The 72,089-nt window shown below is 32.5% G+C and overlaps 2 protein-coding genes across 3 annotated transcripts in view; both read right to left on the reverse strand.

Annotated features, from left to right (window-relative positions):
* LOC127701024 (trehalase-like) overlaps positions 1-1,244 on the reverse strand; it is a 16,928-nt gene extending 15,684 nt beyond the window's left edge. Inside the window, exon 1 of one of the 2 annotated variants that reach the window (XM_052204788.1) lies at positions 1,013-1,244. In XM_052204788.1, the coding sequence (XP_052060748.1) occupies positions 1,013-1,074 (62 nt within the window). In that variant the 5' untranslated portion in view covers positions 1,075-1,244. The remainder of the gene's footprint in view (positions 1-1,012) is intronic. The other variant, XM_052204789.1, reaches the window with a different exon arrangement.
* A 28,087-nt stretch (positions 1,245-29,331) lies between these two features.
* Positions 29,332-43,858, reverse strand: LOC127700408 (toll-like receptor 4). Its single transcript, XM_052203854.1, has 2 exons — positions 43,740-43,858; positions 29,332-36,972 (listed from the first exon to the last, which is right to left on the reverse strand). Exon 2 carries the CDS (start codon positions 35,899-35,901, stop codon positions 33,916-33,918), a length of 1,986 nt encoding a protein of 661 aa, XP_052059814.1. The 5' UTR covers positions 35,902-36,972; positions 43,740-43,858; the 3' UTR covers positions 29,332-33,915.
* Between the last annotated feature and the right edge of the window lie 28,231 nt (positions 43,859-72,089).

Here is a 72,089-nt window from a genome sequence, read left to right on the forward strand (position 1 = left end):
CATAAGAAGCTTACTACTTAAAGGCGCATAAAACCTTAGTTCCTAAACAATTTCTAAGTTTTTCTCAACGAATTTAAAAATTTCAGCTCTGTTTAAACAATTAAAATTAAAATCATGTTATCACCGATAAAAGAAATATTTACACATCTTACAACAATGAAAAATTGGCAACCTTTATGAATGAGTTTAGAACTGTCTTATTTTTTCCCAGAAAAAAAAAAACTGGTACACAAAAATGTTTGTCTTTTATTTTCTGTTAGATGTATTTATGCCTCTATTTCTAAATGGGAAATTTAATATAATAGCTTAACGAGCTAAAGTTGTATGCAAAAAATTTAGCAAAATCTGAGACATAGCCTATTTACTGTTCCTTGACCTTAAGTTGAATATATCACTTAAATTATTTTTTTGTATTGCATTCATGTCTTGATTTGCCATTACAATACAGGTATGCTGTATTTGTATCAACCCTGTCCTATTCTAGTCGTTAAGTGCCAAACTTGATTTACTTCCGGGTTTAGATATCACCTACATAATGAGTACAGCCAGTGAACCACAGGCACTTGTTTCTATCCATGGGAAGCCCCACTATCAACGTATATTAATATACGTTGATAGTGGGGCTTCCCATGGATAGACACAAGTGCCTGTGCAGTGAACTGCAAACCACTCATAAGCACCTGTGTTCTAAATTTACGACAAGATTCTACTAGCCTATCTGTAGTTCAATCTTTAATTTTTAGAGTAATACTTTAAGTACTCAGTTTATTTGTCCTTATCTTCTTTTACGTACTGGTTTTCATTTGGTATTTGCCAGCTTTTCTTTCAACAGATTGCCCTTTTCGAACAAATATTCATGATACTTTCATCTATGATAGAACACATTTTAACAAAAAGTTTCAAACCGTGTAATCCTTTCATATCAATACAAAGTTTAATACTATATGGTTGTGTTTCTTATCTAGACGTATCAAATTTAAATGAATCATCAATGTTTTATTCATAACCCTACCTATCACAAGCGGCTAGCTCCTGACTAAACGTATATCCAAAGCACAGCAAAATAATTAACATCCTAGAGATACAGTTATCTAACACGAATCATAATTGTATAAAATAGTGTATATTGTGTATGTTTTATGTACGGATGCGCGTATCGTTAACTATCTCAGTTCCTCATTCTTTGTTTACAAAACGTGTCTGATAATAACATGCTTTAATATAAATGTTGTTGGAATGAACTACTCGTCCAATAGAATTCTAACTTTATATTATCATACAAAAACGATACGCCTTTAACATAAGTGCTGTATTTTCATTCAGTATATACACGCTACGATACTATGGCGTTGTTTGTTTCCTGAGACATATACGCAGGGTTTACGAATGGCGTTGTTTGTTTCCTGAGACATATACGCAGGGTATACGAATGGCGTTGTTTGTTTCCTGAGACATATACGCAGGGTTTACGAATGGCGTTGTTTGTTTCCTGAGACATATACGCAGGGTTTACGAATGGCGTTGTTTGTTTCCTGAGACATATACGCAGGGTTTACGAATGGCGTTGTTTGTTTTTCATCGACTTATGAGTCTGAATATCCCTATTGATATCTTCCGCCTCTCGTTCACTATTTAAATATTATTATGCAGCTGTTGTTTGAATTTGGATGGTTGTTCCTATTTTATTTTTATAGTTGTAGTTAAATTTTTCATTTTACAAATATATTATTTTGAACGAATTGTTTTGTTTTAACCATAACATACCGCACAACGGGATTTTTTGGCGATAGTCTAATTGCCACGGTATTTCGTGGTCAAAGTCAAATCGCAAAAAAGTAGAATCAACAAAATTATATAAAGGAGCATGATGAAACACTTTTTTATATTCATGTTATCACTTTACCCATACACTTAAAGTAGGTGGTAGCGGTTAACACATAATAACCATAGTATTTGAAAGTTAACTGTTATTTGCTGATTAACCCTTTCACTCATAGAATATTGCTGATATATATAAAAAAAAATGTTGATATTATTTCCATAGGCAAAACAAGTGCCTCTTGGATAGTCTTCATGCACCAAGTATGCTCGCGACTACAATAGTGACGGAAGACACCAAAGGGATAATCAAAATTCGTAAGTCATAGAAAAACTGACAAAACCACGAAAAAAAAAATGAAAAACGACCAAAAGACAAACAGCAGAATGTTGAAAAGCTAAATTATAAAAATTGAAGATTGCAAAGACAAATGGGTCTTTACAAAATAGCCTTTATAGTCTACTGTCAACTTTGCCTGTGGGAATTACAACCTTCGCCTTGCAAATTTACATCATTTATATAAACAATATTTCATGCCTTACTGTACACATGTTTTCATTTTTAAACGAGATTCACTGGGTATAAAACAAACACCAAGTTTGTCAACAATATTAATAATTGTTACGTACATGATAAAATTCATGATAAAAAATTAAGAGATGAAATCAAAATCCAAAGTCGCCGTCGTTTCTATTAAAAATCAACTGTTTTCTAGTTTAGGCTTTATCAAAGATACAAGGCTTATAATTTTGTACGCCAGACTCGTACGAAGTTGAATAGCATTGAGAACCAAAGTTCCGAAAAGTTTTACCAATTAGGGATAAGGTAATCTATTCCTAGGGTAGAAAATCCTTAGTATTTGGAACAATTCAAAGTTTTGTAAACTGTTAATTTATTAATATTACCATATCAATGATAATTCATGTAGACACAGAGGGGCTAGTGGCGACTCTTGTTGGGTACTTTTTAGAGTTCTATTTCCTATATGCAATTCTTTGACGCTTGTAACAAATATTATAAGAAACAACAGAAGATTATCAATTTTAAAGTTTTGTAAATCTATTTGGGATTTTAATATCATGAAAAACGGAACGAGACCGGGTGTGCAAACAGATTTAGCGTCCCTTGTTATTTATATGTACCACTCGCCATGAATCCAGGAACAATATCTCGATAGGTAATAACACATAACCGGTTGATTTAAATATCAGACACTATTCTGTTATCTAAACAGTAAAATAACAAAAATACCGAACTCCAAGGAAAATTCAAAACGGAAAGTCCTTTATCAAATGGCAAAATCAAAAGTTTAAACACATCAAACGAATGGAAAACAACTGTCCTATTCCTGACTTGGTACATACATTTCCTTATGTAGAAAATGTTGGATAAAACCTGGTTTTATTGAACAGCCTTTATTTATAGCTTTAAGGAAATGAGACAAAAAGCTTGTCTTTCATGAGTCAAGACACAAATGCATATCGGTCAGATAATTCGTGATGTTGGCTGTAAAAATTTCGTAATTTCGATTTAAATAGAGTTTCCTCACGATCCTGCTGAAAACTTTTTGTGTTAGTTCACCCTATAAAGCTCACCCCTATAAGTGCTGCCCTTGTAATGTTAACATGCTCGCTAGTAACGTATCAATTGCGTTATGTAAATGTATGAGCTGTCACGTTGGTCAATGATCAAAGTTTGATGTCGTCCATATATGTAAATTTTAAGAACAAAATTCAGATATGAAGCAGACCAGCTAGTTTCTGTAGTATCTTTTATTTCAAGATCACTATGATGTATTAGATACAAACATCGGATGAAATGTGGATTATAATAACTGGATATATATTTGAAAATGTGATTATAAGAAAAAATACAAAATCACCACTGGCAAACGCTTAGAAACTAACGCTTGGAACATTTAAAAATTATCTACTCTAGGGGTGGTGTGATTCAGATGTGGTAACCAAATCCATACATATCTTTGAATACATAACAAGGAATGGCCAACAAATACAAATGCTCTCATTTAAACAAAATTATCTAAAAATGTAATCGTCAAGATGCTTGATTTTGGTATTGACAAGATATTTGTTACATTTGGAGGAAGTGTTTTTTAACAGACAATCTGTATTCATATGGCAATTAACTGAGCTCTTCTTCTTGATGACTTGTTCCTTAATTCATGTTAGGCAGAGTTCATACAAGAGCTTATTATGAAGAATGAAAAGTTCCTAGCTTTGTATTTTAACTTCACGTACCGTTATAGTACTTGATTCGGCCTTTAAACTGTTTTACTCAATCGTCATTGGTGAGTCTTTTGTAGACGGAACACGCGCCTTGCGTAAAAAATCAAAAGCCTGGTGTCTTTGATGAGTTTATTTTCACTTTTATGTAGTAGCATTGAAGCTATGCATGCATATGGAGTATATTTCTCCAGGTTCATGCGATATTCCAGAGCTTGCTTTTTCTTTCATGATTTATTTGATATAGGGTTGCTGCTTGCAAGAAAGTCATTGAACCAAAGTTTCATAGTGGTCAAGTGAAGACATTCTTCGACGTTTTACGGGCGCCACCATGGGTTTGGGTTGACCGTTATGGGATATCTGAGTCACAGAGGATTACGAATATGTTCCAATTGTCGTAGCCATTCTTCCCTCCTCTTTTAATCGAAAGTGGCTTAATATTGAATTTGTACTTAACTTGAGCAACCTGACGGCTTCCAAATATGATGTAGGCTCTGCTTACACTTGCAGATTACTTTAGAACTCCTCTAGCTTTGTTTAAAAGTAGTTTATGTTGCTTTTATTTAGATTTAAGCGTTGTACTTTGTTCTTTTTCCTTTTTCAATGTATGTGCTATTTCTACCAATAAAAGTCTTCTATTCTTTGTCCTATTTCAATTATAAATTTCCCAATCGGTCAAGTTTTAGGGTTAGAAAATTTGAAAAACAGATTATTTATGATTCTGGTGTAATCTAGGGTTAGATAAGAGTCAATTACCAATCCGTTATTGTGTGATGGGTGATTACTTGAAATAACACGACGATTGTCAAATTTGATCTACTAATCCTCCTGATCACATGAGAACGTTCCGGCTTTGGTGGGATTATTGTTGCTCAGTCTTTATTTTTATGTAGTGTTTTGTTGATTGTGGTTTGTATTTTTGTCGATAAAAAGAAATCATAAAAAAGGGGCAACATATAATAGCGAATAAGGAACTAATAAGAAGCGAATAAGTAACAGAGTATCAGTCGATCGCGGAGACGGGGACATACGCATCAACAGGCTAATTTCACCTCACCGAACCCATAACTAACAACAGAGATAAGAACATAAAAGAAAAGAATGTATTGAAAGGATGCAACGTTTAGATGGCGAATAAGGAAAGAATAAGTAGCGAATAAGAAGTAGGTTATCAGTTGAGCGCGAGAACGGGTACATACTCGCTGGCAGCGTAACTTTACCTCCTCGAACCAACAACAAACACCGTAGTCAAGAAAAGAAAAGAAATCATTAAAAGGGGCATAGAAACCAAAATCAGCAATTGAGTGTAAGTTCAAACCATGTAACAGGTTAGATTTGATTAAAAAGATTTATGGCCAAATTTATTCTGTATATACTATCGTTGGGTCGATATTACTCCTGGTGAATTTTAAGTCCTTAATGGTACGATCCTCTCAGCAGCCTATGCCTAAATACCTTGAAGGATGCATTTATACTAAATTGCAATTCTGTTCGGCAAAATTGATCCTTGACGGGTTTAAGCTGCATTGAATTTGACTTTTTGTTTTGATTATGTTATAATTTTTATTGTGTTGGTTTCCAAAACTGTTGGTCTCGACAGTAACTGAAGGTTTTTTTCCTAAAAAAAACGTTCGTTGGATACTTTATTGGGGGTATAATACATTTGTATTGAGTTTTTTTATAGTGGGTGCTTAATCTTCTGTCTATATTCCCTTTATTATCTTTTGCAAACGAATAGGGCATGGAAAACATTAAGAAATAGAAACATAAAGAAACGCTTGTTTCAAGTAAATGTTACATTAGTGGCTATAATTAAATCAACAGTAGTATACCGCTGTTCAAAAGTAATAAATCGATTGAGAGAAAATAGATCCGGGTTACAAACTAAAACCGAGGGAAACACATCAACTATAAGAGGAAAAAAACAGAACAACAGAAACACTGAAGTGCAACAAAAACAAACGCCAACATACATAGAAACGAACTATTTGATAATTGGTGTTTTATATGCATATTTTCTAAATGTTTGACATAAAATTTGATCCTTTTTTTATTTCCAGCCGTATAATCCAAAAGGGTGTTACAAAAGACATCCTTTTAAGTCAGTGTACATCGTATAAATAGTTGTATATTAGTTAAAGTCCTCATTTTGTAAATGTTATCTTCAGTAAAAATATGTAGATTGAAATCTTTCCGTAACCGAATTATACCTGACGAATATGTGCAACATAAATATTTATTGTTCGTGGTTAGAATTAACCTGTCTAAGTTTTACTTCTACCTTTACTAACCTGGATTTTATAACACTTGGGTAGAATTCAGATCACGTAGTTAGGTATAGAATTTATGAAAATGGATTTAATTATTATATTTAGGGACAACTTACAAACTATTTTTTGATTGGTTGTCAGGGGGAATTTTCGAAAGTTCAAAAAACATTAAAAAAAAATCTGATTAAATATTTTTTGGAAGAGCAGACTAAAAATTGTCAGAGGTTGAATAACATAATACACTAAAAAAATGAGAATTTTTTGAAGATATGCTTTTTTAAGATCCACTTGTAAAGTCTGTCGTCAAGTGCTTTGTGTTATTATGTATTATAAATTTGTTATTCAAACACACCTAATGTGTTGTTATGACTCAATAGAAAAGTATTTCGCTCGACCCATATATTTAATTTTTTGGTGCTGTGAATTTTAAATGTTACTATATCAAAATGTAGCCTAAATATATATAAAATAATATTAGAATCTGAAGCGAGACGGTGTACCAAATATTGTTGCTTTATACGTTTTCAAGACAAAACACTGTTGCGGGGCGAGAGATGCGATTTAATGTTTTAAAATCTTTTATCTTTCTGTGAAATTTTTGTCAGCGGAATTTATTCTTATGCACGAAAAAAAATCTACAAGTATTTGCACCTACCATAATCGACTGTTTAGTAAAAATTTGTCTTCAAGTTATAAGTTTATAAATATCTCGAAGCTCCATACTATAAATCAAGTATAAACACGTACATGTGTACATAAGAAACAAAAATTCTGAAAATAAGCACCTACATTAGACTTTTACAGCCCATATAGAAACAGATGTAAACAATTCAAATATACCAACTTGGCCATTTTTACCTTCTAATAAGGAGTTCCATTTCTTTTGATTAATTTCAACTAGATATCAGCCCGACCTTTACTAACAGATCTATCTTTTTTAATGGTATGAACCTTTTTTCATGGAAAACTCATGGAAGGGAATTTGAAACTTGAGACAAATTAATAGACTTTTTAACAGTAACTGTGAAGGTGAATTCAGAAAGGCGCTTCGGACGCATGAAAATTATAAAGCGTTATTCATCTTTTGTTTTTGTATAGGGTTGCAGATAGCATATAACTTTGAATATGTTCAAATATTTTACAACTGTAATTAGGATCTTATCTGTGAATATATTGTTTTCCTATAAAGTTAAAAGACTGGATGTTAATCTCTGAAGGTAACAGTCTTGTCCTTTCTCCGACCTGAAAATTTTGTTTTCATTTCAAACTTTTACAAGTTCGATCAGGTTTTACAGTTATAGAATTATTTAATTTATTCTTAATTATTTTTTTTTTGTCTTTTCGTCATTTTACTTTTGATAAAGGTGTTGTCTTGTTTGAACATCGTTAAACTACTGTTGCTTTTATTTCTTCTACTTTGGATTTTTATATTTCTGAAGTACTTTCCTCGAGTACTTCTTTGTCCATAAAAATGCTCCTTGTCCTTTTCTGTCACAGAAGAATAACCCTCAAAAATATTGAAAACTTTTGCATTGCTAAACCAGAACATTATATTAGTTTGTTTCTATAGCAGTAGCCGTGTAAAGCTAAATAAGGATTTTCTTACTAATCAAATGAAATTTACGATTAAAGAAGTTCCGAAAGTAAAAGTGAAATATTTTCTGGAAACATTCGTCGATATTAACTTAAAGGCAAATGTTTAAATTGCATATTCATAATGAAATATATATATACAGTGATTAGGTGTATAAACATGTAATTATATTAAACGTGAATATAAATCCAACTTTAATATATTACAGATTAAGTTTGTTAAATAATTTCAATTTGACTTGAATATTTTTATCTTCAGATTAAGATTTTTCAAGAAATTTAAAAAATTTGAATTCTAATAAAACGGTAAATAATTCCATTATTAACCAACTTGACCCACACAATTTGACAATAACCTCAATCGAACATCAATCAAGCAAGTTACGTTACAGACAGCAAACTAATACAGACATCTGACAGACATGTGTTAGTGTGAAAGCCAGTTACTGCAAAACTGACTCTACCATACAGAATACTTATACAACAAATCACTACCAGGATGGATAGATAGGAAACACAGTTTAGAGGTAGATAGTCAGCCAGGGGTCAGGGTTGAAGAATCAACAGAGGACAGTTCAAACAACATCATAGAGAATAACAGAGATACAACAAGGCATCTGTACCTGAAAACTGCTAAAGATGTGGCTTACCAGGAAATAGTTGGATTTAAGATGAGAAAAAGAATTCAAACCCTTAAAAGCCTATGGATCAGGGTTGTCACTAGGCATGTGTTCGTGGTCTCCGACAGGGCATTTGAATCCTGCACCACCAGTGTTGTTTTGAAGCTTTACAGAGACTGAGATTGTATTACATTGCGTGTACAGATTTAAAGCAATTTCTATAAGAGGGGTAAATTCATAACATCATCAACATAGTAACAGATACTACTAGATATCCAATTCGGAGCATTGATTAGGTATTTAACTCTTTAGAACGCTCACATTCAGTGAGAAAGAAATACAGCGTCATATTAACACGTTACCAGTTATTCAGAATGCTGTTGGTAGACCAGTTAACATCAAACAAAAACCAATTCAGAATCAGATTGGAATTAACTATTAAAACTTAGATACTAGAATGAGTGTGTATAAGCATTTCAAATACTTTTATGAGCAAATCACCGATGATTTATTTTTTGAATTATATAGGTATACGGCAAAGAATGCAGTTTTTCTTAAATAATGAAAATTTAATAAAAATGAATTATTTACAATTAAAAGTTACAAAACTTAGTGCAACTCTAAACTATTTTGAAACTGCATTTATTTTGTACAATAGTTCTTATATAATAATTGTGTCAAAGACATTATTATATGTGCGTCCGTATTTTTAAGTAATCATTAAAAGCCTATATGTTTTTTAAAATTTAAATCCAGTTTCCAGTTTTAGTATCTCACAGATATCTATTTATCACTGAGATTACTCTTAGTTTTATATCAACATAACACTTCGGAGACAATATATATTCTCATCTCATGATTGTACATAATTAATACCTATTTATTAACATATGATATACACAATACACAGAGTGCAATTCACAGCTTGCTTATAATATCGTTTTATAAAAGGAATGTTTGATAACATAAGTAAAATAATTTCAAGTAAACTTTAAGAAAACAGAAGTAAAGCACTATCCCTTTCATATTTTGTTTTTGTCAAATGCTTGTAAGGATCAACAGGGGCGGATCCAGAAATTTTTCAGGGGTGTCACCAAAACGAAGGTTTGGTACCATTAAAACGTTTAAACCCGCTGCATTTGTTTGCACCTGTCCTAAGTCAGGAATCTGATGTTCAGTAGTTGTCGTTTGTTGATGTGGTTCATAAGTGTTTCTCGTTTCTCGTTTTTTATATAGATTAGACCGTTGGTTTTCCCGTTTGAATGGTTTTACACTAGTAATTTTTTTTGGGGCCTTTTATAGCTTACTGTTCGGTGTGAGCCAAGGCTCCGTGTTGAAGACCGTACTGTGACCTATAATGGTTTACTTTTATGGATTTTTGACTTGGATGGAGAGTTGTCTCATTGGCACTCATACCACATCTTCTTATATCTATTTCAAAATATTCTAATTTATTCAGTTGATATTAAGGTCATTATAGGTAGTAACAAAACAAATGGTAACACATGGTTTACAAAATTGATTACAAAAGTGAAAAGCAAAACAAAAGTTCTTTTAGTCAAATAGTCTAGACCCTTGCTCCAACGCTCTTGAAGTTTAGCAGACACTTAATTCCAATTTCTGAATTAAGGAAAACCAAGCGATATTTCCGTTAGACTTTTAATTTTCAATATCGCAAATATTCAATAGATGTCTATGCATGTTAATATTTTATGGTTAGGTTGCTGACCCGCTGTCTTTAAACTATTTATTCATATCTTAAATATTAGTATTAAGTATAATAGAAGGTTTTGCTCCTTCCTCCTCTAATTTAAACGTAACCACTCCCCTTTTTAATAGTTCCTTGATCCACTACTGATTAAACTAAGCAAAAGGTCAAAAATATAACCCTGAACACTACCGCCCTTTATCTCTCACATGTATTTGTTGCAAACTTTTAGAACACCTGGTGGTTAAACACATCATGAAACATGCAGATAATTACAACATCTTATATCCCCTACAGCATCGATTTCGCAGAGGTCGATCCTGTGAAACACTATTACTTGAATTTATAGATGATGTCTCACTTAACATGGAAAACGGTAAGCAAACAGATATTTTGGTCATGGATTTTTCAGAAGCATTTGATAAAGTTTCACATTCTCTTCTCATTAACAAACTTCACAATAACGGGATACAGGGGGAATAACATTTTTGGATACAAACTTTCTTAAGCAATCCCAAGCAGGCATGCAGTAGTTTTAGAGGGGGGAAATCTGAGAATGTAACAGTCGAGTCTGGAATTCCACAGGGGTCAGTTCTCGGACCAAGTCTTTTCCTGTATTACATAAACAATATTCCAACTTGTCTTAATCTACAGTGCGTTTATTTGCAGATGACACCATAGTTTATTTGGCAATCAAATCAAATACTGATGCATCTACATTACAAAAAGATCTGGACAAATTGGCATCGTAGGAAACTACGTGGAAAATGGCATTCCACCCAGATAAGTGTAATGTTATTTCAGTCACCAGAAATAATAAAAACAATCATATTTAACTACACATTACACAATCACTCTTTAGAACATGTAACAACAGCAAAATATCTGGGGGTAACCATCAGCTCAAACTTTAAATGGGATGTACTCATCAACAATATATGGGAGTAACCATCAGTTCAAACCTTAAATGGGATGTACACATCAACAATATATGCGAGAATGCTAATAGCATCCTGGGCTTTGCTCTGGAACGCCAAAACTGTTTTATTATGCCCATTTTCATTATATGATGTGCATTTACCTTTATATGATATGCACTTATCATTATATGCTGTGAAAATATTCTTATAGAATGTGCAAATATCCTTAAAGAATGTGCACCATATCCTAATTTGATGTGCAAACATCATTATATGATGTGCAAATATACTTATATGATGTGAAAATGTACTTATATGATGAGCAAATATGCTTATATGATGTGCAAATATCCTTATATGATGTGCATTTTCCCTCCCTTATATGATGTGCATTTTCCCTCCCTTATATTATGTGCAAACATCTTTATATGATGTTGGTGTTTCATAATATTATGTGCTTGTAACATTTTATGATGTGGTTCGGTTTACTTCATTATATGATGTCAAAACGTCCTTTTATGATGTGCTTTCATTGTTGTTATGGCCAATAAACATGATTACGATTAGAATGGTTACTGTCTACGTCATAAATGATTCCGATCTGCTTCTCTGGAATTACTATGAACCCGGCTCAAATCTGTAGCTTTCGTTTGGAAAATGGTTGAAATTTTAAAAGAGATAAACATTGGCACGTTGGTACCTCGTTTTAAAGATGAAAAAACCACATCTTATATAATTGTTGGAAAATTGTCAAAATAAGAATTGCAAAGTTTAGGTTTAAATAAAGGCAACAGTAGTATACCGCTGTTCGAAACTCATAAATCGATAGAGATAAAAACAAATCCGGGTTACAAACTAAAACTGAGGGAAACGCATCAAAAATAAGAGGAGAACAACGACACAACAAAAACACAACATTAAAATGTAACACACACAGAAACGAACTATAATATAACAATGGCCATTTTCCTGACTTGGTACAGGACATTTTAAGAAAAAAATGGTGGGTTGAACCTGGATTTGTGGCATGCCAAACCTCCCGCTTTTATGGCAACTTCAAACACAACACCAAAACGACAACATCACATGACAGGACCACAATACAAATAAATGGGAGAACATATAGGACAAAGAAACACACGAATAATATCTAACAAAAGGTACTAGGCTTAAAATTCAATACGCCCGACGTATTTAACCGATGGGTCTATAATAATGAACATACATTTAAAGTTATTATATTATGGGTCCTCCACTTTGTATTGAGTACCTGGAGTTCAGATAGTTGATTTTGATTTTTTTTAAATGCTGATTAAATTCTGATCTAGCAGCTCCAGCCTCGTTTCAGCTTCAGAAAGTGCAATTTATAGAAAAAATGTCAGTGCAATTTAACAAATATCAACGTATTTAATTGGTGTCTTTTGTAATAAAAGTTGTTTTATCATTTTTTTCGCCGCAGCCGGGAAATTCTTCAACTAGCTCCTGTATTAATTGATCTAAATCTTCCTTCGAAATGTTTGATTTTTGACATTTGTTAATTTGCACTGCATGTCTCATTTTTTCTATACAATGCATTTTCGGAAGCTGATACGAGGCTGGAGCTGCTAGATCAGAAACAGTAAACTGGCATTCAAAAACAAAATGCAGAATATTCTCTGGTAGATCAAATATTTGAACTCCAGGTGCTCAATACACAGTCGAGGACCTATAATTTAATAACTTTAACCGTATGTTCATTATTATAGACCCATCGATTAAACCTAAACTTTGCAATTCATATTTTGACAATTTTCCAACAATAATTATATACGATGTGATTTTTTCATCTTTAAAACGAGGTACCAACGTGCCAATGTTTATCACTTTTAAAATCTCAACCATTTTCCAAACGAAAGCTACGGATTTGAGCCGGGTTTATAGTAAATCCGGAAAATGAGCATCATATAAGGATATATGCACATCATATAATATAAAAATAAGGAGATGTGGTATGATTGCCAATGAGACAACTATCCACCAAAGTTCAAATAAAGTTGATGTAAGCAATTATAGGCAACCATACGGCCTTCAACAATGAGAAAAAACCCATACCTTATGGTCGGCTACAAAAGGCCCCGACATGAAAAATATGAAACAATTCAATTGAGAAAACTAACGGCCTAATTTATAACAAACCAATTAACGAAAAATAAATATAACAGACATGAACCAACAACCACTGAAATACGGGCTCCTGACTTGGTACAGGCACATATATAATGTGGCGGGGTTAAAAAAGTTTGTGAGCGCTCAACCCTCCCCCTAACCTGGGACAGTGGTGTAACAGTACAACATAAGAACAAACTATAAAAACAGTTGAAAAAACTCATCAGATGAATACAAATAGAAATAAATCTAACAAAAACACAGAGTGGACGTGGACGGGTACTTGTACATCCCAAAAACGAAAAGACACTAAGTACAGATCTGAGAGTACTCGCAGTTACTAACAGCTAGTTCAAAGCCAATAACAACTAATGAAAAAAAATCATGTATCTTAGACTAAAATATCAATCAGTACACATCCAACATCAAATGGATATAGTGTAAAGACGTCATTAACAGTCAGAGAAAAACCTGACCTTGTGCAATTCCAAACTATAAGTATCGACAGATTGTAGAACCGTGAAAGTACATATGTGTAATATTTAGTATGGTTTTAATCTATAGATAACAAAGTCAATATTTCTGCCAATAAAAACAATATTCAAAGATTTAATTACAGTGTTGAATCGGTAACCTTTTAGAATAAGTTTATTTAAAGGATTGATAAGTTTACCCGGATCAAATCTATATTTCGGGGCTCGGTTTACAACATCAGCGTAAAATTGAGGATGTGCTATTCTTTTTGATATAAGTTTTCCACCGGTACAGCCCAACTTTCAGACCAAATCTTTGTATCTATGAAAGAATTTAGTAAAGGTTTTAAGTAATTTGTGGTAACAAAACCCCTGACTTAGTAATTTACCAGTAATACATAGATTACGCTCAATAAAATCCAAAACGTCACTACTGACACGAGCATAGCGAACGAGTTGGGTTATATAAACACCGTAAGACGGTGCCAAAGGAAAATCACCGTCCAAAAATGGAAAATTAACAATAGGAAAAGAAAAATCATCCCTTTTGCACATCATATAAGGATCTTTGCACATCATATAAGTAAATTTGCACTTCATATAAGGATATTTGCACATCATATAAGGATATTTGCACATCATATAAGGATATTTGCACATCATATAATATAAAAAGAAGATGTGGTATGATTGCCAATGAGACAACTCTCCAAAATAGACCAAATGACACAGAAATTAACAACTATAGGTCACCGTACGGCCTTCAACGATGAACAAAGCCCATACAAGTATAAGTATATTTGCACATCATATAAGGATTTATGTACAACAGATAAGTATATTTGCACATCAAATAAAGGTGTTTGCACATCATAAAACGACAAGTGCACATCCTATAATGAAAATGGGCATACCAAGACAGTTTTGGCGTTCCATACTTTCTAAGGAGGAACCTGAATATAAGCTTAAATATAAGTCCATTAAAGAGCAAGCATACAAGTCCTTAGTAAGACCATCAAAAGAGTATAAAATAGAACACTAAAAAGGTTGTTGGCATGTAAGGACAATTATTATCAATCAAGCGTTTTAAAAGTGAAAGTTATCATTAGTTTTTCGTAAATATTGTATGTAATTCATCTGCGCGGTAATATTTTGATCAATGAAAATGAAATTAGTTATGGACATAAGATAACGATTTTCTATTAATTAAGATTGATTGATATCCAATACTTGGTTAGTTTTCCGAATGGTATATATTCTTTATTCCAAAAGCAATACAGCTTAATATATATATTTATTGAGAAATTACCCCTTTACATCGGGGGGTAAACACCAGTGGGGTATTAGTGTTTGCGTCATACAAACTATACAATATATACAGTGTACGTTAAAGATCACATCACTATAAATTAAAAATGTCAATATGATTGTAAAAGTATTTCTTTTAAAATTCAACCTTTGACAATAAACATTTATAAAAATGAATAAAAGAAACCGTAAACGTTCATTGCGAAATCTTGAATATTATTAAAAGATTACACATATATTCAGACTTTTTCTTAAAATACATAATTATTCACATAAATTTGGCACACTTTCAAACTTTCATACATATAAATTAATTTAGACATTAACATGCAACAACTCATTGCGAGCTTTAATGACTGAGGTCAGATATTTTTTGCCCATTTCATCAATCTTTTTTCCGATAACATCATCGAACAAAAAAACTATGTCGCCGATGATTAATTGAAGTTTATTAAGGGCATACGATACAGTTACACGGTAGGTTAATGACGTCGCTAACATAAAATGTTATTTTTCGGGACGTCAAACTGTGACATATCGAGAAAAGATGCTTTTCGACTATTTTTTTTAATCATTCAAACTGCTTCAGCTTGAAAACGAGTTCATGGACCCCTCTTTTTAAAAATGACATTAGGCTTGATTATGACTTTTGTATGAAGATTATTTGTGCCAATTTTTAAGAACAAATCGCCGATGACATTTTTTGAAATTAAATCAAGATACAGCAAAAAATGTCGTGTTTTGACTAAAATCACAAAAATATGATAAAAATGAATTATTTCCAAGGAATTGTTACACAAACTCATAACACACTTATGTAGAGAAGATATTCCAGATGGTTTTACAAAACTCCGCTTGCGTTTATCTTTTGAAACAAAAAAGTAAAGTATGTTTTTCAATTGGATAGAAATGTCAAAGAAACCGAAATGTCCGGTAAATGTCTAAAATTTCGACCTAATTTATCTCTAAAAGTAGCACATGAATGTATAATTTTTATTACATATTTGAATTGACCAGGTGAAAAATTGCTTGTATGCAAACTTTCGTCAAAAATTCACCGTGGGATCAAAACTGTATCGTATGCCTTTAAAGCGAGGCAACTCTGAGAAAAACACGCCGGTTTCTGCATTGAGAAGGAAATCGTGCAAATCAGAAAAGAAACATTCTCGAATATCATTATATGCCTGGTATTCCAACAATACATGCAAAACAGATTCTTCAATACAACATGTTTGACATGCATCACTATCTTTCAATTTCATGCGGAATAACACAGCATTCATTGGAAGACAGTTTATTCTAGCCAAAAAGTTCAGACGAGAGGCCAAACAATTTTTCTACTCTTGATAAATAAGATTGTCGTGCTTGAGTAACTTAAAATGAACGGTAATCATCGAGGCTTCGCTTTTCAAGAATTTCGGACTTAAGCTTCTAAAAAAACTTATTAAACGTTTTTATAATAACGTTTCCATGTTTATAAAGGTCTATACACTTGATGATCTTCTATCTGTATTTAAAACAACGGTAGGCATCAATTATTATGTAAACTGGGTCAAATACCAATTAGTAAATTACAATATATTTTCAAGGAGTGTGACACAATTTCGTTTTTCAGTCCACTCTATGAATATTCACGTATACTTACAGCTTTTTGTCACCATAGGCTGTTCCCGCGTATCGATAAACCTGAAGATCATAAACGGCACTTTCTGAAAATTAAATATATTAACAGAGGTATTGATTTCATCAATTTATTGAGTATATTTAATGACTCTACCATTCAAAACTTTATACCTCCCTATTTTGATAACAAAGAACCACCTATTATTTCGTATACATAAAAAAAAACAAAAACAAAAAAACAGCAGAAGTTTAGTTTAATTTACACATCAGTAACATCAGACGTCAATGTAGAAAATAATACTCCTCTAACTTGAAACTGTGAATCGTTGAATTTTAGATATGATCCCTATGGCCATGTTATTACGGGGGACCTCAATATCGTTCAAGACCGTGAGGTAAACAACTTTTTGAAAAAAGGACCACATTATCGTCCTACATCTAAAATAGATTGGAAACAGTGTCGTCAGGTCACAAATGACGCTCCATCGTATTGTAAAAATTGGTGCAAAAGGGAAAAATCTGATAAAAAATCTCTTGATTTTTATTTAAATAAATGTAAATTATTAAGTCAGGGATTTCGTTACCATAAATTACTTAAAACTTTTACTAAATTCTTTCATAGATACAAAGATTTGAAAAGTAAATTTGGCTGTACCTGTAGAAAACTTATTAAAAATGGTATTTCACATCCTAAATTTTATGGTAATATTGTACTTAAAGCGCGGAAATCATTATGTTATCCGTGTAAACTCATCGAACCTTTAAACAATCTTATTAGTAAAGGTTATCGTACCAATGTTGTAATTAGATCTCTGAATATAGTTTACATTGGCACTAATATCGATTTTGTCATTAGCAAATTAAAACATAACTAAATTTGTATTTTCTTTTCAAACGGGATGTATAAAGACACACACACGTTTATTTTTATCTATAAAGAAGTCACTCCTAACTATCCTACTACCTGTCGATACATTTATTTTTGGCATTGCACAAGTCATGTCTTCTTTGACTGTTCATGACGTTAATATACTAAATCCCTGGGATGTATTTTAGTTGATTTTAGTCTCTGATGCATGATTTTTTATTATTAATTGTTTTGGCTGTTAACTATCTGTCAGTAACTGCGAGTACTCTCAAATCGTTTTTTTTTAAATTGACCTGTTGATACTGTTTGTAATGCTTTTTTGTTATTTAATGTTAACATGGATCTTGTCCATATACCAGCTTTGATTATTTGGTATCACTACAAAATTTCTTCTTCGTACTATGAACATCAAAATTATTTCATTTTTCCTTAGATGCTGTACAGGAAGTTTTATCTAGCACTAATTGTATAGTTTTATTGTTGATATTCACCCCATTTGTACCAAGTGTTAGATTAGTTTTAATGATATTAATGAAATTTCTTGGTATTCCTAAATGAAAGATTTTATACACACAGAAAAGAAGTATACTTAACAACAAAATTATTTTCATTTACCTGTGTATAATATGACGCAGGTTTCTTCAAAAGTGATGATTTTCTAAAATTTATTTGACATTTCACAGTGATATCAAACGTTAACTTTGTTTAAACCTGTTTATTTACTTTTGACTTTAATTATTTATCCCTTGTAATGTTTTATTAACTGTGTACTAGTATTTGCATTCAGGTGTCACAGGTCAAATTTATTCGTTCATTGTGTGTTTAGTTACGTTTTTTGATTGAGTTAAGCCTTCCAATTGATATTTTATAGTGTGTTTTTCTATGTTGTGATGTTATACTATTGTTTCAGAAAAGGGAGAAGGTTTGGTACCATTAAAACGTTTAATCCCGCTGTAAATGTTTGTACCTGTCCTAAGTCAGGAATCTGAATACATTAGTTGTCGTCTGTTTATGTGGTTCATACGTGTTTCTCGTTTCTCGTTTTTATATAGATTAGACCGTTGGTTTTTCCGTTTGAATGGTTTTACACTAGTAATTTTTTGGGCCCTTTATAGCTTGCTGTTCGGTGTGAGCCAATGCTCCGTGTTGAAGGCCGTTCCTTAATCTATAATGGTTTACTTTTATAAATTGTAACTTGGATGGAGATTTGTCTCATTGGCACTCATACCACATCTTCTTTTATCTATGAAGGTTGTGGGTATTCGAATATCACATTTTGAAAATAATTCAGAAATAAATTAAAGAGTACATAATAAGTCTATTTCTAGAATAAGAAACAAACTTCAAGTACTTTCAAAGCGGCTTGTGTTTGTACCAGCCGACAAAGCAGCCAACAATGTGGTAGTGGTATGTCATAAATACTACACGGACGTTCTTAAGAATGAAATTTTCAATTCATCTATATTCAAGTCCGTGCGCTCTACAATGAGTCATATAATAAACAAACATATCATAACCACATCACAGCTTAAGGCCTCTTCTGAACATTTGAAGGTCCCTACTATGTATTGGTTACCTAAACTACACAAAAAACCAGTAAAATATTTTTTCATCTCGGCCTCTAGTAAGTGTTCTACAACTAATCTTTCAGTGCTTTTAACTAGTTCCTTAACTACTATCAAAGAACATATCATTAACTTTTGTAATAAAATATATGAAAATAGTGGAATTAACTATTTTTTGGAGTGTAAAAAATTCTTTAGATGTTTTAGATAAATTACGTGCTTTTGATGGTCCTTTTAATTCTGTTGACAGTTTTGACTTTTCAGCTCTTTACCCTACACTTCCACACAATCTTATCAAACAAAAGTTTTCCTATTTAATCAAATGGTCGTTTGGTAAATCTGAATGCAAATATATTTGCTGTAACTCATTTAAAGCCTTCTTCCCTATTGAGGAAGGTAAATATGCTAGGTATATTTACTTGATGTGTGATGAGATGAATGAAGCTGTTAATTTTCTCCTTGATAATATTTATGCACGTTTCGGCAATGAAGTTTATTGACAGGTTGTAGGTATTCCTATGAGCACCAATTGCGCCCCTTTAATAGCAGACTTATTCTTGTACTGTTATGAATCACAGTTAATGACCAAACTCAGTAAAGACCCGTCTAAATTGCATTTAATTGATAAATTAAACAACACTTACCGTTATCTTGATGATATTTTTTCGTTGAATAATCAAGAATTTTCTAAATGTACTGCCGAAATTTACCCATAGGAACTTACTTTAAATAAATCAAATATAAACGGTAATAACTGTCCTTTCCTAGATTTAGATATTTCAGTTTGTTTTAAACGGGAAACTCTACACTAAAATTAACGACAAAAGGGACGATTTTTCGTTCCCTATTGTTAATTTTCCTTTTTCGGATAGTGATGTTCCTTTGGCACCGTCTTACGGTGTTTATATATCCAATCTCGTTCACTATTCCCGTGTCTGTTGTGACTTTTTGGACTTTAATGAACGTAATCTATGTATAACTGGTAAATTATTAAGTCAGGGATTTCGTTACCACATATTACTTAAAACCTTTACTAAATTCTTCCATAGATATACAGATTTGGTTTTGAAGTTTGGTTGTACCTGTAAAAAACTTATTTCAAACGGGATAGCACATCCTCATTTTTACGGAGATGTTGTTTTCCGAGCCCGGAAATTTAGACACGATCCCGATAAATTTATCGATCCCTATAAATAAACTTATTCTAAAAGGTTACCAATTCAACACTGTTATTAGATCTTTGAATATTGTTTTTATTGGTATTAATATTGATTTTGTTATCAGTAAATCAAAATCAAACTAAATAAACAACCTCCGGGTGTGGGATTTTCTCGCTGTGTTGAAGACCCGTTGGTGGCCTTTGGCTGTTTTCTGTCCTTTGGTCGGGTTGTTGTCTCTTTGACACATTCTCCATTTTCATTCTCAATTTTATTATTGTTATATACATATGCACATTCATGGCTCTACAATCTGTCAATATCTGTATTTGGCATTGCACAAGGTCATGATTTTCTCTGACTGTTTATAACGTCTTTACACTAAATCCATTGGATGTTGGATGTGTACTGATTGATAATTAGGCTTAGATACATGATTGTTTTTATTAGTTGTTATTGGCTTTTAACTAGCTGTCAGTAACTGCGAATACTCTCAGATATGTGCTAAGTGTCTTTTTGGTGTTTGGGATGTACAAGTACCCGTCCTCGTCCACTTTGTATTTTTGTTGGATGTATTTCTATTTATATCCATCTGATGAGTTAAGCCTTTTTCAACTGATTTTTATAGTTTGCTCTTATGTTGTACTGTTACACCACTGTCCCAGGTTAGGGGGAGGGTTTGCGCCTTCAAACTAGTTTAACCCCGCCACATTCTATATGTGCCTGTCCAAAGTCAGGAGCCTGTAATTGAGTGGTTGTCGTTTTTTGCTGTTTCTCATATATGTTTTTCGTTTATTGTTTTGCATAGCTTGTTCTTATGTTGTGCCGTTTCACCATTGTCCCAGGTTAGGGGGAGGATGTGGCGCCAACAAATCAGTTTAACCCCGCCACATTCTGTATGTGCCTGTCCCAATTCAGCAACCTGTAATTCAGTGGTTGTCGTTTGTTACTGTGTTTCATATTTGTTTTTCGTTCATTATTTTGTACATAAATTAGGCCGTTAGTTTTCTCGTTTGAATTGTTTTACATTTGTCATTTCGGGGCCTTTTATAGCTGACTATGCGGTATGGGCTTTTGCCGTACGGTGACCTATAGTTGTTAATTTCTGTGTCATTTGGTCTATTGTGGAGAGTTGTCTCATTGGCAATCATAACACATCTTCTTTTTAGATATATAGTCCAGTGGACTGGAATATGCCGTTAATATGATTGAAATATTCATTTTTTGATAATTTAAGATCGTTAAAAATCATTTTGCAATATCTTGGACCAGTTAAAGAAGCAAACCTAGCAAATATGTGATCCTTTGACGGTCCATATCATTTGTTAAAGATTCCCATCCTGACTCCCGATAAAACAGAGCATTTTGGAAAGTTCATTTTAGAGTTAATTATAACTTTTGCGACTTTGTTCTGCCAGCTGTCTAGCATTTCGTTTCCGGATTTTGACGTGGGGTACTATACGCCACAAGCATGAGCAATGGAAGGACGTATTACCGAAATCCAAAGAGCACAGCCAAAATTAAACCGATTAAAAGCACCGTGTTCTCCTAAGACGCGAATAATATAGTTAAGTTTCTTTTCGAAGTTTTCCTTTAGGTATTTATCGATATGATGATTGAATTTTAACGTTCTTGAGAAATATACTTCCAAGTATTTATATTTGTTTACTTCATCAATTAAAATATCCCTTAGAAACCAGTTTTTATTTGCATTAAGTCTTTTTCCTACCACTAGAACTTTCGATTTTTGGCATTAAACTTTAGTTTCCATTTTGAAACAAATTCACTGGCAACATTCAATAGGGTTTGTAATTCTTCTTCGGTTTTTCATGGTAAAACAATATCGTCTGCGAAGAGTAGACTACTCATAATTTCTGTCGCTATATTAATACCGAGATTATTTTCTTTTACCATTGAGACAAGATCAGACATTAGAATAGAAAATAATGTAGAAGATAAAATACATCCTTGTTTTATGCCTAATTCTTGATTCACGAGTCTGATTCGTAATTTCCAAAAATGACCTTGTTATTTACATTTTTATAAAGATAACGTAGTAGTTTCCAGCATTTTCCTTGAATACCATTTTTCCTACACTTTCCAACCCATATGTAAGACTTATCTAATTTTGAGTGGCGTTTATCATCTTTACAAAAGGTTTCAACCAAACTAAAAATTGAAACAGTATCAATTAGTAAATGTTTGTTAAACAGATGCATCTTTGATGTCATACCGCGAATAATAAGATAATCTATAACGATTTCGGGTTTCTTTCCGATCGACTTTTTCTTACTGCGTTTATGTTTTTTACCACGTTTATGTTTTTTTCCGATTACACGATGCCGTATTAGGAAAACCTGTTCTCTCAGAGTTGCTTATCTTTTTGGCACTCTCTTCCTGGCCTACATCCAAATGTTGACAATGTTTGGCCTTGTGGCCATATTCATAACAATTATTACATTGTGCATATTTGCCATGTCTATATACAGAGGCGGTATGATTAAACTCACCTCAGTACCAACATGAATTTTGATAGTAATTTTCTGTTTGCATTGTGGGACGAAGTGTCATTACTCCTGTAAAAGTGTTTTCTGTTATACGCTTTGTTGTATGTACGACTTCTGTCCTCTCTTCTGTTTGAAAAATTATCTTGTCTGTCGTTCGTTTTGTATTGTTCTCTAGGTTTTCGATAATCTCTTTGGTTCCTGATAGGTACTTGTTTTCTGATACTAGACGAATTATGCACATATTTTCCGTTACAGGACTTCGGATTTCGAGACTTGATTTGGTTTACCCTTGTCGTTCTTCTATCGTTACCTTCTGGGGTTCGATGCTAAGATTTTTAGCCAGTGTATAGGTACCATGTAGATTCATAAAGACATGTATTAACTGAATCGTTCTGCAAAAGGAGGGCGCTATCATTATCAATGTAATAATGTAATACAAATTTTCATCATTTGCTATTTTTCTGAGTTTGTAATTTGCCTTGTTAATGTTAACTAATCTGTTATCGAGACAAGGACATAAACCAGAGACAACAACATTTTCCGATAAAGATTTAGCTTTCATAACCAGAGACATATATTCTAATGAAATGATTCTATATGAAAACCTTTGTCAAGACAATCATTACTTCCTACTTGCAGAATGATGTTTTCGAGATACGAGTCCCTTGGCAGATTTAGAAGTTTTGCCGTTGTATCAAAACTTTTGCCTCATCTAACACAAATTGGAGCGGTATCCCACTTGAATCTAGTATGATTGAAATCTCGGATAATCGAACTGCCTATTAATAATGTTCTTTTTGGCTTGCGGTTTTGTATATTTTCTTCGACTGACGAGTCATTTAGAGATTCTGTGGTATTGCTTTCTGCCTCAGATTCATCGTCACTTTCATCATCGGACTGGTAATCATCATGAGCTTCGACACGTTGTTGAATAAGAGATCGTAATCGATCGTTTTCACTTTGTGGTATCTGTATTTGATCGTTTTTATTTTTTAATTCCTAAACCAAGTTAGTATTGTTTTGTGAGACGAAACCGAGTTTTTTATCCATGGCGTTTACAAATGTTGGTATCTTACGACAATCAGGACATGTCCAAAAGCCGATAGGGTCGTCTCTCTCTCGACTCCAACGCACCTTTCGGCGTACCACTCTTGACAGAAGTTACAACGAATCTGATTTTGATCTTTTAATGTTCCATTGCATATGCAAGGGTGGGTCGATGTTACTAAAGCAGTATTCTCGGAAGTTAGATGATCTTTCCTGTTTATTGTTTTGTTCGCTGAAACAGTATAATCATACGAGGCTGAAACTGAGTTCTTGTGTATTTCTTTTATCATAATTATGCTTTCATCGGCTTTCTCCTGGTCATCTACTTTTATACTAGCTGTATCAGTGATAGAATCGTGAAAAAAGTCGTAATCGGTTATAGGCATTTGACGGAACGAATTTGATAAATCTATCTGATCAATTTGGATCTCTTTGTCTTCCAAATTACTAGTGTTGTTTCCATGTTGAGAAATTGTTTCGATCGGTTAGGTTTGTACCGCTTGTTCATTCTCGTTGACTACCTCGTTTGTCGTTTTAGGAATGCCAGCCTTTCGTTTTCTTAGTCGTAGTTCGTTATCTCGCTCGCTAGACAAAGCATTTGCTATAGCCTGGTCTGCTGAGTCAATTTCATCACAACAGATGTTTGGTGCTTGTTGTTTCAGTTGTGCCTTCAACAATTTTTTGTACTCGGGTTTTGCAAATGACATTAGCTCCTGAACAAACATATTTCTAATAATAAGTTCATGCTCTTCACATATAATTTTCTCTGAGTTGATAAAGTTTTGTCTAGATTTCGGGGTTAAATTGAAAAAATCCATATTTTGACAGTTTGTAAAGCAAGGACTATTACATTCACCTCGGACACAAGAAAGGAAACGTTTCAACAGTCTTGTACTTTATGTTTCATCTCCTACGGCTACATGTATAAACCGGCAGAAATAAACATGCTCATCGACCAGAAAATTAAAGACGCAATGAGCCAGAATCAGAATGAAGTTCTTCAGAGTATTGACAGACTAATGTCTAGTCGTCTAGCTACTTTTCAAAGATCCGTTCGTGAAACGCAGAGGCAGCTTTCAGAAACTCAGACGTCAAAGATCCAACAGATGAACTCCGAAAATTATATCTTCAAACGAAAGGGAAACGAAGAACAGTTCAAAGTCAACACAAAAGTCGTAAACAAGATGAAAGAGTCCAGACGTCTACTAACAGAAACGCAAGACAACAATGAAAACACAGCGGGTGCAATGAGGTACATTAGTGGTGGTTTGGACATTCTTACTCATCGACAAAAACTGATAAAGCTCGCGGATCAGTCCGAGAACGGATGGAGAACAGTTACTGAAACGCACAGTCTAGCAGATGATTCAGAAGACGAAAAACGCATATTACGAGCAGAAAACAAAGCGTCGAGGAAAATAAAGAACGAAAAAAAGTTCAAGACACGTACAACTCCTTAAAGTGCCCCACAATCTACTCGATTCAGCTCAGTCAATCAACAGAGTACAGTTACCATTCCTTTGATGACTCGACCCGGAAAATGATATGATTGTGGTTTATCAGGACATTGGAGGTCAGACAATTATATACAGGGTTGGCAAATGCAGAAAGAAAAGTCTGATAAGATAATTACTAAATTATTTACTAATGATTTATCTGTTAACGTTTGTAAAGAAAACGTTATAGTTTTATGTAATTCACCTGTAGGTAAATTAAGAAGTTCAATTGATTATTGGCGAAATATTATTTGCGCTAATGAGACAGTTATTGATATCATAGAACATGGATATAAAATACCTTTTCACACAGAACCAAGTGAGGAATTTTTGAATAACAACAAATCTTCGTTAGAAAATTCAGAATTCGTAGAAAACGAGATTGTCAAATTAATAGAATTAGGATGCATTAAAGAATTTCCATGTAGACCTAAAGTGATCAATCCGTTGACTGTAGCTAACAATAAAAAAAAATTACGATTAGTTTTAGATTGTAGACACATTAATCCACATCTTCATAAATTCAGATTTAGATATGAAGATGCTAGCGTAGCCAGTAAAATGTTTAAGAAGGGAGATAACTGCTTAACTTATGATTTGAGATCGGCTTATCAGATACATTGGAGCAGATTATATACAAGATATGTAAAGGATAAATACACACTTCGGCAAGGTTTCTTGCATCAATAGTTGGTCAGATCCTATCTATGCAAGGGGCAGTTGGGCATGCAGTCATTTTACGTACAAGAAGTATGTACGAATGTATTTTGTATAGAGCAAGCTGGAATGCTAATGTTCTTTTGAATAGTATATCTCTTGATGAGATAGTTTTCTGGAAGGAAAACATTGAGAAAATGAATGACAGACAAATGAGCATTGTTGAGCAATACTCGAGTGTAGTATACACATATACCTTGGGCATAGATTACGGTGTCTATTTGGTAAATGCAACAGACGAAGAAATTATTGGTAGTTGGAACGATGGAGAAGATTTAAGAGTTCCACTTAGAGAGAACTTGAACGTTTATAGAGTACTGCAGTCTATATCTATGTCTTTACAAGGACAAACGGTTAAATGACACAAAGATAATCAGAATGTAGTTAACATAATAAAAAAGGGAAGCAAGAAATCTGATTTACAAGATATTACAATTAAAATAGCAAATCTATGTGAATCAAAGAGCATTAAAATCGTACCAGAGAGGGTACATAGACAAGAGAACGTTAAGGCAGATAAAATTAGTAAAACTGTTGATTGCGATGATTGATCATGATTGGAAGATAGACGATATTACATTTAGATATCTAAATCAGAACTGGGGTCCACATACCGTAGATAGGTTTGCAAAATATAGCATATTCAATTATAAAAACTGGTATCCAGGTACACTGGGTATTGATGCTTTCAATAGACATTGGTGTAAAGAAAACAACTGGATCGTGCCACTACCTTCGGAAATACCACGATGTATACACAAAATAAAACAAGATAAAACAGATAGCACTGTAGTTGTTCCTTTATGGCTTTCAACTCCAGATTGGCCTTTATTACACAAAATTAATGGGAATGTTGTCGAATTTGAATCTTTCATTAAATATAGTAAAATATTACCTTCAACAGTTATCAACAAAGGCCGAGGTAGAAATGGTATATTCGGAAAATCCATAGATTTTAGAATATTGGCTTTGAAAATAAGATTTTAATATATTTCATTTTTCCTCCAGGTATCGATCTAAAAAGCAGGGTGCTGGAGCAAATACAAGATAGAAGGATCCGTTCTGCTAATTTTGACGAATAAGGACATAAGATGTCGTTGTATCTACTGCAGTTCAGGAGTGACAATACTAAGAATAAAATACTTTTATGCTTTTAAACGGTGTGAGAGATTTATTTTGAAAGAAGGGGGACAATCTTTGCCAGCAAAGCCAATACATGTAGCCTTATATTTAATAAAATTGATTGACACAGGTTCATCTTATAGTGTAATTCAGTCAGCATTTTACGGTATAAAATGGGAACATACAGTACAAAGGTTTTTAGACCCCACAGAAAATACATTTGTGACAAATTTATTGGAGTCTTCTAAACGTCAATCACATAAACCGAAAGTTAAAAAGGAACATAGTGATTCTGAATCCATTATTGAACTTTGTACTAAATATAAGGCAATAATGATATAACAATATGAAGGGATTTATGTATGATTGTTCTTAGTTTCGCTGGTTTTCTCAGATATAACGAACTTCTCTTCGGTTTAAAGACGTTCATTTCAAAAATAACTATTTAGAGATTGATATTGACAAAAGCAAAACTGATCAGTATAGATTAGGGGAAAAATTAGTCATTTCAAATGGTGAGTCTGCTGACTGTCCTTACTATTTATTATCCAAATATTTCAGTATTTGTAAAATTGAGACCAGTTCTGAGCAGTATTTATTTAAACCTATTTTTAGATCAGCCAAACGGTGTTCTTTAATTTACAAGAACAAAACACTGAGTTATACCAGAGCTAGAGAGTGTATTTTAGCTAGACTCAAAGAGGTTTGTGATGATATAAACATATGTTTACATTCTTTGAGGGCGGGTGGAGCCACAGTCGCAGCTAACGCAGATGTTAACGAACGCTGCTGGAAACGTCACGGCAGATGGAAAACTGATACTGCTAAAGATGGGTACGTGGCAGACTCACTTGCACATCGCTTAGAAGTTACTAAGAAATTAGGCCTTTAGCATTTTATTCTATCGAATGTTTTAAACACTTTTCCGCCCTTTCTTTGTGTTTTCTAGTCTGCACGGCTAAATGCATTCATTTTGTTAGTTGTTACTGAAGTGTATTTAAGACATTTATTTTTCCACGTTTCGGAGAATAGCGGGAAAATTTGTCTAAAAGGAACGTTTTTTAATAACGGTATGTTTTTGGCGGTTTGTCTGTAGTTTTACACGTGATTACTTGGACCAATCATTTGTATTGTGTCAATAAGTATTCTTATGTTAATAAGGTGAAAGCGGGTTTTTATTTTCTTTGTGTTTGAAAATCATTCTAGCCGCAGACGTTCAACACTAAACTTCGGTATTATAATATTTGATATTTATATATTATTTTTTTTCGATGATGTTCGGCATCAATGACCCGAGGCGTGCCATGCACTTGCCCCGTAACACAGGTTTTCATATCAATTTTCTTTAGTAAAGTTTTTGTGGTTTTTCCTGGGCGGCGAGGTTACGTTAAAGACGGATATATACATACATTTATAGACATAAGGGCCTTTTGTTCTTCATTGTTGCCATTGTTCAGATGCTTATTTATTCTCTATATATATATGTTCTCATTTTGGAATGTACTTGTACTTCATATATGTATTGTTATATAAAATATATATTAAACGCCGGCTCAGTCAGTCTGCACGGCTAAATTCATTCATTTTGTTAGTTGTTATTGAAGTGTAGTTAAGACGTTAAATTAACAGTGAGTTTATATCCAGTCATCCATGTGTAGGGGTATGCATCGTGGCTTCATATCCTTAAGGTCTTGAGCTCGATTCCCCGCATAGACACTGGAAATTAAGTGTTTTTTTTCTACATAAATTCTGAAAGTTAGTCTTTATTCCGAATAAATATTTGTAAGTTTTATTGTGTGTTCAACATTTTCGCCAAAATGTTACAAAACAAAAGAAAGCATGCAGAACAAAGAAACTCAAGATAGGGTGATCACCCCTGTAAGAACAAAGGAGTTGGGATGTAATTGTAAAAATCAACCTATCGAGTGAGTTGTCTTCATATGTTGTGATTGCATACGTTTTAATACTGTGTCATAAGTCTTCGACATATATTTTGAAATGTCAAAATATTAAAAGACTCACATTAGGGTCTTCATGAATATTATAAATCCACTCTGTATAAATTTCCTATATCAAATAAGTATATAAATCACAAATTTTCTGAGAGCTCCAAAACACAACAACACAATATAAGGGGAGATAATCACTTGTATTATAGGTATCAATTACAATTAATATTACATTAAATATAGTAAGCATCACATAGTACAATATAGTAATTCATGAGTACAATTCATACAATTCAAAACAAATGAAAGAGCATGATATTAATTAATATATTTTTACAATCTTGAAGTATAACACATATATATACACATTCAAAAATTACGAATTCTTTCGGCAATACATAAATACTTCTAAAAATTATTAAGTTTTTTTTTATATAACCAACAGATAACAATTCTATAAGTTTAGATACTGATAGATTTCTCCAGTAATAAGGTTTTATATACTTCATACGAATATCTTTTTATCTAATACATTCCAAAATAAAATGATATTCATCCTCAAAGAATTATTACTTAAACCATTGTTGTGACGTCAGCCTGTTCATTTGCCGTGGATTCTTTTTCTAGAATCAAAGCTTCCTAAATCTGTCGCTGAAATAGACTCACCAATAGAATACCAGTAACACGCTGTTTGAACTCAGCTATAAAGCATCTTCATTTAAAACATTTTGTGTCACCCATACATTACTTAGGCCATAATTACATAATAAATCTCTTATTCTACATGACCAATTCATTACTTTTTACATAGCTAGCCTTCAGCATTTCTGCGTAAAAAATTTCAAGAATACGATTTTCAGTTTTTAACAATTTACACCAATATTTCATCATTTTACAATAACCTCTCTACATACAATGGAACTCTACCATTTCAAAATACACCATGTTATTTGTAGAACTCTTTTGTACTTTCAAATTCTCTTAAAAAATATAAATAAAGAGTTACAATGGCAATTGCTTTATGATATCCCTACACCTCACTACCATAATTCAATATGCTTGAAACATATTAGTAAAAATACCATTTTAATTTAACATCATACCAAGATATATATAAATTCATCACATAACTCAATATACTCCCCATTGATGAACCATTTTTCTTCTGGTTTGATAACACCTCTGTTTCTAAGAGAAAAAAATCCTAGTTTTCACCATATTTATATGCAAATAATATCCTTCAGAACATATATGAACAACATCTATCCTTTTTTGAAGATCATTTATATTTTAGCAGAAAATAACAGTATCGTCATCATACATTAATAAAAAAGATTGGGCATTCTCATGTCATATGATTGACAACCCTGTTTTATTCATTCTATTTCAATGTCATTGACATAAAAAGAATATAAGAAGGTGATATGTAATCTCCTTGCATTAGATCAATGTCACAGTGAAAAAACTGTGACAAATCACCCTTATGCTTAACACATAATTGTTTTGTCGAAAGAAAACCTTTTTTCATATTGTACGAGGATAAAGGCCATGTTTACCAACTCCCTCCGTAGAGGATATTCATAGAGAAAAGGGGAGAGTTTGCTTTAATTATACACTTATGCTCTAACGAAAAAGAACGGACCAATTATCTTCAAATATAAGTACTTTTAGCGAAAATAAAAATAGCAAAGCCCATTTGTGCGGCAAATATTAAATTCTATGTTGATGCAAAATGCAAACAAACAAATAATTTAATAAAAGTTTATATATCGTATAGAAAAACATGATGTTAAACAATAATTCTTCTGTGAATAAAAATTGCACACAATTTATTTTTTATCATTGAGTAACCATAATCGTTATGATAGGAACATATTTGATAAAATATCCTTAATCGTCATCAAAATAAAAATGTTTAAGGTTTGATATATATCTCTGTTTGGTGTTGCAAATAGTATAAAAGACTACCGATATCTGATCTCCGAGAATAGATTAGAAATTGTCTAAGTTTGATTTTAACAGGAAGATAAATATTCTCTTTTATGATTACTTTATAAACATATCTTGAATATGATAAGCACTGATCAAATCATCATTAAACCATCAAACCATTTAACCAGTGTGATTGGTTTTCCAAAACTGTTTTAGTTCCGGAATACGCTGGCTACAAAAACGAATAAATGTTATTAATTTCGTTAAACTTTTTCAAATCCAAAACTGTTCACATTTACATTTCTACATTAGCCAGGAAGCAACCTCTCATTTCCAGGTCAGAATGGAACATCCAGTGGCTCCTATTTTTTTCAAATTGTAATGTAATCTTTTTGAAATAATATATCTTCAACATGAATAAAGCACAACATTAAACAATAGTTACATTATATAAATAGACCATGTCAGTTTTCTACATCTTACATAAAAAATAATAAATATCTTTTTTTTAAACCAAAATCAGGTTTACGATTGCATTTCTTTGGTTTAAAAAAAGCAATTTGTAACTATATTTTATACTTACGCGACTGCGTGTTTTAAATCTTAATATTTATGTATCGGTTACAATAGTGATGGAAACAACGGGCATTGTTTAGTTAGTTGAACGAGGTATATACATTTTGAAACCAGATCTTTTAATGTTTAGTTTTATGATTTTTTTTTATTTAATGAAAGAAACAAAATAAGCATACTTAGTACGTAGAAGTCTTTTAAATTGACACGTTAACTCCTTAAACTGTATTTCGATAAAGAAATTATATAAAGGTAGGTCATAGTTTTTTATTGATGTTAGTATCTTTTAACTCGATTAAGAAGATACAATTCCAGCCCACAAACAAAAAATCCGAAGAATGTGCTTGAATTGTAGATATACTAAACCTGATAACCATTTGAAAATAAATCGAAGTTGGAGCGTGAGGAATTCATTCGAGTCCAATGTGACATAACACTTCTATGTGCATCTTTTCTCAACGTTAGCTTTATATAGTTTGTCATTCTCTTTTTGAGGAAATAACAAAAATTATGAATAAGTTTAGCAGAAACTATGAAAGAGCTGCCATCAAAAACAAATTATCAAAATAATTAAACCATTTACATGTATTTTAAGTAACCTGACTTGAGGCAAGCACATACATATGTGGCCGATTTGATATAGATTTATAGATCTCAACCTCGCCATTTTAATCTCAATCAGTCGATTTTACAAAATTTCGCAAAATAACATACAATCAGTTTGATGAAATGTTTGAGAAGTAATATACATAGATTACACTATGTTTTCTAAAGCAACAAGTTATAATTCTTCATAATAATTGCCATACATATATGCCATATATATTTACAAGCAATGTGACGATACTACAACGTAAAAACATTTATTGGAAAATGTATTGCGTATTCGAACAATGTAGAAAAACATACATTTATATATATGTAGGACTCGGAGGTGCGATTCGGACGCTGAAGTGCGATGATCACTATGAAGTGCGATGGTCTGCGCCGAAGTGCGATGGTCCGTTCGCTGATGTGCGAAGGTCTTTATGAAGCGAGATAACTATGCCATTATCGCACTTCAGCGTCCAACCATCGCACATCAGCATGATCAAAAACGCACTTCAGCGTCCAATCATCGCACATCAGCGTGACCATCGCGGTTTGGAGTACCATCGCGGTTCAGAGTCTTACATATATATCCATTGGATCACTAGTGAAGGTAATACACAGCTGAAAACACATTTTATATATTACGCACAATATTTTAAGACAATGTATACAGATTATTCAAACATTGAATAGCATGATAAACATGATAAACAATCTTTGGAAGTCTTCAATAAGCTTGTTCATAGGGGCCGCCGGACAGTCATGCTTTCTATTCTCTGTTTACTAGACTACACATTTTGTACATTTGTTAGATTTTTGAATTTGAGTTCGAACTATTGATACAATGAGCCGAGATCCTTAAGGCATATCTCTACAAACAAAAGCTATGTTTTACATAGCCATTTGAGTCGACTGGTTTAAAACGCTAAATACAGTGATAGCAGTATTGCCGTTAATGTCTGGACACTTTTTGCTTGAATTTCAGTGAGGATAAATCATGCATTTGTGGGTGCTCACATCGTTTTGGTGAATTCAAGACAAAAACAGTAAATGAAAATTGATAACCTTATCTCACAACCAATCGACTTTTCAGTTGAAAAAATAAATCGTACAGTTGTCGAAATAAAATGCGTCTCTAATGGGTTTGCGGCCTGACTGCTTGAAGAGTTGGCTAACTGGGTGATATGGCTTCTTTGTATTATCTCTGTAGTGCCCAATAAGGCTCTTTTGGAAGACAGACAGATTTTAATGGAATTCAGATGTTCAGAACTGTCAATGAGCAGTATGAATTATTGTACTAATTAAAAGATGTTGGTTTATTGTTTTCCTTATCTATAATATTAATATTCTGTCCATATAATACAACAGTTGACCGATTGATTGGTGGTTGCTTTAATCCGCCTCAACACAAACAGACTATATCGCGGCGAAATATAAGAAAACAGTCTGTCGGTGGTAAATACTCAAATTACGAATCAGAAAAAATAATTATATTATTTACATAGAGATACATCGTCCGCTTTAAATTAGCAATATTATCCATGTCAATATTTCTTCAAGCGTCACAATGTTATTTTTAGATTGTATATGATTTTGAAAGAAATATTGTAAATCAGTTTACTGTTTTTATGGCGTCTAAAACCGAGTTACTTTTAGCTTTACTTTTGATTTAGTTTTCAATTGCCGTCGCAAGCAAGTCCAAAAATCTATCATCATCATTCAAACAGTCTGCATAACTCAAATAGGTTTCTTCTACTATCAATTCCATTATCCGGATTGGTAATTGTTTGTATGGAATATCTTCCATTAAGATAATAATTATAATGTTTTTCCTTTCACGTGAACAAATTCCCTCCATGCGAGCAATGTTAAATTCATAATTACACCAATCAGACTTAAGAAATTCACGTGTTATTAAACAAATGGTCTTTCTGCTATGGTGAATACCATTTATAATATTTTCGGCAATTTCATTCCCTGGTATAAAATCTCGATGGTGAATACATAATCTCTTTCCCTTTTTATTTTCTAATTCTATCAAACGATTTATTACAAATTGTCGATCCTTGTCGGCATATGAGATAAATGCATCAAATGTATAATTCTGTATGACATGGAGTGGCTCGTAACCTCCAAAATATTGTCTTTTAAACATATGAAACGAATACTTTAGCCTAATTCTATATCTATAAACAATAGCTCCGAAAATCATTCCAAGTGATAGAAATAGAAATAAACCAGCTCCTATAATCAATCCAACTTTAGAACTGCACTTTTTCTGTAAGCTTAACAGCACATCTTTGACATATATCAGTTCTCGTTTACTATTCTTGCAAGTTACATTTGAATACGATCCCATTCGTTTTCGATGTTTTTTATACCAGAGAAGAAAAGAGAGAGAGTCGCAAGAGCATTCAAAAGGATTGTGCATCATTTTAATTTGTATATTTTGTGACGTTATTTTGTCAAGCTTTTCCATCGCCTTATCTGATAGGAAAGTAATCTGGTTATAGGACAAATCTACAACATTAAGCTTCCACAGATGAGAAATCGTAACATTCCAGTCAGTCAGAAGATTATGGCTGATATCAAGAGTTTTAATATTTGGAACATGAGCGAAAAAATTTTTTGGTAATGTAGTTATCCGATTTGAAGATATATTCAGAATTTTTAACTTCAACTGCTTTTCAAATAGTTCGCCGTTTTCAAATGTTTTCATGGCATCTCCAAGTAAATTTCCCTGTATGAATAGTTCTTCTAGATTAATGAACCCAATGAAAAAATGTGCGTAGATGTTTAAACACATGTTTTCAGAAAGATCTAAAATCTTAACGTTTGTAACATTACAAACTGGTCCCTGAAAATACTGAAAATTATTTCCACGTAAAGAAATGTATTCTAACGTATCATTGCTCATCCAGTTTGGAATGATTATATCACCGAGGTTAGAACTTTCAAAATAAATATATTTTGTATTTGGTGGAATCATATTGACAAAGGAGATTCGGGGATCAAATGTACAGTTGGGAGGTGGGTATGGTTGGATATCTGCAGCCGTTAGATGTGGATACGACTGGATATCTCGAGTCCTTGGATGTTTGACAGAATCCACAAAGTTTGCATCATCGGAAGAATATGTTTCAGCTATCAAACCGAATTCGTCGGATTCATAAGAGACCTGACGTTGTTGTGAAGATACGCCTCCATTTTGTTTTTGTAACATACAAGATTGTTTATTGGATTTTCGGTCTGATAAACATTGAATTGTATCTGTGAAATCATTACAAACAAACCATCCAGAGTGTACTTGTTGCGACTGGGTTTGGTCTTGAGAACTCAGAAATAAGGAATTAATACCTGTTAGTGTGAGAATTCCGTCTACTTTATATTTGTCTAACCGTAATCGGTTGCCCATAAGACTCAGTACCCTTAAAGTTTTCGGTAAGTAAGTCGGCGCTAGATCCTCTGTCATCTCAAGTCTATTCCCATCCAAATATAATTCAGTTAGATTTGTGTCTTTAAGTGGTTTGATGTCATCAACGAAAAGAATAGTACTGAATCCGTATGGACAATAGATTTGATTTGCCTTCAAGACTTTGATATCTGTATTTGGTAAATCTTGTGTTATATTACGAAAACCACAAAATCCTAACATCGAATTGAATGATATATCTAAACTTCTTAGATCTTTCCATTTAATGAAATGTCTAAAGCAGTTATTTGAGATAAATTTTCAAAATAGTTTTCCGTGATGGTTTCAATTCCGAGATTTGGCAGCATTAGATTATTGATAGATAACGCCTGCAGATTTTTCATTTCTGAAAATACTTTTCCAAATGATGTGGTCAAGAAGCCATCAATAACTAAGGTACGGAGAGATTTTAAGTGTTTAAAAACTTCCTCAGGATACACGGGTTCAGTTGTGTCATATCCATTCTGACCGATATTTAGATCGGTTAAACTTTGCAGATTATTGAAGACATTTCGTTGGAATACCGTTCTGTTGTAACTCAGTAGGTTCTGGTGAAGATCTAAAACCCGAAGCCTTCTAGAATTTGCAAAGGGCTGACGTCCGAATGAATTGATCTTATTCACTGACATATCTAAATGAATAACTGATTCCGGTAACTTTCTACCGTCCAATACCGAGTGAAAATTATTATTACTCAAATCAATTTGTTGAAGAGTTTTTAACTCTGATAATGAATAGTTTTCAGATCTATTGATTTTATTAAACGAAAGGTCCAAAATAAGTAGTTGATCAGGTAACAAATAAGCGTCTGGGATATATTCAAAATTATTGTGGCTAAAGTTAATTGTTCTGACGGTTTCATATAAACTGAAATTTGGGTATCTGTTTAATCCATTATTTGCACAATTTATAACTATTCGATTGCAGTCACATTCTGCACAAGTTTTTGTCATATTATCATCAGACAAACTGCTTACCGGCAGTAATAGTAATCCTAACAAACTTATATTCCATAATACAGACATCCTACTTCACAACAATTTCAAGATGTTTGAATTACTGCCTTGTTTAGAAAGGGACACTAGTATAAACAAAGTTTAAACAAAAAATCTTGAATTCTAATAACATAACAATGTATTATGTTATGTATGCTAGCGGGATCCAGTAAATTCAACCGATTATTGAGAAAAGACAGAACAAGACTATCAGGTGCTGATGTATACTCCCTAAACTAATCTAACCAATGGTTTAAAGCTGAAAAATACAAATTAAATTACAATTGTACAATGTGTTGAACAATTGTTATTGTTAACAAAATTTCAAATTTAAATACTAGCACAGTCTGATGAATCCGAGATCAAGTTAATTTCAAGCACTAGCAACCAGAATTTAGATTTAAAGACCAAACAGGTTTTAACCCTCAATCAAATAGATTATAGAAATTTGAAAAACTATTTTGAAAGAAATGGAAAACTTATTTCAATCTCATTTTGAAAGCAAGAGTAATACTTTTCAGATAGATTCGATTGCGCTCATTCATTCAAGCACTTTTAAACTGCGGGTAATACGCATTTAATTGTCCGCGTCGTAGTAAAGGTCAGTTTATACAAAGTGCGGATCCAGAAAAGTATTAAAACATGAGATTTCGAGATACAATACAAAATGACATTTTTCATTCAAATTTCACATGATTAGTAAAAGTAAACTCGTAGTAGCCAATAGTCAATTGTCGTTCATTTTGTCGATTGGACAAACTCTCATGGACAGGTTGACATTTTGTCGATTGGACAAACTCTCATGGACAGGTTGACATTTTGTCGATTGGACAAACTCTCATGGACAGGTTGACATTTTGTCGATTGGACAAACTCTCATGGACAGGTTTACATTTTGTCGATTGGACAAACTCTCATGGACAGGTTTACATTTTGTCGATTGGACAAACTCTCATGGACAGGTTTACATTTTGTTTTTGAAAATTTTTATGCAAATTTAGTCTAGCGTCAGAATTGTAGTGGTCTCAACCTGTTTCAAGCGTGACATAATGACAGAAACACAATCTGCAATTTAGTTGTCTTGAAGGCTGAGATTTGAACTCCTTGACCTGTATTTTGATAAAGAAATTATATAAATATAGGTCACAGTAGTTTACCAATGTTTAGATTAAATCGATTAAAAAAAACATAAATCAAGGTAGCAAATAAAATATATAAATCAAGGTAGCAAATAAAATATAAGTTTAAATTGTCGGTATACCGTAGCTGACACACAGTTGAAATAAATTGAGTTTGGTACGTGTGTAATTTTTTGTCGCATCCAATGTATATAGCATCCTTTTAGCCAATGTGACATAAAACTTCTTTGTGCATCGTTCTCAAAGTTAGCTTTATATAAAGGAGGAAATGGTGACATTCCTGTGAATATCAATTTTGTTTCTTTTATTTGATATTGATATGGTACAGTGATACGTCCAAATTATGGAAATTATTTCATTTACCTTGGAAGACAAACCTATAATTGTCAATTTACTTAGGACTATACTATACTAACCCTAACCATAGTCAGAGATGTCAGGTAGCAATAACGATGCTAGCCAGTGATTTCGTAACGAATCCTAGTCAGAGATGTCAGGTAGCAATAACGATGCTAGCCAGTGATTTCGTAACGAATCCTAGTCAGAGATGTCAGGTAGCAATAACGATGCTAGCCAGTGATTTCGTAACGAATCCTAGTCAGAGATGTCAGGTCGCAATAACAATGCTAGCCAGTGATTTCGTAACGAATCCTAGTCAGAGATGTCAGGTAGCAATAACGATGCTAGCCAGTGATTTCGTAACGAATCCTAGTCAGAGATGTCAGGTCGCAATAACGATGCTAGCCAGTGATTTCGTAACGAATTGAATGGAATTACCAGACGAACAAATTTACAGGACTTAATTGTAATCTAAGATATATGGCAGAATTGACTTTGATAGGAGAAATATTTTTATATAAAATGTATACATACTAACAAAACTAATTTTCTTCTTTTTTGTAATGAATTCATACTGTTAAGATATATAATACGTGACATGTACAGCGACCAAAAAAGCACAAATAACCACGACCAAACGACACAAATAAATAAAAGACATGATCTCGAAGTCAATATACAATCTTTACTAAACAATCTACAAGTGCATAATAAATTTGTCATTCTTGTAACTGTTCCGAGTACATAACAAATATTGTGAATAAGTTTAGCAGAAACTATCAAAGGATCCAACATAACACCAAAATTATTCATATAACCCAAATAACATCATTATCATGCTTTACACCCAGTCTACCATAAAACCATGCAAAACAGTCTACAAGGGGGGTCATCAGATTTAATTGAAACTTTGTGTGCTTAAACAACATTATGAAAGAAGTCCATAAAACAAATATTTCAGCTGGTTCCCATGCCTTTCAGTTAGGAGATGCTGTAATGTACCGGGAACCAGTTTCCCCAGTTGGAGGCAGTATTTTTCTATGAAAATGACCAATTTCAACACCCTGAAACTTATGAATGCAGAAAACAACGAGATAAAGAACGATGATTTATTGAATAATAAAGTGTTGAAGCTTTATTAACTCATCAGTACTTGAATTTACGAGAAACAGTTTGTGGATAATTCCCAAGGAGATAATCCAGTAAAAAAAATATTTTCAGAAAATCATAAAAAGTACGTATTTTTAAAACTAGCCTTTGGTCCATTAAAAATATAAAGATAACTCCCTATGTTTTATTAATTGGGATACTTAATTATGCATTTTAGCTAGTAAACTTGTTGGGGTCTCATTGTAGTACATTCTAAAATTCTAATCTAAAAATGCCTAAATTTACATTTTCTCTCAATAAATCAATGAATTTAAGAAAGATATTCTTTAGATAATTTTGGAAATGTAAGTGTTTCTTTTTCAAGAGCACTATAACATTTAACAAAATAAGTCAAAGTAACGATGACCATAGTTCAATTACAATTTATGATGCCATAAATATTGAATTTCAATGATACAAAGGGAGATAATCCAGTAAAAATGCATTTTTTTTTAAATCTTAAAATCACATTTTTGTAAACTTACCAGCTCTCTGTCCATTAAAATATAAACATATCTCTATTTTAAGTGACAGAGTTAAGAACGCATTTTAGCATATACGATTGGTTGACTCTTGTTTTAGTACTTTTTAGAATTTTCCTTTGATAATGTCCAAATTTACAATTTTTCTTACAGAATCAATGAATTTTAAATATCAATCTGTAGATAATTTTGGAAATATATAAATTTTATTTTTTTTAAACCTACGGAAGCGTATTAGGGCCATCCTTTTTTATTTATTTTTTTTCAAATTGTCGACATTAATCTTGGAATTATCAACTTTAATCTTGGAATTTCCAGCTTTAATCTTGGAATTATCAACTTTAATCTTGGAATTATCAACTTTAATCTTGGAATTTCTAACTTTAATCTTGGAATTATCAACTTTAATCTTGGAATTATCAACATTAAACTTGTCCAACTTTGATATTGATGATTCCAAGATTAAAGTTGATAACTCCAAGTTTAAAGTTGGAAATTCCAAGATTAAAGTTGATTTTTTTTGGTAGTGGTGTGCTATGTTTGTCTAAAACAATATACCTATTTTTATATTATATTAACTAATATTTGGTACCTTTATTTATGTATAAAAATTATGACCCGCCATGACATTTCCAGGCTTATGGAGGTAGAACGTCATTGTTAGAAAAATTATAAACATGGTAAATATCGAGATTCAATAGAATACGTATTTGTGAAGAAGAAATTAACACTTTCCTTGGCTTCTTTTTTGCGGACGCCGAACTACACATCATATATAAGTTCTGAAGAAGTTTTACGTCATCGTTTGAAGTGAAAAATATTTGATTCTACATTTTAAATTGATACAAAAAAATATTTTCTGCTCTATAGATTTTTTGCATAAATGGAGTCTGAAATTTATCCATGATAAATGCACCGTATCAAATGCATATAAAATAACACAAACTTATAAACTGTTACGCGTCGCATACTATATGTTCGGTGTGAGCCAATGCTCCGTGTTGAAGGCCGTACCTTGACCTATAATGGTTTACTTTTATAAATTGTTACTTGGATGGAGAGTTGTCTCATTGGCACACATACCACATCTTCCTATATCTATATAGAGACACGCATAATAAATCTAAATTAAAAGACAAATTTAAAGAAAGGAATTCTTAAAGCTTACTTTGACAAATTTTAAACTAACTTCATTTTAACAAGTTTAAATTATATGTTCTAAAATAGAGCTACAAAAAATCAAAATTCTCTGCTCTATAGATTTTCTTTCATTAATGGAGTCTGAAATATATCCATAATAAATGCACCGTATTAATTCATATATGAGAACACCTACTTTTAAACTGTTAATCGTCGCATACTATGTATAGAGACATGCATGATAAATCTAAATTAAAAGACAATTTAAAAAAAGGACTTCTTATGGCTTACTTTGACAAATTTTAAACTAACCTCGTTTCAACAAGTTTGAATTACATGTTCTATAATAGAGCTAAGAATTGTTTGTATTGCAGTAAAGGACAAGGTACGATAAGGCCTGTTTTTGGCCCCCCTATTTCCTCATTTTTCAAATTCTGTTTTGGAAAGCTACTTATTATGTTAAAATATTCCCTGAGATTTGAAGTTTGTTTGGATGAACTTCAAAACCACTAATTTTAGCAACTGGGTGAGGTGAGGGGGGTAAACTTTCTGTTATTATTCAAACATTGTAATTATTATTCACTTTGCAGGTGTTCCGTACAACTAATTTTTAGTTTTTTAGTGCCTGCGCCAACGTGACCCAGGAATTTTTTTATTCCAATGTCATGAGAATTGTTTTTGCTGTCTAAATCGCCATAATTTTCCCCGGGTCACGTAGGCGCACGCTATTAAATCTTAAGAAACAATCGCCAAAAATCGTACTTTTTCCTTCTTTTGGCTTTTTTTATGCCTTTTTACCCCCCTCACCTCACCTATTTTCTGAAATTAATGGTTTTGAAGTTCATCCAAACAAACTTCAAACCTAATGGAATATTTTAACGTGATAAGTAGCTTTCCAAAACAAAATTTAAAAAATGAGAAAATGGGGGGGGCCAAAAACGGGCCTTATCGTACCTTGTCCTTTAATTCTTTGAATTTTATTCAAATACGCTATTGAACATTACTAAGCGCCAATAAATACAATGATTTTGTATTTTATAAATAAGTGCCTTCAATAAATAAAAGTCGTCATTTTCATACCGGTACATTCGAAATGACTCGTTTCATTGCTATTACAACAAATATGTCATAATAACATGACAGAGAGTTTTGTTTCGAATATTCTAGATAAATATACAAATAGCAAATTTTAGACAATGTACCCTCTTTAGCCTGGAAGTAGCTAGTCACATATAGTTAACCTCGTTTTTTCTCACAATGACGTTCTACCTCCATAAGTCTGGATATGTCATGGCTAGTCACATATATGTAATAAAATATATACAAAGAATGACCTTTACTTGTGTACAATATTTTAATTTAAACCATTGTGGTGACGTCAGCCTATTCATTTACCGTGGATTCTTTTTCTAGAATCAACGCTTCCTAAATCTGCCGCTGAAATTGACTCACCAAATTATATTCAATTGTTTCCTTTGTGTGCCTAATTTCATTAAGTTTGAATAGGCTAATTTACTGATTTCTGTTCACTAATGGAATTAATTTAAAAACTTACCTTTAATTTTTGTAATTTTTATATGCCTTCACTGGGAATCGAACCCTTCCTTGAAATCTGTTATGTGTGACTGACATCCATACACCGACGAAACCTCTCGGCTACCAATGGGTTACACTATAGATGTTTATTATATATATTTAAATGAACATCTGATATACATCGGTTCATCGGACACACAGGGCTTGTACCTTTATATAGACACAATAGGCAGTCGTATAGTATGAGTTGGTAGCCGCGAGGTTAGCATGGTTAAAATCAATGAGTTAAAGATCGGGATTTGTCGGTTTAGGTTCGAATCCCTGTATTCTCTTTGTTGTACCAATTCTTAAGTTATCCTAGTTTTTTTCTAATTTTGCAAGTTATAGTGGATATTTTTGTAATAATAGCGAGTTTTACCGGTTTTTTTTTTTATTATTATTGGCTATTTCACATGTTTGAAACAAAAATGATTACATTCTATTTGTCAATTTTTGTTTTATAAATATAGTATGATTTCATTTGTTTTACTACATAATTTTACAAAGGTTTGTTCGCAAATTCCTATGCGAGAAAATCGTGATGTGCCTAGAGTGCTAGAAAAATTTCGATAACATACTTATTATATATACTTTATATATGCTTTTTGGTCGGGTTGTTGTCTCTTTGGCACGTTCCCCATTTCCATTTTCAATTTTATTAGAAATAATTTCGAATATGTCTTATTTTGTATAAACAGATAATATTCATATGCCTGGTAATATAAAATTCTTTAAAGGTAGAAGTGTTATATTTGTATTTTGTTAACCAATTAATTTAGATCTGAGATTTATCAATGCATCGTTGGACACGATAACATGGTTATTTAAGCTCACTTACAATACCTTCTAATTAAGAAAAGGCTTTAATTTTGAAAAGAAATTAACACAATAGTTTAAGTTATAGATACAATGGATAAGCGTAGATTCATGAAAAACAAACCATTCGCCCTCCGGGCTCATGGTTTCTTTTTCAAGAATCCACGCTTATCCATTGTATCTATATAACTTAAACCATTGTCATGACGTCAGCCTATTCATTTACCGTGGATTCTTTTTCTAGAATCAACGCTTTCTAAATCTGTCGCTGAAATGGATTAACCAAATTATATTCAGTTGTTTTCTTTGTGTGCCTAATTTCATTAAGTTTGAATTAGCTAATTTACTGATTTCTGTTCACTACTGGAATTAATTTAAAAACTTACCTTTAATTTTTGTGTAATTTTTTATATGCCTTCACTGGGAATCTAACCCGTCCTTGAAATCTGTTATGTGTGACTGACATTAACATATCGACGAAACCTCTCGGCTACCAATTGGTTAGAATTAAATGTGTATTTTATATATATAAATAAAAATATGTTACACCCCAGTTCTATTGTTATACTTCCTAGTTTCTATTTCTGAAACAAGTGTAAATTGAATAGATATATTGTTACGAATAACAATGGATTTTGACCACAGGGTGTGACGAGCGGGGTTTCTGGAAACCCCTGCTTTTACATCCCGAAAACGCAGTCCATTGTTGTTCATAACAATATAAATTGGGTTTTTTTAATAGCATGAACATAAGAGTTCACTACAAGTTGTTTCAAGACATATTTAAAAAACATATTTCAGGAAATTCCAACTGCGAAAACTCCTTTGCTTAAAGCTAAAATTTTTGATCCTATATGGCAATGTCTTAAAGAACATACATGTAAAGAACTTTTATTTGAATTATACATTAAAAACATATAGTTTTCATTTGGACTAAGTCTTAATAATAAAATAGATATAAATGTTTGGATTGTTGAAGACTAATTAATGATGGCACCCAGGGGCGGATCCGCCCATTTTTAAAAGGGGATGCCAACCCAGGATAAAGGGGGGTCCAGTCATATGTCTTTACTATAAAGCATTGATCGTAAAAAAGGGGTTCCAACACCTGACCCCCTCCCCCCTTAGATGGCCCCCAAAAAGAGGGGTTCCTAAATATGCAATCTGTATTTTTGTATGTTAAGCGTGTCCGGTCGTCGGGTTTCTAATCCAGACCACTATTCCTCAGTGTGTTCGAATATGAATGTTTGTTAAGTGTTGAGAAGAGTGTGTGTGTGTGTGTGTGTGGGGGGGGGGGGGCTTTTTTGATAAAACCGTAACATATAAAATACATTTATGATTACCTTCATTAAACTGATACTTGTAAGATCTTTGGGTTATAAATACTGCCTTTATCTTTAGTCTCTTCTGCCAATTCAAACGCCTGACTCAAAATGTCGTCCGCCTTATACCCGTCCATATTGACAACTGCATACAAGTGATCACAAGGAGCACGATGTATTTTTTTTTTGTAATATTAATACACGATACGATTAACCTTGAACTGCTGATCCATATTAGCACATGGATTTAACGGGAATATGTAAAACGGCAACTTTGACATTTGTAAAATCTACCCACTTGTCAAAGTAAGGTTACTATAGTGGGGTTTCATCTAAAAAACTATTCTTTTTTCTTATTATTCATGGTTTGATATTGTCAATAAAATGCTATCCGTTCTTTTTCATTTAATATTTAATGTAAACAAATATAGGGTTTAGCATCGGGTGCAAGTTAGTTATACACTTCGGGATACGGTGTATAACTATTACATATACAACGGACACACAGGGCTTGTACCTTTATATATACATAATAGGCAATCGTATATTATAAGTTGGTAGCCGCGAGGTTAGCATTGTTAAGATCAATGAGTTGAAGAGTCAAGTTAAAGGTGGGGACTTGTCGGTTTAGGTTCGAATCCCTGTATTCTCTTTGTTGTCTCTATTCTTAAGTTTTTCTGGTTTTTTCTTATTGTGTATGTAATTGTGGATATTTTTGTAATAATAGCGAGTTTTACCGTTTATTTTTGGATTATTATTGGCTACTTCACATATTTGAAACGAAAATGATTACATTCAATTTGTCCATTTTTTGTCTTATTATAAATATAGTAAGATTTCATCTGTTTTACTACATAATTTTACAAATGTTTATTCGCAAATTCCTATGCGAGTAAATCGTGATGTGCCTAGAATTAGGCTTATTGCTAGAAATTTCGGTAACATATTTTGAAAAGACATTAACACAATAGTTTAAGTTATAGATACAATGGATAAGCGTTGATTCATGAAAAACAAACCATTCGCCCTCCGGGCTCGTGGTTTCTTTTTCAAGAATCCACGCTTATCCATTGTATCTATATAACGTAAATATAAAGTCCCTGATTGATTCAAATACCACAATTGGCCATTAATATAAGATTTCCATAACATATTTATAAAAGATATGTAGAACATACCCCAAATCAATATAAAATTATGAAAGAACTATGCATATCAATAAAGAATGTCATTAAAAAGTAGCGTCATAAATATAAAATCTCGCAAAACTATGGCCAATATTTTGGCATATCCACGTATACCCATTATTGGGAAGTTACAGCACCCCCTTTTTCATGGATATTAGGCTACGTGAAACTATACAAGACTTTAAATAGACGTCTTTTTTTCTGTAACATTTTACAAAAAATGTAGCCGAGAAAATAACTATAATTATATTACGTATACGGAGAAACACAATAAACTATGGACTAGAAGTAATATATCAGTCATTTTTAAGATTAAAGTTGATAATTCCAAGATTAAAGTTGGAATTTCCAAGTTTAATGTTGATAATTCCAAGATTTAAGTTAGATATTCCAAGATTAAAGTTAATAATTCCAAGATTTAAGTTGAAAATTCCAAGATTAAAAATGGAATTGCATTTCGTCTTCCTACTTGAAATGATTGTCATCAGATTTCAAAGGACGTTTCGTGTTATTGCAAGTCTTCGGTTTTTAGGCATGATCAGGTTGGCGCGTTTTCTTATTGTTCGCTGGCTTATTGTTCGCTAGCTTGATGCATCTTATTGTTCGCTAGCTTGATGCATCTTATTGTTCGCTGGCTTATTGTTCGCTAGCTTGAGTCTGGTTGATACATTCACAAATATTTCTGATATATAAACACACATATTAGACAGAAGAAGAAGCAATAATTTCTCGTTATTATGTCCTCAACTGATCTTGAGTTCAATATATTCAATATCTGACAGTAGTATTTCAATGAAGTCTGAATCATGTCCTACATCTGCTTCATCAATTGTTTCCACTTTATTAGAATTGTCCACCAATTCATTTGTTTTCTTTAAAGTAAAAATTCCAAATAAGCTTCTGATCTAATTTGATGTTGTTTTTCTCCTTGCTCAAAAAAGCATACAATATAAAAATAAAAAGATGTGGTATTATAATAACGTCTCTTACAATTTTGGGGAAATTTTACAACTTTCTTGGACCTTTTCATAACCCAGCCTTTATTTATCAAAATCTTCATGGTTTTCTTAGTTTACTTGGGAAATCTAACAAGCTGACGTTTACATGTACAATGTATGTCGAAACTTTCTGATCGAAACTTTCAAAATATATTTCTGTAAATTTAAAAATTATTGTAATATGAAGAACACAACAGATTTTCAATGTTAACCGTCTACTACATTTTTGTACAAGGCTCATTTTCAAACTTGACCTGTTGTCTGTAGAAAGCTACTGCATACATGTTATTCAAATTAGATAACGATTAATTATGCTAGAAAGTTTACAATCCGGACCGATGCTCGGACGGACAGACGAACGAACAGCATCCATATATTCCCGGTCGCAATGTGATGCTGAGGGAGACAACAAGAACAGATATGGGGTATATGTCAAGGAGACAATATTTTATCTTAGAAGTTAACTAACCAAAAATGTATACCCAGAGATCGCCACACGATCTGCAACAAACAGGAAAACCCACAACACAAGTTACCCCTATAAGGCCCAGACTGTGATATGACCTAAGTTACATTTCATTTTTTGTACAATATGCAATATAATTTAAATTTGCTTTAATTAATCTCACATTTTTGACAGTCACCATGAATATGCAATAATAATATTACACACATTACGTTCTGAATTCACAGTGTTTCAAATTTTTCTGCATAAAGTCAGAATTCTACCAATTTGTCTTTGAATTTAATTACACCTAGGTAGAACCATTTTAGTGAATTAAAACTAATGTCTCCCCTGTAGAAATCATTCTGGTTAAAAAAAGATTGTCATTGCAAGTAAGAATATATGGTTAATGCATGGAAATATGTACTGTTTTCCATATATTTACCAATTTATGGAACGAAGGGTAGGGCACGAGGGACACATTATATGTTACACTTAATTGGTCTAGTCATGATATATTTATTTGAGTACATGGTTTATGGGTGGGTATCTGAACAGATATATAAGGGGCACGAACCACAGCAAAAACATATATGGTGTACTCAAAGGTGTTGTCTTGCTGATTGAGAATATATATATGATTTAGAGGTAGGGATATGAACATATTTCAAGCTATTTTACCATCAATGGTATGTAGGGGGCAGGGCATGTCCCTCGTGATGAACTAAAAAGGCAATTAACATTTCACAGTGGTATCATACTTTAACTTTGTTTAAACCTGTTTATTTACTTTTGACCTTAATTATTTATCCCTTATAATTTTTATTAACTATGTATTTGCATTCAGGTATCACAGATCAAATTTATTCGTTCATCGTGTGTTAATTTACGCTTTTTGATTGAGTTAATCCTTCCAATTGATATTTTATAGTGTGTCTTTCTATGTTGTGATGTTATACTATTGTTTCAGAAAAGGGAGAAGGTTTGGTACCATTAAAACGTTTATTCCCGCTGCAAATGTTTGCACCTGTCCTAAGTCAGGAATCTGATGTACAGTAGTTGTCGTCTGTTTATGTAGTTCATACGTGTTTCTCGTTTCTCGTTTTTATATAGATTAGACCGTTGGTTTTCCCGTTTGAATGGTTTTACACTAGTAATCTAGTAATTTTTGGGGCTCTTTATAGCTTGCTGTTCGGTGTGAGCCAATGCTCCGTGTTGAAGGCCGTACCTTGACCTATAATGGTTTACTTTTATAAATTGTTACTTGAATGGAGAGTTGTCTCATTGGCACTCATACCAAATCTTCCTATATCTAATTAAGATTAAATATTGGTTAAGGATGGAATTCTGAACCCTTTTTTTTTTTAGATAAATCTAAACAACATCATTATTTTAAGAGGGACGGTTCATGACCCCCAGGGATAAACCCTTAGCTGCACTAAAAAAGGTCTTGCACGTTCTGTGGACTATGAGTTGCTTACTACCACTTCATTTTAACTGACGTTGATAGTTTTCTCATAAGCAATCAGTCCACATCTCTTCATTTTCATATTGACATGGCAAGAAAGAATATGTTCGGTTTTAGGGTGACATATGAAATTAAATATTTGACCTTGACTTTTTATTTGACCTTGAAGGTCAAAGATCAAGGTCATCATCCATGGTATGTGACACATGATATTGAGGTGTTGCACTTGTGTGTCAAGTATGAAAAAACTTTGTCAAGGGAGAGGAAAAGGTGTGCTCCAAATAAGAAAATGTAAAAAAAATCAAGTATTTTGACCTTGAGGTCAAAGGCCAAGGTCATTTGACGGTTTTAATTTTTATGAGATACACTGTCTTATTGTAATACACCTTCATGCCAAATATCATAAGCCAGTGTCAAAGATAAATAAGTTTTCATGATTAAATACACGGATTATTGTGAAAAATATGTGAAAATTACTCATTTTTATTCCTTTGCCATGGTAACGGTGTAGGAGACCCCAGCTCAAAAATCATAAAACTTGTAGCACACATGTAAACCTTTATCGAAATATTTAAAACATTAAAAAATGCATTGTACTTTACAAGATTTCCTGTCTTTTTGTTGACCTTTCTAGGAAGTATCTAAAAAATGTCCAACATGCCCTTTTTAGACCTGTCATCCCCAAAATATAGCTATACTCAAGCAAAAACATTTTGTCAAGTTTCGAAGGACGAATGATGTTTGTTATAAAAATCAACTCAAATATCAGCTACACATAACCATATCTAGCATATTCAGAGTAACAAAATTGTGACATTTTTTAGGAAATTTTGGGAAACTAAGCATTTTCCAATAGATGGCGCTCCAAAATCTAAAATAAGCCTTAAATCAAATTTTAAAGCTTGATTTTTTTTTCTCTTGACTATCATAACATATGTGTAAAATTTCATTACATTTGGTTGACATGTCATGTGGATCCACTTATAAGCCTTTCGCATGGTTCTATCAAAGACTGGGTGTTAAGTAACCTGACTAGGGACCGATTTAAAATAGTTTTTATATAGATCTCAACCTCGCCATTTTAATCTCAATCGGTCGAGTTACAACATATATACAAGTTATAAAATCTGTACAATAATAGAGAAGTAGTATGCATATATTGCGCTATTCTAAAACAACAGCTTATAAATCTTCAGAATAACTGCAATATATAATATTCAAGCAAGGTGACGCTATTACAACGTAAACAATTATCGGAAGAACTATTTCGTATTAAATTAACGTAGACAAAGTTATCACGCGCTAAATTGAAAAACAATGTATAAAGATTATTCTATCTTTGAATAGCATGATGAACCTGATTAAAAATCTTTGGAAATCTGAAATAAGATTGTTCTTAGGGACAGGCGGACATTTATGCTTTCGATTCTCTGTATACTAGTCTAGCATACTTTTAAATTTGTAAATTTAGATAGTTTCATTATTGGGTTTGAGATCAAACTATTCATAACATGTGCCCAGCCCTTAAAAGCACCACTATACAAAAAAACATATGGTCGACTGGTGTCAAACGCCAAATACAGTGAGAGCGGTGTTTCCATTACTGTCTGAACAATTTGTGTTTGAGTTTCAAAATTATGCATTTACAGGTGCTCACATTGTTTTGATGAATTCAAGACAAAACCAGTGAATAAACATTGAAAACCTTGTTTCACCAATGGATCGACTTTCTAATTGAAAAATATATTGTATAATTGTCGAAATAAAATATGTCTCTAATGAGTTTACGGTCCGACTGCCCGAGGTGTCGACTCAGTAGGAGATGTGGCTTCTTTGTATTATCTCTCGAGTGCCCATTGAGGCTTTTTTTTCGGAAAACAGACATATTGTGTCGTACTTCATTTCAGCCTATGTCGTATGGACTTGAGTTGGCCTGGTAAAAACGAATAATTCCAAAATAACTATCAGTTATTCGATCTGGAATCTCATGTCAACTCATATTTAATTAAAACAATCACATTTTTATTTAAACGATCACAAAATATTTCATAATATAAAGTAAATCATAGATAAAACAATAACGCTCAAGTTGTAATATATAATAGAATAATGATTCTCTGTGAACTATGGTATAAGTATATATAAGCAGTATTTCTGTTCTTGACAGCAATCATGCATCTCTGTATATTGTATGGTTCAAACGATGTCCATATAGAGAACAACATGTATGATTATTAATGTTCTGGTACGATATCGATATAGAGAACAACATGTATGATCATTTATGTTCTGGTACGATATCGATATAGAGAACAACATGTATGATTATTAATGTTCTGGTACGAAGTCGATATAAAGAACAACATGTATGATCATTAATGTTCTGTTACGATATCGATATAGAGAACAACATGTATGATTATTAATGTTCTGGTACGATGTCGATATAAAGAACAACATGTATGATCATTAATGTTCTGTTACGATATCGATATAGAGAACAACATGTTTGATTATTAATGTTCTGGTACGATGTCGATATAGAGAACAACAAGTATGATCATGAATGTTCTGGTACGATGTCAATATAGAGAACAACATGTATGATCATTAATGTTCTGTTACGATGTCGATATAGAGAACAACATGTATGATCATTTATGTTCTGGTACGATGTCGATATAAAGAACAACATCTATGATAATTAATATTCCGGTACGATGTCAATGTAGACATAGCGAAAAATAACGATTTCTTTTAATTCGTCAAATATTCGAAATAATCATTAAGTACTGTTACCACATATCTTTTTTGATACATTTCTGTATCCAATTACTTCTTATTTTATGAAGTGTACCCAAACTTACGATTTTCTTATTACTAATGAAATAGCAATATATGTTATATTCCCCAAAAAAAATACTTTGAATTTTGTTTGTTTTTATTGGTATAAATATTGATTTTGTTATCAGTAAATTAAAACCATACTTAATATTATTGTTATACACATATGCACTTTTACGGTTCTACAATCTGTAGATACCTATATATTTTGGCATTGCACAAGGTCAAGTTTTTCTCTGACTGTTAACCAATGAAAAAAGTAGAATGCTACACCATTACAAAATATGTTTACTACCATCCATAACATTAAATTACCATGAAACTTAAAAATGTTCGCAAACCAATTTTTCATACTAATAGTTGAATTAGAATATACAATGTTGATCATGTTAATATCAAGGAACATTAATGGACTATGTCACAGATTTTGGTAAAATTTTGCATTCAACTTCGGCTCATTGAATTATAACTGAAAATCGAAAAAATAATACATTTATCAATTCTATTTTCTGAAATTTTACTGATTGAATTTTTTCAAAATAGGTGAAAAACGTTCTTAGATTTGTCTTAAAATCTTCAAATCTCCAATTTAAAATATTGAAAATTTTATGTTGTTGATACATAAATTTCCGTTTTTATGATATAAAATAATCATATGGTCACCGACTTTGTTTTTTTTTGTGAGTTAACCAATCTGTTACCTAGCTGGTAGTAAAAACGACAAATGGTGTGGCACGTGTTGCTCAGTCTTTAGTTTTCTAAGTTGTGTTTTGTTAACTGTTGTTTGTCTATACGTCGTTTTTCGTTTTTTGCCATAGGCATTATATAAAAAATAAGAAGATATGGTATGATTGCTAGTGAGACAACTCTCCACAAGAGACCACATGATACAGAAATTAACAAATATAGCTCACCGTACGGCCTTCAACAATGAGTAAAACCTATACCGCATAATCAACTATAAAAGGACCCGAAATAACAAAAGTAAAACAATTCAAACGAGAAAACCAACGACCTGATTTTATGTACAAAATAATAAACGAAAAACAAATATGAAATGCAGCAACAAACGACAACCACTGAATTACAGGCTCCTGACTTGGGACAGGCACATACAAAATATGGCGGGGTTAAACTAGTTTGAAGGCGCCAACTCTCCCCTAACATGGGACAGTGGTGTAACAGTACAACATAAGAACAAACCATAAAAATCATTTGAAAAAGGTTTACTTATTAGTAAAGGTTTTTTAACAATGTTGTAATTAGATCTTTGAATAAAGTTTACATTGGCACTAATATCGACTTTGTCATCAGCAAATTAAAACATAACTAAATTTGTATTCTTTTCAAACGGGATGTATAAAGACACACCCACGTTCATTTTGATCTATAAAGAGGTTAACACCTAACTATCCTACTGCCTGTCGATACATTTATTTTTGGCATTGCACTAGTCATGTCTTCTTTGACTGTCCATGACGTTAAAATACTAAATCCCTGTGTTTTAGATGATTTTAGTCTCTGATGCATGATTATTTTTATTATTAATTGTTTTTGGCTTTTAACTAGCTGTCAGTAACTGCGAGTACTCTCAAATCGTACTTTCGTGTTTATTTCACCTCTTGATACTAATTGTAATGCTTTTTGTTATTTAATGTTTACTTATTCAGGGTTATATCTGGTCTATATTCCAGCTTTGATAAGTGTTTGGTATTACTATAATTTTTCACTTCTTCGTACTATGAACATCAAAATTATTTATTTTGGAAAAATATTTCCTTTCTCCATTTGAACTGTACACGTATACCTAACAACAAAATTATTTTCATTTACCTGTGTTTAAAGTAATTGCAAATGGCTGATATTTTTGTTCAAGCATATTGTTTTTCTTAAATTGTTTAACATTTCACAGCGGTAAAACATGTTACTTTAATTATTCTTCCCTTAGTTTATTTATTTTTGTATTTACATTGTATCATAGATCAAATTTATTTGTTCAGTGTATGTTCAATGGTGTTAATATGTCTTTTGATTGAGTTAAGCCATTTCAATTGATATTTTATAGTGTGTCTTTCTATTTTGTGATGTTACACTATTGTTTCAGATAAGGGTGAAGGTTTGGTACCATTAAAACGTTTTAACCCGCTGCAATTGTTTGCACCTGTCCTAAGTTAGGAATCTGATTTTCAGTAGTTGTCGTTTGTTGATGTGGTTCATAAGTGTTTCTCGTTTCTCGTTTTTTATATAGATTAGACCGTTGGTTTTCCCGTTTGAATGGTTTTACACTAGTAATTTTTGGGCCCTTTATAGCTTGCTGTTCGGTGTGCGCCAAGGCTCCGTGTTGAAGACCGTACTGTGACCTATAATGGTTTACTTTTATAAGTTTTGACTTGGATGGAGATTTGTCTCATTGGCACTCATACCACATCTTCTTATATCTATAAACATAAATTCTGCCGACAAAAATTCCACAGAAAGATAAAAGATTTTAAAGCATTAATTCGCATCTCTCGCCCCGCAACAGTGTTTTGGGAAAAGATCCTAACAATAGACAATAATCTCATCGAAAAGAGACAGTCGGCTACATCTTTTTATGTTCAGTGGTGTTTGAGTTGACTGTTTTGTCTTGAAAACGTATAAATCAACAATGTTTGGTACACCGTCTCGCTTCAGATTCTAATTTTTTTATATATATATATTTAGTCTTCATTTTGATATAGTAACATTTAAAATTCACAGCACCAAAAAATTAAATATATGGGTCGAGCGAAATACCTTTCTATTGAGTCATAACAACACAACAGGTGTCCTATATTGGTTTACTTTTATAAATTGTTACTTGGATGGAGAGTTGTCTCATTGGCACTCATACCACATCTTCTTATATCTATTATATCTTATATCAGATGGATACAAAGCAGAAATACATCTAACAAAAACACAGAGTGGACGTGGCAGGGTACTTATACATCCCCACAACAACAAAAAAAACACTAAGTACAGATCTGAGAGTACTCGCAGTTGCTGATAGCTAGTTCAAGCCAAAAATAAAATAACAAAAATACCGAATCCAAGGAAAATTCAAAACGGAAAGTCCCTTATCAAATGGCAAAATCAAAACCTCAAACACATCAAACGAATGGAAAACAACTGTTATATTCTTGACTTGGTACAGGCATTTCCTTATGTAGAAAATTTGTGGATTAAACCTGGTTTTATAGCTAGCTAAACCTCTCACCAATAACAAATAATTAAACAAATCATGCATCTAAGACTGAAATATCAAGCAGTACACATCCAACATCCAATGGATTTAGTGTAAAGACGTCATTAACAGTCAGAGAAAAAAATCATGACTTTGTGCGATGCCAAGATACAGGTATCGACAGATTGTAGAGCCATGAATATGCATATGTATATAAAAATAATATTTAGTTTGATTTTAATTTACTGATAACAAAATCAATATTAATACAAATAAAACAATGTTCAAAGATATAATTATAGTGTTGAATTGGTAACCTATTAGAATAAGTGTATTTAAAGGATTGATAAGTTTACCCGGATCGTATCTAGATTTCCGGGCTCGGCAAACAACATCTCCGTAAAAATTAGGATGTGCTATCCCGAATTAAGTTTTCTACAGGTACAACAATACTTCCAAACCAAATCTTTATATATATATGGAAGAATTTAGTAAAGGTTTTAAGTAGGGATGTCAACGAGTACTCGAGTATTTGAGTATCGCTCGGTAGTACCGAGTATCGAATATCAAAACGATTCTCGACTAATTGGTTTCCTTTTAGAATATTGCTGTCTTCTTTATAAAAATATAAATTGATCTTCTTAAGAACCTCTTTCGGAATAATTAAACAGGCATCACTGATTAATCATACTGGTCAATAAAATATATTTTGTTTCGAATGCTTGTTGTAAAATTGATGTTTAAAATGCCTCCGAAAATACGCTATACCTAGGCTAACATGTCTTAGCAATTGCGTCACATAGGTACAGTCGGAGAAAATATTTTCGTCTGCAAGACTGTAATTGCAAAGCCAATAATAGTTGAGAAGAAAATGTTTCAAAATAAAATAAATTCGTTGCATCCTCTGTTGACCCTCAGTGAATAGTGAAACTTCTAATCCTTACGCGTTTGTAAACATTATATGTGTTCTTAACGATTACCAAACACTATTTTTTATATGGTGTTTCCGGTTTACTCCTGGTTTGCCCACTTTTAATTACACCAATTATTTATTAGTAAAGAAAACAAAAAAGACAAAAGGTTTAATGAGCATACAGTTATATAGTCTGTTCCAACTTAGGTATATAGTTTATCAGTGTTTTCTATATATATTCAGGTATTTTTTATTTTGTAATTCCATTTTCATAAATGTATAGATAAATTATAAATAAATCATATATTTTTTTCTCTCAATAATTTAACATACATGTAAAATAATGACACTAGCCTGTTTTAAAAGTAATATAAAGTATATAAAAAAAAACTAAACAAATTTCGTGTGCAGAGTTTTGGGGCCGCTGAAGGCCTGAAGAAGCTATAGAAAAATGTATGCAAAATCATGCATTCTGCGCATTTCCCAGAACCTTTCTTGATCAAAAATGCAAGTTCTGTTTTAATTATTTTTTGACAATATTTTGGTCTCAAGGCAAAATATATAGTTTCAGTGAAAGACTTTTAGTTTTTAGGGACAAAATCAAAAGACCAATATGTAGGAGAAAGCAAAAACATGTAGTTCACATATAGTTTTATGGATGTGGCTGCTGTTTTTTTTTAGATAAAAAATCCTTAAAAAAAATAAAAGTCAATCTAAAATTTTTTTTTTACTAAAATACAAATGGAAAGCAACACTAAGAGAACAAAGTAAATGTTCCTTAGACAATATACCTAAGTTAAATGAAACCCATTTTCAGACATTTAATTCAAGTAAATTAATATTTATACATTATATTATTTAAAGATTTGGGAAGTTTTTCCCTAAACATGCATATGTAAACATAGGTGACGACCATTTGATATTGTAGTGGAAGGGGGGGGGGGGGGGGGGGGGGGATTTTGAAAATAAATAACTCAACCGTGATTATAAGAAAAATATGTAGGAGAAAGCAAAAACATGTAGTTCACATATAGTTTTATGGATGTAGCTGCTATTTTTTTTTTAGATAAAAAATCCTTAAAAAAAATAAAAGTCAAGTTAAATTTTTTTTTACTAAAATACAAATGGAAAGCAACACTAAGATTTGGGAAGTTTTTCCCTAAAAAAATGAAAAAAAATCAAATTTTGGAAGAATCTGGTGCCATCTCATACTTTAGAATAGCATTTATAAAATGGCTTAAAAGACCTGCCGAGTTATTTATTTTCAATACATTTTAAGTCAGTTTATTTATTTTCAAACTACTGCAGGACAAACCATTATTTTTTCTTATTATATTATTGAGTTATTTATTGTCAAATTCAATTCATTTTCCTGATAAAAACTATATTAAAAATTTTGAACATTTTCATTGATTTAATAGCATAATATAGTATTTGATAAAATTTTACAGGTAAAATAAAAGGTAAAAAATATGACTATAATTCAGAAATAAACTATAATTGTTAAAACAACAATCCACCCTATGTTTACATATGCATGTAATTAAAAGTGGGCAAACCAGGATGACACCGGTTTTTCCTTGTTATAATTTGAAATGGTATTCATTAAATCATATTGATTAGATTATTCTTTTTTTAAATAAATTATTACTTGTAGGTAATGAGCTTTTAATTATGGTGTGTAATTCATTGTCCCAGATACTTATGTAGATGGTTTTTAGTCCGTTAAACAACAAACCACATAATCTTAATCACGTATTTCTGTGTTTCCGTGTTGTAGATTATATTCCCGAGCGAGTACTCGAGTATCGCTCGATAAAACCAACGAGTACTCGATTAGTAATTGTTCACCGAGTTGACATCCCTAGCTTTAAGTAATTTGTGGTAATGAAATCCTGACTAAATAGTTTACCCGTAATACATAGATTACGTTCATTGAAATCCAAAAACGTCACAACAGACACGGGCATAGAGAACGAGTTGTGATATATGAACACCGTAAGATGGTATTAAAGGGACATCACCGTCCAAAAAAGGAAAATTGACAATAGGGAACAAAAAAACGTCCCTTTTTTCGTAAATTTTAGTGTAGAGTTTCCCGTGTAAAACTGATATATCTAAATCTAGGAAAGGACAGTTATTACTATTGATATTTGATTTAATAAAAGTAAGTTCTTTTTGATAAATTTCGGCAGTATATTTAGAAAATTCTTGATTATTTAACGTAAAAAAACCAACAAGATAACGGTAAGTGTTGTTGAATTTATCAATTAAATGCAAATTAGACGGGGTTTTACTAAGTTTGGTCATACAGTGTGATACATAAATATACAAGAACAAGTCTGCTATTAAAGGGGCGCAATTGGTGCCCATATGAATACATACAACCTGTCGATAAAATTAATTGCCGAAATGTACATATATAATATCAAGGAGAAAATCAAAAACTTCAACCATCTCATCACACCTCCAGTAAGTATATCTAGCATATTTACCTTTCTCATTAGAAAAGAAGACTTTAAATGAGTTGCAGAAAATATATTTGCATTTAGATTTACCAAACGACCATTAAATCAAATAGGAAAACTTGTGTTTGATAAGATTGTGTGGAAGTGTAGTGTAAAGAGTTGAAAAGTTAAAACTGTCAACAGAATCAAAAGGACCTTCAAAAGCACGTAAGTTATCCAAAGATATTTTTACACTCCAGAAATAGTTAATTCCACTATTTTCTTATGTTTTATTACAAAAGTTAATGATAAGTTTTTTTATAGTACTTAAGGAACTAGTTAAAAGCACTGAAATACTAGTTGTAGAACACTTACTAGAGGCCGAGATGAATTAGTTTTTTTTTCGACTTATGAGTTTGAATATCCGTATGGTATCTCTCGCCTCTCTTTTTAAATGTTGCTTCACAAAAATAAAAAGAAGTTCACAATAGAAGAAATGAATGCATCTGTGTTTGATATGGGTTTTTTTTAAAATGAAAAATCTTTTAATCTCTATTTAATCTTAAAATTATAATCTTATGACACTGAATCAGGTGTTTAAATGAAGAAATAAAAACTCAGACCAAGGAATATTTCGCTTTAGCTGCTGTATTAAGAAATGACTTAATATTTAGCTTAACAAATTGGTAAGCTTAGTTTTACCGTGTAAGCATACAGCTGTGTTTCTGTGTTTTCTTAATATACTTATGCTATTGTACGATGCGTAAGGTTTGACACAGCATAAGTTTGAAAAGTCTTACAAAAAGAACATAGATTTAATATAAGGTTAGTGTGCCGTATTTCTAAAATTCTAAAATCCAAGTGTAAATTACGACCGAATGTTTACGCAACTATTTTGAATGAGAAAAGAACTAAAAGAATGTATACTAAGCCGTTAAATCAATATCACTATTACCATCTGATCACGTCATCAAACAAATAAAATATACTTTAATATGAAATTATCAAAAGCTGGAGAAAGATAAAATATTTGCTCGTCTCTGTTGGATTATTCATATTATGATACCTTGACTTGTGAATACTGTGTGTCTGATTGTCCATTTCCATCGTTATTGGCTATAAGATGTCTAGATTTGTTAACTTAATTTGCTTGGTTGCTGTCTTATTGAAGTGCGTGCCATAGTTTGTATTTGTAATTGGCATGGTGTAGTCTGTTTTAATTTTGATTATCTTTATTTAATATCTTCTCCTGTTTTTTTAAAGAAAATAATCGCTATACATCTAATTTAACTCGAATAATCACTTTTTAAATTTGATCTTGGAAATAGTTTTTATAACCTAAATTGTCGCATATTTCACTTGATTTATTTGAATATCAAATAACACACATGTACTTGTATAAGATTAGTGTAGACTTTGTATGAAATGTATTTTTTTAAATAACTTATAAATATGAACAAAATTTTCAGAAAATACATTTTCTAGCTATGTTTTAGAAAGTGATGTTATCATAAATACCTACCATGAACATGCGCATGGCGTATAACTTTATAAGGAATTACACAAACAAAAAAATAAAACTCAAGTACAGTGGTTAGTAATAAAGAGTAATTGGTATACCATGTCCTAAATTAAAACCCCGTATCAAGCACAATTCGATTTGTATAACATGTTCATATTAGCAGCTAGATAGCTTGATGTGGGTTATATGAAAACATCACAAACGTCTTGTGACAACTTTGTCAAGTTTCCCTCTGTGACCGAAAAAAAACTTCCTAAACAAAGTTCTTGGGGAAAATTGACTGCATTGGTATATATAAATTCATCATATACCAGGATTACAATTGTGTACGCCAGACGCGTCTAAAAAAAAACTCCTCCTTGACGCTCTAATCACAAAAGTTAAAAAGGCCAAATAAAGTACGAAGTTGAAGGGCATTATTATCTTATGAAAGGTCGTTCAAAAGATATGAGTGGATCGCAGTTGGCCTGTTAGACGACAAAGGTTTTAACCTTACCAAAAAATGCCCGTTTCGCATAAAATATACTAGCATGGATCAAATAACTGTAGATTTAAACGAGAATATGTTATCTTAATACATGAATATCGCCGACATAATTTTCTGAAAATGATTTTTACTTTTGTTTTCAATGATATAAAAGTTGACAGCATAGTCAAAGACAAATAACAATGTCGTCTCCTTAACTAAAAACTCTCAAGCTCCATTCGAAAGATTTGTAAAAAGAAAATCTGTCATTTCAACAATCATATTGTTTGTGTTTATAACGGGTCTTTTCCTCGAAATGGTTGAAGGTTATTCATTGTTGACAGAAAACAATAGTTTCCATAGACAGACGACGAGTAGTTGTGTCAACAAATTGTTCATAATTATCTACACGAGTTATATATCATTGTTTATAATTGTCTACACGAGTTATATATCATTGTTTATAATTGTCTACACGAGTTATATATCATTGTTTATAATTGTCTACACGAGTATGTAGTCAGGTGGTTTTCCTGGGTTTTGTAGAACACAAATAGAAACACTTCTCAGGTTTTGGATTCGTTTTTTATTACGATATGGAAAATAATTGGTAACAAAAAACCCTGTAATGAAATATAAAATTTTAAACAACGGTTCAACAATAATAGCATGAAAACAATGAGAACTCAATGAATTTCCAATTAAAATAAATTATACAAGTTCTGAACCTTTTCTCTATTTCATTATTCTAACAAAATATGTTAATGTAATCTAATTGAATTAAATCGCTTATTGATTTTACAAACTATTCAATTATGTAATAATGTCTTGAAAATATAATTGCATGCAAAACTAGATTCTTCACGAAACAAACTAAATAGCTAATGTTAAGCAAAAGCAAAGCAATTAAAAATAAGCATAAGCAAACAAAATAATAATCATTGATAGCAAAACATATAAAACCAAACTCAATAAAATTGAGAATGGAAATGGGGAATGTGTCAAAGAGACAACAACCCGACCATAGAGCAGACAACAGCCGAAGGCCACCAATGGGTCTTCAATGCAGCGAGAAACTCCCGCACCCGGAGGCGTCCTTCAGCTGGCCCCTAAACAAATATGTATACTAGTTCAGTGATAATGAACGTCATACTAAACTCCAAATTATACACAAGAAACTAAAATTAAAAATGATACAAGACTAACAAAGGCCAGAGGCTCCTGACTTGGGACATGCACAAAAATGCATGCTTACCTCACACTTAGATGCAAAGGTCAAAACAATAGGATGGAATCAAACATGACTCATCAAAACATGGTAACATCTGAATATAAAATAAAGATTATAATTATTGTACCCCAAAATGCACAATTACACAATACACAGATTGTACATGAAATCCTACTTTTCATTAATATTTAACAGTTTAATGATAAAAATACTATTCAGATAGTTTATATTAATATTTGATGGTTTTAAATATTAACTCATATAAGTTTTTAATACTTTTATAGTTTTTAACCATTTAATCAATTTAGCTGTATTATCCGTCAGTCAATCAATCACTCATCTCAAATACACTAGAATTATTAAGTAAATGATAATTAAATATATGTTAGTAATCAAAACTACCTCAATGAAGAATATGGTGACAAAGTAAAACAGTAGCTGAGTATAAAGCCTCAAATGGACATCAGAATATAAATTATTTTGTATATCTCAAAATGTCTGCCTTCATGCTGAATACAAATCAAAAGGAATACTTTCAAAAAAACAAAGATTTCCCTCCCACAGATATACATGTGATTTAAATGACCAATGAGAATGGACAAAGTGACCAATACTGACCATCAATACAATAAATACACATTTAAAGGGTTCACATACCAGGACTCAGGTCATCACCTCAATTAGCATATAAAGATAAACAAAACAGCATGCTTCATTCTATTATTATTGAAATAAGATACTATTCTGTAATTAAGTAAACAGATCCAATAAATATGTTCCAATGGATATTTTATTATCAAAACAGTAACTTCATACATTTCAAAGTACAATCCTGAAAGTTAAAAATATATACATACAAACCATTGAAATCTCACCCTTCCACATACTCCCCCCCCCCCAGCTGGAAAATGACGTCTCGTCATTTCAGGTTGGAGCATGTGAAGAAGACTTCAGTATCTCTAAGATGGTCTGTCCTGCCTCAGACTGTAATCCTTCCAAAAATTCTGTGTCTGACAATGAAGTGATGTATTGCACCTTCTTTTTCCACTCTGGTATAGGTGGCCTCTGTGCACATTTTGTCATATCGTAATCTCCTGATCGGAATCGGAGAGGAACTCTCCGTTCTCTGGTGGAACGATGTGGTTGAACTGGTTGCTCATCATCAGATTCTATATCAGTATCCTGAGCTGTTTCCTCATTAGGCGGTTCCTCCTGAACAGTCTCATCAGTTGAAGCGCTTCCTTCCTGTACAAGCTCGACATCTTCTGTGATACTAGTAGTACCCACAGATGACTGGGGTCCCCTTCTGTCTCACTCGTATCCAAGACATCCTCATCAGCATTACTAGGTATACTCTGTTCAGTGATGGATGGATCATTAAAAGGGGCTTAGAAACCAAAATCAGCAATTGAGTGTAAGTACAAACCATGTAACAGGTTAAATTTAATTAAAAAGATTTATGACCCAACTTATTTTGTATATATTATCGTTGGGTCGATATTGCTCCTGGTGAAGTTTTAGTCGTTAATGGTACGATCCTCTCAGCAGCATATGCCTAAATACCTTGAAGGATGCAGTTTGACTATGTTTATACTAAATTGCAATTCTGTTCGGCAAAATTGATCCTTGACGGGTTTAAGCTGCACTGGACTAGGACTTTTTGTTTTGATTATGTTATAATTTTGATTGTGTTGGTTTCCAAAACTGTTGGTCTCGACAGTAACTGAAGGTTTTTTTTTCTAAAAAAACACGTTCGTTGGTCATTTTACTAGGATAATACATTCGTATTGAGTTTGTTTATAGTGGGTGCTTACTCTTCTGTCTATATTCCCTTTATAATCTATTGCAAATGAATAGGGCATGGAAAACATTTAGAAATAGAAACATAAAGAAACGCTTGTTTCAAGTAAATATCACATTAGTGGCTATAATAAAAGGCAACAGTAGTATACCGCTGTTCAAAAGTCATAAATCGATTGAGAGAAAACAAATCTTGGTTACAAACTAAAACCGAGGGAAACACATCAACTATAAGAGGAAAACAACGGAACAACAGAAACACTGAAGTGCAACAAAAACAAACGTCAACATACATAAAAACGAACTATTCGATAATTGGTGTTTTATATAGATAAAAGTAGATGTGGTATGAGTGCCAATGAGACAACTCTCCATCAAAGTCAAAATTTATAAAAGTAAACCAATATAGGTCAAAGTACGGTCTTCAACACGGAGCCTTGGCTCACACCGAACAGCAAGCTATAAAGGGTCCCAAAAATTACTAGTGTAAAACCATTCAAACGGGAAAACCAACGGTCTAATCTATATAAAAAACGAGAAACGAGAAACACTTATGAACCACATCAACAAACGACAACTACTGAACATCAGATTCCTGACTTATGACAGGTGTAAACAATTGCAGCGGATTTAAACGTTTTAATGGTACCAAACCTTCACCCTTATCTGAAACAATAGTGTAACATCACAACATAGAAAGACACACTATAAAATATCAATTGAAATGGCAAAACTCATTCAAAAGACATATTAACACCAGTGAACATACACTGAACAAATAAATTTGATCTATGATACAATGTAAATACAAAATAAGTAACATGTTATACCGCTATGAAATGTTAAACAATATAAGAAAAACAATATGCTTGAACAAAAATATCAGCCATTTGCAATTACTTTAAACACAGGTAAATGAAAATAATTTTGTTGTTAGGTATGCGTGTACAGTTCAAATGGAGAAAGGAAATATTTTTACAAAATAAATAATTTTGATATTCATAGTACGAAGAAGGGAAAATTTATAGTAATACCAAACACTTATCAAAGCTGGTATATAGACCAGATGTAACCCTGAATAAGTAAACAATAAATGACAAAAAAGCATTACAATTAGTATCAACGGGTGAAATAAACACGAAAGTACGATTTGCGAGTACTCGCCGTTGCTCACAGCTAATTAAAAGCCAAAAACAATTAATAATAAAAAATCATGCATCAGAGACTAAAATCAACTAAAACACATCCCAGGGATTTAGTATTTTAACGTCATGGACAGTCAAAGAAGACATGACTTGTGCAATGACAAAAATAAATGTATCGACAGGCAGTAGGATAGTTAGGAGTTAACCTCTTTATAGATCAAAATGAACGTGGTTGTGTCTTTATACATCCCGTTTGAAAAGAATACAAATTTAGTTATGTTTTAATTTGCTGATGACAAAATCGATATTAGTGCCAATGTAAACTATATTCAAAGATCTAATTACAATATTGGTAAGATAACCTTTACTAATAAGTTTGTTTAAAGGTTCGATGAGTTTACACGGATCACATTGTGATTTCCGCGCTTTAAGTACAATATTACCGAAAATTTAGGATGTGAAATACCGTTTTTAATCAGTTTTCTACAGGTACAGCCACATTTACTAATCAAATCTTTGTATCTATGAAAGAATTTAGTAAAAGTTTTACGTAATTTATGGTAACGAAATCCCTGACTTAATAATTTACCAGTGATGCATTGATTACGTTCGTTAAAATGCATATTTTCTAAATGATTGACATAAAATTTGATCCTTTTTTATTTCCAGCCGTATAATCCAAACAAAAGAGTGCTACAAAAGACGTCCTTTTACGTCAGTGTACATCGAATAAATAGTTATATATTAATAGTTAAAGTCCTCATTTTGTAAATGTTATCTTCAGTAAAAATATGTAGATTGAAATCCTTCCGTAACCGAATTATACCTGACAGATATATGCAAAATAAATGTTTAGTGTTCGTGGTTAAAATCAACCTGTCTAAGTTTTACTTCAATCTACTTGACCTAGTTAGGTATAGAATTTATGAAAATGGATTTTAATTGCTATATTTCGGAGCAATCATAATTATACAATTATTGTAGAGTTTGTCCTTGTAGAAGAAGTAATTTGGCAGACACCCACTTCCATTGTGCAGAATTCAGAGATGAAATCTAATATCTAATATCTAAAAAAATGGTTAAACATTAAAAAGTTTTGTTGGGTGAGTATATCTTAACAATGCTATGATTTGTAAATGCAGGTAGTCCAAAATACATACTAGATATAAAAAGAAATCATATATTTCTAACTTCTGCATCAATTGGTCACTGTTGGAGAGTTGTCTCATTGGCAACAATATCACATCTTTTATTTGTTTTGTACTGACAATACTATTTCTTTTATTACTTAATTAGTTACTTGTGTATTGTTATAACGATAGATATAGTTAAAGTTTGCACTAAGTGCTACACTTGTAGAATTTTATATTCAAGCTAATAAGTATAGAAGCGTTAGATAAAATCCCCTGGTATTTCAAATTATATTATGCGAGGCCCAATATAGATGTCTCTGACGTAACAGTTAAGAAAAGATTAATGGAATAAGTAAGATGCATTACAATGATGAAGTTCTGAAAAACATAAATAATATTGTTTTTTATGAGGCTATATTGTTTTTTTATGAGGCTATATTGTTTTTTATGAGGCTATATTGTTTTTTTATGAGGCTATATTGTTTTTAGAAATAGTGAGCAATTTGATGATAAAATATTATATATTATTGTTTCTTTTAATGTGTACAGATTTCCTCTAGAACCAAGAACAGTTTGTTCGTCATTCAGTCTTTAATTAAAGTATATACTAAAATGATACAAGGAACAATAAATCAAAGTGCTGGATAGCACATGTGGAAAGTTTGCAACGGTAGATGTGTATTATTTCAAATAGGTTGTAGATGTGTAGATTGTGTGGTTAACGTTTTTATTTCGACTTTTAAAAAAAATTACTTAATACAAGAAATAATTGTAACAGGATGCTGTTACGAAGTCTCCCAAACAAAGCTCCCATAATTAGTCATTCCCATGGTCGCCTGACATTGGGCAAAGTCCAGTACAAATTGGTATGGTCAAGTAAAGTGATATGCATAAGTGACGCATAGGGATTAACCCTGTATGTCATTCAAATCTTCTTGAAATCATGAACAGGAATATATATGGTTTAGGGGTGGGGATCTCGACCGTTTACAAGTTCTCAAAAGGGGGGGGGGGTGATTCTCAGGGGACTCGCCCTTTCGTTTTATTGGGTTTTTTTTTGTCCCATACAAGAATATATATGGTTTAGGGGTGGGGATCTCGACCGTTTACAAGTTCTCAAACAGGAAGGGGGTGGGAGTGACCCCAGGGGACTCGCCTCTTATTTCATTTGATTTATTTTATTGTCCCGTACAAGAATATATATGGTTTCGGGCTGAGGATCTCGACCGTTTACAAGTTCTCAAACAGGAGGGGGTGGTGAGTCCCCAGGGACTTCCCCTTTATTTCATTTGATTTGTTTTAATGTCCCACACCAGAATATATATGGTTTCGGGGTGGGGATCTCGACCGTTTACAAGTTCTCAAACAGGAGGGGGTGGGGTGACCCAGAAGGACTCCCACTATATTTCATTTAATTTGTATTATTGTCCCATACATGAATATATATGGTTTAGGGGTTGGGATCTCGACCGTTTACAAGTTCTCAAACAGAAGGGGTTGGGGTGACCCCCAGGGACTCAACCTATATTTTATTTGATTTGTTTTATTGTCCTGTGATCATTACTGAAGACCGCGTGTGTCTATCACTTACTGTTTTCAAGTTATAGTCATTTGAAAATTTAAAAAAAAAAAAATCCCATAGGGTTCTATAGTAAAACCCTCCCTTCTATATGCCCCTCAAAATACCCCTAAATAGACCACAAGAAGAAAAATAATAAGAACTGAGCAAAAACAATAAGTCTCCAAACTTTGTTTTGGAGACTTAATAACAAAAAGTATATATACGAATCGTGTTATAGTCCGATTTTGTGAGCCGATTATGTAATAGGCCGAGTTTGTTATAGTCCGAGTGTGTTGTGGGCCGAGATGGGATACCAGGATACTTTCGATACACTCGGGCTTTTACGTCTTAAATAAACATTTGTGAAAATCGTAGTAAAAAAAGCGTCGAAAAATGTGCATACATGAAATATTTTAAACACGGTATTTATTTTCTCTTCAACCGGAGGACGGGAGGAAACCCCTGAAACTGGGATTATTGTACTCCCGTCGGGAGGCACATATATATATATATGGATCTCACGCATGTCTGGGGAATACCGATAAAAACATAACGTAGAAACTGATGTCTCGTGTAGATGTGTATTGATTTTATTTTCCGCGCAGCGCAGATCCGCGAAGTAGTGTTTGTGATAGCCATTTTCAAAATGAATTTGAATTCATTTGAATTATCGATGAACATTCAGGGCATAAAGATTACCATTTCCCGTTTCCCGGTGAAAGTAAACTATTACACGGGAAAGTGACATTGCAGTTGCCATTCAGCATGTTCAGTACATTTTAATTCAAGCTGTAAGCTAATCAAAATAGAAGTAACTCAAATTTTCAAAAGCATCTTCCTAGAATTAGTATTCAAACACTAGTACTACATTATCTAGGAGTAGAACACACATCCTATAGTAAGATAGTCTGTCCAACTTCCGGTTTGAGGCTGATGCCTTAGGAAAGTATATTGCTATAGCAAACTTTCCAAAAACAAATCCTAAATATAAAGGTGGTAAACCCATTACCAACCAATATCCAAAATTCCAAGTATAACAGAGACATAAATGGAAGTTAAATCAATCGGAATTACATGAACTCCAAAGAAGACCGGTTGTGTCCAAAGGGTGAGCTTCAACATAAAAAAAAACCAAGGAAAAGTTGATACAACTAGATGTTGTTCAAAGCGGCATAACTCAATGACTACTGATGTAAAATAGAATTCTGAATGTATAATAATGGCATTTTGTTTTATAGACCTATAGGGGTAAAATTCAGTCAAACATCTACAATTTACGTCAATGCAAACCTATTTCTTGAATTAAATTTATATCTGTTTACCTTTATAAATCAGAAGCCTTCATATGTCATTCATCAAAGTACAAATATAGCCCTATCTTTTGCAACTATAAAAAATATGGTCATGCGGCATTTTTGTGCCATTCACATGGCCTTGTTCACAAACACTGTAGAGTCGTACTAAATACCTGCACTAACCCCATTACTTTTGAAACCTGTAGTAAAAAAATATTTAGTGAAATCAACTTTCATTTTTTATTTTTTTATGTACCCTAGTTTTGATCCATCTATCAAAACATATTTATTACAAACATTATCTACCAATCGGTGGAGCACAGGACTTCAGTGGTATACAGAAAGCTCTGTCCCTAATGGGCGGTCCCTAATGACGTATATTTATTTACTGAATTTACCCCTATAGGAGTAACATTTTGATGTAAACATCACATTTATAGGCTCAGTTTCAATATAAAACAAAACGTGAAATAACAAAAATACCGAACTCCAAGGAAAATTCACGGAAAGTCTCTTATCAAGTGGCAAAATCAAAAGCTGAAACACATCAAACGAATTGCAAAAAAATGTCATATTCCTGAATTGGTACAGGTATTTCCTTATGTAGAAAATGTTGGATTAAACCTGGTTTTATAGCTAGCTAAACCTTTCAATTGTATGACAGTCGCAAATAATTCCACTATATTGACAACAATGTGTGAGCAAAAGAATATGATAGGTAAAAATGTCAAAAATTGGGGAACAGCAGTCAACATTGTGTTATATAATCTTAATCACTAAAAAAACAAACCACTATGTCAACAAAGAAAAACAATGGCATATAGACACTCTATATTTAAAGCACATCAGCAAAAATAAAAGACAAAAATACAAAAAAAAAAATTACATAGCACAATAACGCCGACTAGGGGGGTTTTTAACGACCTTGACTACCCATGAGGGGTACACAATAACACAATGGCGGGATGTATAAATAAATTGTTTAGCATGGTCAAGATTGGTAAACGTCGGCAACAAAACTTGAAAGTTAATTAGAACCCAAAGTTTTCGATCAGCAATCACTGAATGACATAATGTTTGTAGATTATACGTTATTTATTTGCAATAAATGTTTTAAAAAACGTGCAGAGGGGACTTAGCTTATTATATATGCATGCATTTGTTCATAAGCAGACAGCCTTTATGAAGATACTCAGGATGAATTTCCTTCAATATCTAGATGTAAGTCCATATACAAAACAGGTCATTTCGGGGTATTTTATAGCTTACTTTATATATATGCAGTATGGGTTTTGTTCATTGTACGGTGGTCTAAAGTTGTTAACTTTTATGTAATTCGGTCTTTGGTTGAGAGTTGTATCATTGGCAATCATTTCGCATCTTAACATTTTTATGATAAAATTGAGAATGGAAATGGGGAATGTGTCAAAGAGACAACAACCCGACCATAGAGCAGACAACAGCCGAAAGCCACCAATGGGTCTTCAATTATAACTGTATTAGAGGTACTTTCACTACCTTTTATGCAGCCTAGACCTTCAAAGGTTTGGTTTTGAGAAAAGACGCATTCAATTTATAATGTGTTATTTGCATTTACCTCTGGCTAGATTTTAATGGGATAGATGTGATCAACCTAGTCACCAAAGTTTAAATGCAGGCATCAATCGTTACAATCTTCAAAAGTCATTTAATTGTCTGTAAAAGAGAGGCAAAAGATACCAAAGGGACATTCAAACTCATAAGTCGAAAAAAAACTGAAAATGACATGGCTAAAAAAGGAAAAAGACAAACAGACAAACGACACTACACGAAACACAAAACACAACATAGAAAACTATACTGAGCATTATGAATCCCACAAAAAAATTGTGGTGAACTAAGGTGCTCCGGAAGGGTAGCCAGATCCTGCTCCACATGTGGCACTGAAAAAGCTCAAATTCGGGCAACTTAATATTGACAGCAGTGGACACGCTGAATGTATGACCGATTTCACATGTTGCTAGTAGGCTGAATTGGGGAACTATGCACTGACACGGTTAACTAATTCATGATGCCGATCACACATCACAGATCAGACGACCATAATTCTATTATCTGAAGATTTAAGACCACGAAAACATGTCGCTAGTGAGTTTAGACACAGATACAAAGTATTGGTCATTCAGTACGTGGTGGTGACCGTAAAACTAATGTAATGTCGATTTCAGCCGTTTTTCCTCATTTCTCTGTTAGGGAATTTTTTTTCTGGTCAGGAGCAGACCCCTGTTATTGAAGTCAGTATAGTGTGAACATGCACGAGCATGACGTATTAATTGAGATATTAAACGCCATACGATGGAGCAGAGGGCATGATACGGCTGAGAAATGTGTCATTCATTTTGAAATCATCACGTTTTGAAAAAAAACGTCGGTCAGTAGGGGTGCACAATAAGTATCCATTGGAATTCCGACTATCTGTTGATATTTCAATCCACTAAACTGAACAAGTATGTTGTCAATTAAAGAGTCCAGCATTTTGATGATATCTTCAGTTTAATCAGTGTTGGAATCGTGTGGTTCTTTACAAAGTAAGATTTATATCATGACCTTCAACAAGGAATTTGCATGTACTATTCTCACTTTTGTAAAAAGTAAAAAGGAGCTCTGTTTAATGAGATGATGCAGTCGATCTTTCAATTATGAATCGTAAATAATAGTGTAGAACGTGGAAAAAACCCAAAAGATTTGATGTTACTGCAAAATTATAAAGATTTTGAAGTGGATATTCAGAATTAATAAAAGAATTTCACGTCCGATTGTCGATGCATCTGGTCTCGATCATTTGGGGTTCATGCGAGTCTAACAGATTTTGTATGCTATCTTGATTTTTCTCTTTTTAATCGATTTACGAGATTTCAACATTGGTAAATTACTGTCGTCCTAATTTGACACCGCTGGTTAAATAAACTTCTGTCATCACAATATTTATGTAGGCCATCTTTTACTGTATAATGGATGATGGATAAAACTTAAGATGTTTAGTAAAATATCTAGACGACCCGGCAATATATCATTTTTTTCTAGGGATTTTTGTTAAGTTTATGTATCCCGTATAAAGACGGAAGGTTTTCATCGCACTTTTCTATGTTTATACAAAAAAAAGAAGGGTGGATTTTCTGAAATCTCTTTCGTGAATGTTGTGAGAGTATATATTGGATTTCTAGTTTTGCTGTGAATGTCAAGTGGTTTAGTTAGACATTACAAAACAAGATTTTGCAAATAAAAACAATAGTGTTTGGAGTTTTGTCAGCTGGGATAATATACTTTTTGAGAAAGTAGGACAAAGTATCCACAACCTCAGGCTTCTTTAAGGGTTAGAGCCAGAAGAACCAAAACATGAACTTTATCTAAATGGATTAAAGCTGTTTGATAATGCATTCAAAATATACGATGTTCAATGACACAGGTTTCGAACTTCATCCATTTTCTGGCATTGTCCTCAATTGCATCCATCAGTAACCAAAAGGTCTTCTTCCAGTTGATTGGCTGTTGAATTCGATATTTCGGGCCTTTGGCCAAGAACTCTCTAAAAGTGTATACTGTTTACGATGCAAAGGTCTCCAGTTATAACTCGCCCAATGGGACTTTAAATGTGCGATGAACAAGAGAAATCGGGAGGTTTGGATTTACATACTTGTGGTTGAAACTCTGGGATGCAATAAGTTTGGTGTAAGTATATGAAATGACAAGTGTAGTGGATAGTTTTAAAGAAAAA

This window comes from Mytilus californianus, unplaced genomic scaffold (assembly GCF_021869535.1).
Source record: "Mytilus californianus isolate M0D057914Y unplaced genomic scaffold, xbMytCali1.0.p SCAF_5, whole genome shotgun sequence".
NCBI lineage: Eukaryota > Metazoa > Mollusca > Bivalvia > Mytilida > Mytilidae > Mytilus > Mytilus californianus.

Excerpts from the sequence above, each read along its gene's own strand:
- LOC127700408 (XM_052203854.1), bottom strand. The coding sequence starts at position 35,901 with ATGTTAGGATTTTGTGGTTTTCGTAATATAACACAAGATTTACCAAAT.